The sequence below is a fragment of the Arachis hypogaea genome, chromosome 11, assembly GCF_003086295.3.
Source record: "Arachis hypogaea cultivar Tifrunner chromosome 11, arahy.Tifrunner.gnm2.J5K5, whole genome shotgun sequence".
Taxonomy (NCBI): domain Eukaryota; kingdom Viridiplantae; phylum Streptophyta; class Magnoliopsida; order Fabales; family Fabaceae; genus Arachis; species Arachis hypogaea.
Genome location: NC_092046.1, coordinates 9,607,052 through 9,679,140, shown reverse-complemented (window position 1 = coordinate 9,679,140; position 72,089 = coordinate 9,607,052). Strand labels below are relative to the sequence as shown.

The 72,089-nt window shown below is 36.3% G+C and overlaps 3 protein-coding genes and 1 non-coding gene across 11 annotated transcripts; 1 reads left to right on the top strand and 3 right to left on the bottom strand.

Annotated features, from left to right (window-relative positions):
- Nucleotides 1–9,309: 9,309 nt before the first annotated feature.
- Nucleotides 9,310–9,417, bottom strand: LOC112724924 (small nucleolar RNA R71). The gene has a single exon (XR_003164063.1). It is a non-coding gene; the product is annotated as a small nucleolar RNA R71 (small nucleolar RNA).
- Nucleotides 9,418–21,532: 12,115 nt separating this feature from the next.
- Nucleotides 21,533–24,018, top strand: LOC112720950 (uncharacterized). The gene is made up of 4 exons (XM_025772042.1): nucleotides 21,533–21,689; nucleotides 21,843–23,010; nucleotides 23,114–23,510; nucleotides 23,647–24,018. The coding sequence occupies exons 1-4, from the start codon at nucleotides 21,533–21,535 to the stop codon at nucleotides 24,016–24,018; spliced, it is 2,094 nt and encodes a 697-aa protein (XP_025627827.1).
- Nucleotides 24,019–39,255: 15,237 nt separating this feature from the next.
- Nucleotides 39,256–43,772, bottom strand: LOC112720186 (heterogeneous nuclear ribonucleoprotein 1). Of its 8 annotated transcripts, none has more exons than XR_011867246.1 (6): nucleotides 43,389–43,772; nucleotides 43,129–43,253; nucleotides 42,522–42,743; nucleotides 40,698–41,901; nucleotides 40,034–40,148; nucleotides 39,256–39,943 (listed from the first exon to the last, which is right to left on the bottom strand). XR_011867246.1 is itself a non-coding variant. In XM_025771036.3 (5 exons), exons 3-5 carry the CDS (start codon nucleotides 42,741–42,743, stop codon nucleotides 39,930–39,932), a joined length of 1,440 nt encoding a protein of 479 aa, XP_025626821.1. In that variant the 5' UTR covers nucleotides 42,744–42,748; nucleotides 43,129–43,253; nucleotides 43,389–43,772; the 3' UTR covers nucleotides 39,256–39,929. The 8 variants fall into 8 exon arrangements, 4 of the variants coding, with proteins under 4 accessions (XP_025626821.1, XP_025626822.1, XP_025626819.1 ...); XR_011867245.1 differs by having other exon boundaries at nucleotides 42,522–42,748; nucleotides 43,389–43,742; XR_003162074.3 differs by lacking the exon at nucleotides 43,129–43,253 and having other exon boundaries at nucleotides 42,522–42,748; nucleotides 43,389–43,743.
- A 19,587-nt stretch (nucleotides 43,773–63,359) lies between these two features.
- LOC112723784 (probable serine/threonine-protein kinase WNK11) lies at nucleotides 63,360–64,497 on the bottom strand. Its single transcript, XM_025775209.2, has one exon. It carries the CDS (start codon nucleotides 64,230–64,232, stop codon nucleotides 63,360–63,362), a length of 873 nt encoding a protein of 290 aa, XP_025630994.2. The 5' UTR covers nucleotides 64,233–64,497.
- Between the last annotated feature and the right edge of the window lie 7,592 nt (nucleotides 64,498–72,089).

Here is a 72,089-nt window from a genome sequence, read left to right as displayed (position 1 = left end):
GTCTTTTTATTGTTTTTCTCTTTCTTCATTAAAAATTCAAAAATAAAAAAATATATTTCCCTTTTTCTCTCATAAATTTTCGAAAATTTGGTTTGACTTAGTCAAAAAGTTTTTAAAATTTAATTGTTTCTTATGAGTCAAGTCAAATTTTCAATTTAAAAATTATATCTTTTTCAAATCTTTTTCAAAAATCAAATCCTTTTCATTTTTCATTCATATTTTCGAAAATTTCAAATTGATTTTCAAAAATATTTTTCTTATTTTATTTTATAATTTCAAAATCTTTGCTAACAATTAATGTGATTGATTCAAAAATTTTAAAGTTTGTTACTTGCCTATTAAGAAAGGTTCAATCTTTAAATTTTAAAATCATATCTTTTAGTTTCTTGTTAATCAAGTAATCAACTTTAATTTCAAAAATCAAATCTTTTTAATTTCCTTTTCAAATCCTTTTCAAATTAAATTTTCAATAATATCTTTCAATCATATCTTTTTCAAAACATAATTTCAAAATCTTTTCTAACTTCTTATCTTTTCAAAATTGATTTTCAAATCTTTTTCAATTAACTACTTGACTTTTTGTTTGATTTTAAAAGTTTTTTATTTCAATCATATCTTTTTCAAAACCACCTAACTAATTTTCCCTCTCTAATTTTCGAAAACCCCTCCCATCTTTTTCAAAATTCCTTTTTAATTAACTTTTTGTTTTAAATTCTAATTTAATTTAATTTTATTTTTCTTTTTAAATTTCGAATTATAACTAATAGTCAAAATAAAAACAAAATTTTTTTATCTATTTTATTTAATTTTCGAATTCTTCCCCCTCTCATCTCTTTCTATTTATTTAATTATCTACTAACACCCCTCTTTCATTCAAAAATTCGAACCCATTCTTCTTCTCTGTGTTCGAATTCCTATCTTCTCCTTCTTCTATTCTTCTCTTCTTCTACTCACATAAAGGAATCTCTATACTGTGACATAGAGGTTTCCATATTTTCTTTTCTGTTCTCTTCTTTTTCATATGAGCAGGAACAGGGATAAAGACATTCTTATTGAAGCTGATCCTGAACCTGAAAGGATTCTTAAGAGGAAACTAAGAGAAGCTAAAGCACAACCCTCTGGAGAGAACCTGACAGAAATTTTTGAAAAAGAAAGAGACATGGCCGAACCTAATAACAATGGTGGAGATGCAAGGAAGATGCTTGGTGACTTTATTGCACCATCTTCTAACTTCTATGGAAGAAGTATCTCACTTCCTGCAATTGGAGCAAACAATTTTGAGCTTAAGCCTCAATTGGTTTCTCTAATGCAGCAGAATTACAAGTTTCATGGACTTCCAATGGAAGATCCTCATCAGTTTTTAGCTGAATTCTTGCAAATATGTGACACTGTCAAGACCAATGGAATTGATCCCGAGGTCTACAGGCTTATGCTTTTCCGTTTTGCTGTAAGAGACAGAGCTAGAATATGGTTGGATTCACAACCTAAGGATAGCCTGAACTCTTGGGATAAGCTGGTCAGTGCTTTCCTGGCCAAATTCTTTCCACCTCAAAAGATGAGCAAGCTTAGAGTAGAAATCCAAAACCTTCAGACAAAAGGAAGGAGAATCCCTCTATGAAGCTTGGGAAAGATATAAGCAACTGATCAAAAGGTGTCCTACTGACATGCTTCCAGAATGGAGCATCATAAGTATATTCTATGATGGTCTGTCTGAGTTGTCAAAAATGTCATTGGACCATTCTTCAGGAGGATCTCTTCACATGAAAACCCCTGCAGAAGCTCAGGAACTCATTGAAATGGTTGCAAATAACCAGTTTATGTACACCTCTGAGAGGAATCCTGTGAACAATAGAACGCCTCAGAAGAAGGGAGTTCTTGAAATTGATACTCTGAATGCCATATTGGCTCAGAACAAAATATTGACTCAGCAAGTCAATATGATTTCTCAGAGTCTGAATGGATTGCAAGCTGCATCCAACAGTACTAAAGAGGCATCTTCTGAAGAAGAAGCTTATGATCCTGAGAACCCTGCAATAGCATAGGTGAATTACATGGGAGAACCCTATGAAAACACCTATAATCCTTCATGGAGAAATCATCCTAATCTCTCATGGAAGGATCAACAAAAGCCTTAACAGGCTTCAATAATAATGGTGGAAGAAATAGGTTTAGCAATAGCAAGCCTTTTCCATCATCTTCTCAGCAACAGACAGAGAATTCTGAACAGATCCATTCTAGCCTGGCAACCATAGTTTCTGATCTATCCAAGACCACACTAAGTTTCATGAATGAAACAAGGTCCTCCATTAGAAATTTGGAGGCACAGGTGGGTCAGCTGAGTAAGAAGATTACTGAAACTCCTCCCAGTACTCTCCCAAGCAATACAGAAGAAAATCCCAAGAGAGAGTGCAAGGCCATAATCTTACTTAGTGTGGCCGAATGCCCAGAGGAGGAGGAGGACGTGAATCCCAATGAGGAAGACCTCTTGGGACATCCTCTAGACAAAAAGGAGTTCCTTTTTGAGAAACCAAAGGAATCTGAGGCTCATACAGAGACCCTAGAGATTCCATTGGACCTTCTTCTGTCATTCATGAGCTCTGATGAATACTCTTCCTCTGAAGAAGATGAAGATACCATTGCAGAGCAAGTTGCTAAGTATCTAGGAGCAATCATGAAGTTGAATGCCAGTTTATTTGGTAATGAGACTTGGGAGGATGAACCCCCCTTGCTCACCAATGAACCGAGTGCACTAATGAGGCAGACATTGCCTCAGAAGAAACCGGATCCTGGAAAGTTCTTCATACCTTGCACCATAGGCACCATGACCTTTGAGAAAGCTCTGTGTGACCTTGGGTCAGGGATAAACCTCATGCCACTCTCTGTAATAGAGAAACTGGGAATCTTTGAGGTACAAGCTACAAGAATCTCATTAGAGATGGCAGACAAATCAATGAAACAGGCTTATGGAGTAGTAGAGGATGTGTTAGTAAAGGTTGAAGGCCTTTACATCCCTGCTGATTTCATAATCCTAGACACTGGGAAGGATGAGGATGAATCCATCATCCTTGGCAGACCCTTCCTAGCCTCAGCAAAAGTTGAGATTGATGTTAACAGAGGAGAGTTGGTCCTTCGGTTGAATGAGGGCTACCTTATATTTAAGACTCAAGGTTCTCCTTCTGTAACCATGGAGAGGAAGCATAAAAAGCTTCTCTTAATACAGAGTCAAACAAAACCCCCCACATTCAAACTCTAAGTTTGGTGTTGGGAAGCCACAACCAAACTCTAAGTTTGGTGTTAAGAGGCCCCAACCTTGCTCTGATTATCTGTGAGGCTCCATGAGAGCTCACTGTCAAGCTATTGACATTAAAGAAGCGCTTGTTGGGAGGCAACCCAATGTTATTTAATTATATCTATTTATTTTCCATTGCTATTTTATGTTTTCTTTAGGTTGATGATCATGTGAAGTCACAAAAACTACTGAAAAATCAAAAACAAAATGAAAAACAGCATTAAAAATAGCTCACCCTGGAAGAAGAGCTTACTGGCGTTTAAACGCCAGTAAGAAGTATCAAACTGGCATTTAACGCCAGAAAGAAGCATCAAGCTGGCGTTAAACGCCAGAAACAAGCACCAGACTGGCGTTTAACGCCAGAACAAAGCATGAAATTGGCGTTTAACGCCAAGAATGGGAGAAAAGCTGACGTTAAACGCTAGAAACAAGCAGCAAGCTGGCGTTTAACGCCAGACATGCATTCTAAGGGCGTTTTGCATGCCTAAATGGAGCAGAGATGCTAAGTCCTTGGCCCCTCAGGATCTGTGGACCCACAGGATCCCCACCTACTCCACCTCTTCTTCTCTCCTCTTCACACCCTTTCATAACACTCTTCCCTAAATACCCTTCACCAATCACCTCCATACCTCTTCCCCAAATACCCTTCATCAATCACCTCCATACCTCTTCCCCAAATACCCTTAACCACTCACATCCATCCACTCTTCCCCATAAACCCCACCTACCTCCAAAATTCAAATTCTTTTCCCTCCCAAACCCAACCCTAATGGCCGAAACCTACCCTTCCCCCCACCCCTATATAAACCCCTCAACACTAATCCATTTTCACACATTACAACCACCACTTCTCCCCCTTGGCCGAATACACCTTCTCCCTCCATCTCCTCCATTTTCTTCTTCTTTTACTACTTTCTTTCTTCTTTTGCTCGAGGACGAGCAAACCTTTTAAGTTTGGTGTGGTAAAAGCATTGCTTTTCTGTTTTTCCATAACCATTAATGGCACCTAAGGCCAGAGAAACCTCAAGAAAGAGGAAAGGGAAGGCAATTGCTTCCACCTCTGAGTCATGGGAGATGGAGAGATTCATCTCAAAGGTCCATCAAGACCACTTCTATGAAGTTGTGGCCAAGAAAAAGGTGATCCTTGAGGTCCCTTTTAAGCTCAAAAAGAGCGAGTATTCGGAGATCCGACAAGAGATTAGAAGAAGAGGATGGGAAGTTCTCTCTAATCCTATTCAACAAGTCGGGATCTTAATGGTTCAAGAGTTCTATGCAAATGCATGGATCACTAGGAACCATGATCAAAGTATGAACCCGAATCCAAAGAATTGGCTTACAATGGTTCGGGGGAAATACTTAGATTTCAGTCCGAAAAATGTAAGGTTGGCGTTCAACTTGCCAATGATGCAAGAAAACGCACGCCCCTACACTAGAAGGGTCAACTTTGATCAAAGGTTGGACCAAGTCCTCATGGACATATGTGTGGAAGGAGCTCAATGGAAAGTTGACTCAAGAGGCAAGCCGGTTCAATTGAGAAGACCGGACCTTAAGTCTGTAGCTAGAGGATGGTTGGAGTTCATCCAACGCTCTATCATTCCTACTAGCAACCGGTCTGAAGTTACTGTAGACCGGGCCATCATGATCCATAGTATCATGATTGGGGAGAAAGTGGAAGTTCATGAGATTATACCTCAAGAACTCTACAAGGTGGCTGACAAGTCCTCCACTTTGGCAAGGTTAGCATTTCCTCACCTTATTTGCCACCTCTGCAATTCGGCTGGAATTGACATAGAGGGAGATATCCTCATTGATGAGGACAAGCCCATCACTAAGAAAAGGATGGAGCAAACAAGAGATCATGGACCTTGATGAGCGGATAATTTATACGCTTTTTGACATTGTTTTTAGTATGTTTTTAGTAGGATCTAGTTACTTTTAGGGATGTTTTCATTAGTTTTTATGTTAAATTCACATTTCTGGACTTTACTATGAGTTTGTGTGTTTTTCTATGATTTCAGGTATTTTCTGGCTAAAATTGAGGGACTTGAGCAAAAATCAGATTCAGAGGTTGAAGAAGGACTGCTGATGCTGTTGGATTCTGACCTCCCTGCACTCAAAGTGGATTTTCTGGAGTTACAGAACTCGAAATGGCGTGCTTCCAATTGAGTTGGAAAGTAGACTTCCAGGACTTTCCAGCAATATATAATAGTCCATACTTTGGCCAAGAATAGATGACGTAAACTGGCGTTCAACGCCAGCTTTCTGCCCAAATCTGGCGTCCAGCGCCAGAAGAGGAGCCAAAACCAGAGTTGAACGCCCAAAATGGCACAAAAGCTGGCGTTCAACTCCAAGAAGGACCTCTACACGTGCAACACTCAAGCTCAGCCCAAGCACACACCAAGTGGGCCCCGGAAGTGGATTTATGCATCAATTACTTACTTCTGTAAACCCTAGTAGCTAGTTTATTATAAATAGGACCTTTTACTATTGTATTAGGTATCTTTGGACGCCTGGTTCTTAGATCAGAGGGGCTGGCCACACGGCCATGCCTGGACCTATCACTTATGTATTTTTAACGGTAGAGTTTCTACACTCCATAGATTAAGGTGTGGAGCTCTGCTGTTCCTCAAAGATTAATGCAAAGTACTACTATTTTCTATTCAATTCATCTTGTTTCGCTTCTAAGATATTCATTCGTACTTCAATCTGAATGTGATGAACGTGACAATCATCATCATTCCCTATGAACGCGTGCTTGACAACCACTTCCGTTCTACCTTCGACTGAATGAGTATCTCTGAGATCTCTTAATCGGAATCTTCGTGGCGTAAGCTAGAATGATGGCAGAATTCAAGAGAATCCGGAAGGTCTAAACCTTGTCTGTGATATTCCGAGTAGGATTCAATGATTGAATGACTGTGACGAGCTCCAAACTCGTGATTGCAGGGCGTTAGTGACAGACGCAAAAGGATAGTAAATCCTATTCCAGCATGATCGAGAACCGACAGATGAATAGCCGTGCTGTGACAGGGTGCGTTGACCATTTTCACTGAGAGGATAAGATGAAGCCATTGACAAGGGTGATGCCTCCAGACGATTAGCCGTGCCGTGACAGGGCATTGGATCATTTTCCCGAGAGATGACCGAAAGTAGCCATTGACAGTGGTGATGTATCACATAAAGCCAGCCATGGAAAGGAGTAAGACTGATTGGATGAAGACAGCAGGAAAGCAGAGGTTCAGAGGAACGAAAGCATCTCCATTCGCTTATCTGAAATTCTCACCAATGATTTACATAAGTATTTCTACCCCTATTCTATTAATTATTATTCGAAAACACCATTATCAATTTATATCTGCCTAACTAAGATTTGCAAGGTGACCATAGCTTGCTTCATACCAACAATCTCCGTGGGATTCGACCCTTACTCACGTAAGGTATTACTTGGACGACCCAGTGCACTTGCTGGTTAGTTACACGGAGTTGTGAACCATGGTCTTGGCATCATGTTTTTGGCGCCATTTCCAGGGAAAGAAAGAGCAATGAATTTTACATAATTAAAAGTGTAATCACGATTCCGCGTACCAAGTTTTTGGCGCCGTTGTCGGGGATTGTTCGAGTATGGACAACTGACGGTTCATCCTGTTGCTCAGATTAGGTAATTTTCTTTTTTGTTTTGTTTTCAAAAATTTTTCAAAAATCTTTCAAAAATTTTCCCATTTGTTTTCGAAAAAAAAATAATAAAAATGTTTTCAAAAATTTATTCAAAATTTTTAAGAATGAATTCTAGTGTTTCATGAAGCATGTGAAGCCTGGCTGGCTGTAAAGCCATGTCTAAATTTATTTGGACTGAGGCTTGCAATTTGTTATCAAGAGCAATATACTCTGATGTTAAAATGCTGAAGCTTGGCTGGCCATTGGCCATGTCTAGTGTTTTGGACCGGAACTTTCATTGAAAGCTTGGCTGGCTAGTGAGCCATGTCTAATTCCTGGACTGAAGCTTTAGACTAAGAATGCAAGATTCCTGGAATTCATATTAAAAATTTTGGAATCCTTATTTTTTCTTTTACAAATAATTTTCGAAAAAAAAATCCAAAAAAATTAGAAAATCATAAAAAGCAAAAATATTTTTGTGTTTCTTGTTTGAGTCTTGAGTCATGTTATAAGTTTGGTGTCAATTGCATGTGCATCCTGCATTTTTCGAAAATTCTCATGCATTCATAGTGTTCTTCATGATCTTCAAGTTGTTCTTGGTAAGTCTTCTTGTTTGATCTTGATGATTTTTTTTTTTGTGTCTTTTATTGTTTTTCATATGCATTCTTGAATTCTTAGTGTCTAAAGCATTAAAGAATTCTAAGTTTGGTGTCTTGCATGTTTTCTTTGCATTAAAATTTTTTCAAAATTGTGTTCTTGATGTTCATCATGATCTTCATAGTGTTCTTGGTGTTCATCTTGATATTCATAGCATTCTTGCATGCATCACATGTTTTGATCTAAAAATTTCATGCATTGCATCTTTTTAGTATTTTTCTCTCTCATCATAAAACTTTCAAAAATCAAAAAAAATATTTTTCCATTTTTCTCTCATCAAATTCGAAAATTTGGATTGACTTTTTCAAAAATTTTAAAAATCAAGTTGTTTCTTATGAGTCAAATCAAATTTTCAATTTGAAAATCTCATCTTTTTCAAAATCTTTTTCAAAAATCAAATCTTTTTCAAAATTCTTAGTTATTTTCGAAAATTACAAAAATATTTTCCAAAAATCTTTTTCTTATTTTTTTCATGATTTTCGAAAATAACATCAACAATTAATGTTTTGATTCAAAAATTTCAAGTTTGTTACTTGCTTGTTAAGAAAGATTCAAACTTTAAGTTCTAGAATCATATCTTGTGATTTCTTATGAATCAAGTCATTAATTGAGATTTTAAAAAATCAAATCTTTTTCAAAACTAATTTCTAAAATATCTTCTCATCTTATCTTTTTCAAAAATCTAATTTCAAAATATCTTTTCTAACCTCCTAACTTTTTATCTTTTCAAAATTTGTTTCAACTAACTAACTAACTTTTTGTTTGTTTCTTAACTTTTTCAAAACTACCTAACTAACTCTCTCTCTCTAATTTTCGAAAATATCTTCCCTCTTTTTCAAAAATTTATTTTTAATTAACTAATTATTCTTATTTTTATTTTTTATTTTAAAAATTTTCGAAAAATACTAACATTTTTCAAAAACCATTTTCGAAAATCACTAACTCTTTTTCAAAAATATTTTTCGAAAATTCTCCCTCTCCCATCTTATTCTATTTATTTATTCATTTACTAACATCTCATCTCACATCTCAACCCTCCTCACAGTTGTGTTTCTTCCATTACATTACATTCTTTGTCTCCTCCTCTGTTCTTCCACTCACAAAGGGATCCCTATACTGTGGTATAAAGGATCTCTATTATTATTATTATTTTTCTGTGCCTTCTTCTTTGTCATATGAGCAGGAGCAAGGATAAGAACATTCTTGTGGAAGCAGATCCAGAACCTGAAAGGACTCTGAAAAGGAAACTAAGAGAAGCTAAAATACAACAATCCAGAGATAACCTTTCAGAAATTTTTGAACAGGAAGAGGAGATGGCAGCCGAAAATAATAATAATGTAAGGAAGATGCTTGGTGACTTTACTGCACCAAATTCCAATTTACATGGAAGAAGCATCTCCATTCCTGCCATTGGAGCAAACAACTTTGAGCTGAAACCTCAGTTAGTTTCTCTGATGCAGCAGAACTGCAAGTTTCATGGACTTCCATCTGAAGATCCTTTTCAGTTCTTAACTGAATTCTTGCAGACATGTGATACTGTTAAGACTAATGGAGTAGATCCTGAAGTCTACAGGCTCATGCTTTTCCCTTTTGCTGTAAGAGACAGAGCTAGAATGTGGTTGGATTCTCAACCCAAAGACAGCCTGAACTCTTGGGATAAGCTGGTCACGGCTTTCTTAGCCAAGTACTTTCCTCCTCAAAAGCTGAGCAAGCTTAGAGCTGATGTTCAAACCTTCAGACAGAAAGAAGGTGAATCCTTCTATGAAGTTTGGGAAAGATACAAACAGTTGACCAAAAAGTGTCCTTCTGACATGCTTTTAGAATGGACCATCCTGGATATATTCTATGATGGTTTATCTGAGCTATCAAAAATGTCACTGGACACTTCTGCAGGTGGATCCATTCACCTAAAGAAAACGCCTGCAGAAGCTCAAGAACTCATTGACATGGTTGCTAATAACCAGTTCATGTACACTTCTGAAAGGAATCCTGTGAATAATGGGACGCCTATGAAGAAGGGAGTTCTTGAAGTTGATACTTTGAATGCCATATTAGCTCAGAACAAAATATTGACTCAGCAAGTCAATATGATTTCCCAGAGTCTGAATGGAATGCAAGCTGCATCCAACAGTACTCAAGAGGCTTCTTATGAAGAAGAAGCTTATGATCCTGAGAACCCTGCAATAGCAGAGGTGAATTACTTAGGTGAACCTTATGGAAACACCTATAACTCATCATGGAGAAATCATCCAAATTTCTCATGGAAGGATCAAAAGCCTCAACAAGGCTTTAATAATGGTGGAAGAAATAGGTTTAACAATAATAAACCTTTTCCATCATCCACTCAGCAACAGACAGAGAACTCTGAACAAAATGCTTCTAATTTAGCAAATCTAGTCTCTGATCTATCCAAGGCCACTGTGAGCTTCATGAATGAAACAAGGTCTTCCATTAAAAATTTGGAAGCACAAGTGGGCCAGCTGAGTAAAAGGATCACTGAAATCCCTCCCAGTACTCTCCCAAGCAATACAGAAGAGAACCCAAAAGGAGAGTGCAAGGCCATTGACATAAGCACCATGGCCGAACCTACAAGGGGAGTGGAGAACGCAAATCCCAAGGAGGAAAACCTCCTAGGACGTCCAGTGATCAATAAGGAGCTTCCCTCTGAGGAACAAAAGGACTCTGAGGCTCATCTAGAGACCATAGAGATTCCATTGAACCTCCTTATGCCCTTCATGAGCTCTGATGAGTATTCCTCTTCTGAAGAGAATGAGGATGTTACTGAAGAGCAAACTGCCAAGTTTCTTGGTGCAATCATGAAGCTAAATGCCAAACTATTTGGCATTGATACTTGGGAAGTTGAACCTCCCTTGTTCATCAATGAACTAAGTGATCTGGATCAACTGACATTGCCTCAGAAGAGACAGGATCCTGGAAAGTTCATAATACCTTGTACCATAGGCACCATGATCTTTAAGGCTCTGTGTGACCTTGATTCAGGAATAAACCTCATGCCCCTCTCTGTAATAGAGAAACTGGGAATCTATGGGGTGCAAGCTGCTAAAATCTCATTAGAGATGGCAGACAGTTCAAGAAAACAGGCTTATGGACAAGTAGAGGACGTGTTAGTAAAGGTTGAAGGCCTTTACATCCCTGCTGATTTCATAGTCCTGGATACTGGAAAGGAAGAGGACGAATCCATCATCCTAGGAAGACCTTTCCTGGCCACAGCAAGAGCTGTGATTTATGTTGACAGAGGTGAAATAGTCCTTCAATGGAATGAGAACTCCCTTGTGTTTAAAACTCAAGGATCTCCCTCTGCAACCATGGAGAGAAAGCAGAAAAAGCTTCTCTCAAAGCAGAGTCAACCAGAGCCCCCACAGTCAAACTCTAAGTTTGGTGTTGGGAGGCCACAACCAAACTCTAAGTTTGGTGTTGAACTCCCATATCCAAACTCTAAGTTTGGTGTTGGAGAGTTTCAACAATGCTCTGAACATCTGTGAGGCTCCATGAGAGCCCACTGTCAAGTTATTGACATTAAAGAAGCGCTTGTTGGGAGGCAACCCAATTTTTATTTATCTAACTATATTTTTCTTAGTTATATGTCTTTGTAGGTTCATGATCATGTGGAGTCACAAAATAAATATAAAAATTGAAAACGAAATCAAAAACAACAGAAGAAAAATCACACCCTGGAGGAGCATCTGTCTGGCGTTCAGCGCCAGAACAGAGCATGGTTCTGGCGTTGAACGCCCAAAATGGGCAGCTTCTGGGTGCTGAACGCCAGAACAGTCATGGTTCTGGCGTTCAACGCCAGAAATGGCACACAAATGGGCGTTGAACACCCAAAATGGCCACCAACCTGGCGCTGAACGCCCAGAGTTGTGTGCAAAGGCATTTTTACATGCCTAATGGGTGCAGGGATGTAAATCCTTGAACACAGGATCCACTCAGGATCTGTGGACCCCACAAGATCCCCACCTACCTCCACTCACTTCTTCTCACCACTCTCTTTCACACAACCCCATAAACACTCTTCCCCAAAAACCCTTCACCAATCACCTCAATCTCTCTTCCCCATCACCTCTTCACCACTCACATCCATCCACTCTTCCCCATAAACCTACCTCATAAACTCCACCTACCTTCAAAATTCAAAACCAATTTCCCACCCAAACCCACCCATATAGCCGAAACCTTTTCCCCCCTCCCTTCCCTATATAAAGCCCTCCATTCTTCATCAAATTCACACAACACACCCCTCTACACTCTTCTTGGCCGAAACACTCCCCACTCTCCCTCTCCTCCATTTCTTCTTCTTCTTCATCTATCCTTTCTTTTATTGCTCGAGGGCGAGCAATATTCTAAGTTTGGTGTGGTAAAAGCATAAGCTTTTTGTTTTTCCATTACCATTGATGGCACCTAAGACCGGAGAATCCTCTAGAAAGGGGAAAGGGAAGACAAAAGCTTCCACATCCGAGTCATGGGAGATGGAAAGGTTCATCTCCAAAGCCCATCAAGACCACTTCTATGATGTTGTGGCCAAGAAGAAGGTGATCCCTGAGGTCCCTTTCAAACTCAAAAGAAATGAGTATCCGGAGATTCGACATGAAATTCAAAGAAGATGTTGGGAAGTTCTAACAAATCCCATCCAACAAGTCGGCATCCTAATGGTTCAAGAGTTCTATGCTAATGCATGGATCACCAAGAACCATGATCAAAGTAGGAACCCGGATCCAAAGAACTATGTTACAATGGTTCGGGGGAAATACTTAGATTTTAGTCCGGAGAATGTGAGGTTGGCGTTCAACTTGCCAAACATGGAAGAGAACGCACGCCCCTACACAAGGAGAGTCAACTTTGATCAAAGGTTGGACCAAGTCCTTATGGACATATGTGTAGAAGGAGCTCAATGGAAGATTGACTCCAAAGGCAAGCCGGTTCAACTAAGAAGATTGGACCTCAAGCCTATAGCTAGAGGATGGTTGGAGTTCATTCAATGCTCAATCATTCCCACTAGCAACCGGTCTGAAGTTACTATAGACCGGGCCATCATGATCCATAGCATCATGATTGGAGAAGAGGTGGAAGTTCATGAGATTATACCTCAAGAACTCTACAAGGTGGCTGACAAGTCCTCCACTATGGCAAGGTTAACCTTCCCTCACCTCATTTGCCATCTATGTTACTCAGCTGGAGCTTTCATAGAAGGAGACATTCCTATTAAGGAAGAGAAGCCCATCACTGAGAAGAAGATGGAGCAAGCAAGAGAGCCCATTCATGGAGCTCAAGAGGCGTATGAAGCTCATCACCATGAGATCCCGGAGATGCCTCAAATGCACTTTCCTCCACAAAACTATTGGGAGCAAATCAACACCTCCTTAGGAGAATTGAGTTCCAATATGGGACAACTAAGGGTGGAACATCAAGAGCACTCCATCATGCTTCATGAAATAAGAGAAGATCAAAAATCAATGAGGGAGGAGCAACAAAGACAAGGAAGAGACATAGAAGAGCTCAAGGACATCATTGGTTCCTCAAGAAGGAAACGCCACCATCACTAAGGTGGATTCATTCCTTGTTCTTGCTTTCTCTGTTTTTCGTTTTCTATGTTATGTGCTTGTCTATGTTTGTGTCTTCATTACATGATCATTAGTAGTTAGTAACTATGTCTTAAAGTTATGAATGTCCTATGAATCCATCACCTCTCTTAAATGAAAAATGTTTTAATTCAAAAGAACAAGAAGTACATGAGTTTCGAATTTATCCTTGAACTTAGCTTAATTATATAGATGTGGTGACAATGCTTCTTGTTTTCTGAATGTATGCTTGAACAGTGCATATGTCTTTTGAAGTTGTTGTTTAAGAATGTTAAATATGTTGGCTCTTGAAGGAATGATGACTAGGAGACATGTTATTTGATAATCTGAAAAATCATAAAAATGATTCTTGAAGCAAGAAAAAGCAGCAAAGAACAAAGCTTGCAGAAAAAAAAAAGGGGCGAAAAAAATAGAAAAAAAAAGAAAGAGAAAAAGCAAGCAGAAAAAGCCAATAACCCTTAAAACCAAAAGGCAAGGGCAAATAAAAAGGATCCCAAGGCTTTGAGCATCAGTGGATAGGAGGGCCTAAAGGAATAAAATCCTGGCCTAAGCGGCTAAACCAAGCTGTCCCTAACCATGTGCTTGTGGCGTATAGGTGTCAAGTGAAAACTTGAGACTGAGCGGTTAAAGTCAAGGTCCAAAGCAAAAAAAGAGTGTGCTTAAGAACCCTGAACACCTCTAATTGGGGACTTTAGCAAAGCTGAGTCACAATCTGAAAATGTTCACCCAATTATGTGTCTGTGGCATTTATGTATCCGGTGGTAATACTGGAAAACAAAGTGCTTAGGGCCACGGCCAAGACTCATAAAGAAGCTGTGTTCAAGAATCATCATACTGAACTAGGAGAGTCAATAACACTATCTGAACTCTGAGTTCCTATAGATGCCAATCATTCTAAACTTCAATGGATAAAGTGAGATGCCAAAACTATTCAAGAGGCAAAAAGCTATAAGTCCCGCTCATATGATTGAAGCTATGTTTCACTGATAGTTTGGAATTTATAGTATATTCTCTTCTTTTTATCCTATTTGATTTTCAGTTGCTTGGGAACAAGCAACAATTTAAGTTTGGTGTTGTGATGAGCGGATAATTTATACGCTTTTTGACATTGTTTTTAGTATGTTTTTAGTAGGATCTAGTTACTTTTAGGGATGTTTTCATTAGTTTTTATGTTAAATTCACATTTCTGGACTTTACTATGAGTTTGTGTATTTTTCTGTGATTTCAGGTATTTTCTGGCTGAAATTGAGGGACTTGAGCAAAAATCAGATTCAGAGGTTGAAGAAGGACTGCTGATGCTGTTGGATTCTGACCTCCCTGCACTCAAAGTGAATTTTCTGGAGCTACAGAACTCGAAATGACGCGATTCCAATTGCGTTGGAAAGTAGACTTCCAGGGCTTTCCATAAATATATAATAGTCTATACTTTGGCCAAGAATAGACGACGTAAACTGGCGTTCAACGCCAGCTTTCTGCCCAAATCTGGCGTCCAGCGCCAGAAAAGGAGCCAAAACCAGAGTTGAACGCCCAAAATGGCACAAAAGCTGGCGTTCAACTCCAAGAAGGACCTCTACATGTGCAACACTCAAGCTCAGCCCAAGCACACACCAAGTGGGCCCCGGAAGTGGATTTATGCATCAATTACTTACTTCTGTAAACCCTAGTAGCTAGTTTATTATAAATAGGACCTTTTACTATTGTATTAGGTATCTTTGGATGCCTGGTTCTTAGATCAGAGGGGCTGGCCACACGGCCATGCCTGGACCTATCACTTATGTATTTTTAACGGTAGAGTTTCTACACTCCATAGATTAAGGTGTGGAGCTCTGCTGTTCCTCAAAGATTAATGCAAAGTACTACTATTTTCTATTCAATTCATCTTGTTTCGCTTCTAAGATATTCATTCGTACTTCAATCTGAATGTGATGAACGTGACAATCATCATCATTCCCTATGAACGCATGCCTGACAACCACTTTCGTTCTACCTTCGACTGAATGAGTATCTCTGAGATCTCTTAATCGGAATCTTCGTGGCGTAAGCTAGAATGATAGCAGCATTCAAGAGAATCCGGAAGGTCTAAACCTTGTCTGTGGTATTCCGAGTAGAATTCAATGATTGAATGACTGTGACGAGCTCCAAACTCGCGATTGCAGGGCGTTAGTGACAGACACAAAAGGATAGTAAATCCTATTCCAGCATGATCGAGAACCGACAGATGAATAGCCGTGCCGTGACAGGGTGCGTTGACCATTTTCACTGAGAGGATAAGATGAAGCCATTGACAAGGGTGATGCCTCCAGACGATTAGCCGTGCCGTGACAGGGCATTGGATCATTTTCCCGAGAGATGACCGAAAGTAGCCATTGACAGTGGTGATGTATCACATAAAGCCAGCCATGGAAAGGAGTAAGACTGATTGGATGAAGACAGCAAGAAAGCAGAGGTTCAGAGGAACGAAAGCATCTCCATTCGCTTATCTGAAATTCTCACCAATGATTTACATAAGTATTTCTACCCCTATTCTATTAATTATTATTCGAAAACACCATTATCAATTTATATCTGCCTAACTGAGATTTGCAAGGTGACCATAGCTTGCTTCATACCAACAATCTCCGTGGGATTCGACCCTTACTCACGTAAGGTATTACTTGGACGACCCAGTGCACTTGCTGGTTAGTTACACGGAGTTGTGAACCATGGTCTTGGCATCATGTTTTTGGCGCCATTTCCAGGGAAAGAAAGAGCAATGAATTTTACATAATTAAAAGTGTAATCACGATTCCGCGTACCAGACCTCAATAAGAGCATGAGGAAATTCCTCACCATGAAATCCCTGAGATGCCTCAAGGGATGCACTTCCCTCCACAAAACTATTGGGAGCAAATCAACACCTCCCTAGGAGAATTAAGTTCCAACATGGGACAACTAAGGATGGAACACCAAGAGCACTCCATCATTCTCTATGAGATTAGAGAAGATCAAAGAGCTATGAGGGAGGAGCAACAAAGACAAGGAAGAGACATAGAGGAGCTCAAGAACATCATTGGTTCTTCAAGAGCAAAAGGACGCCACCCTTACTAAGATAGACCCGTTCCTTAATCTCCTTGTTCTTATTTTTTCTGTTTTTCGTTTACTATGCTCTATGTTTATTTATGTTTATGTCTTTATTACATGATCATTAGTGTTTAGGTGTCTATGTCTTAAAGCTATGAATGTCCTATGAATCCATCACCTCTCTTAAATGAAAAATGTTTTAATTACAAAAGAATAAGAAGTACATGAATTTCGAATTCATCCTTGAAATTAGTTTAATCATTTTGATGTGGTGACAATACTTTTTGTTTTCTGAATGAATGCTTGAACAGTGCATATGTCTTTTGAATTTGTTATTTATGAATGTTAAAATTGTTGGCTCTTGAAAGAATGATGAAAAAAGAGAAATATTATTTGATAATCTAAAAAATCATAAAAATGATTCTTAAAGCAAGAAAAAGCAGTGAATAGAGAAAATCTTGCGAAAAAAAAGAAAAAAAAAAAGAAAAAAAAGCAAGAAAAAGAAAAAGCAAGCAGAAAAAGTCAATAGCCCTTAAAACCAAAAGGCAAGGGTAATAAAAAGGATCCAAGGCTTTGAGCATCAGTGGATAGGAGGGCCCAAAAGGAATAAAATCATGGCCTAAGCGGCTAAACCAAGCTGTCGCTAACCACGTGCTTGTGGCGTGAAGGTGTCAAGTAAAAAGCTTGAAACTGAGCGGTTAAAGTCGAGATCCAAAGCAAAAACAGAGTGTGCTTAAGAACCCTGGACACCTCTAATTGGGGGACTTTAGCAAAGCTGAGTCACAATCTGAAAAGGTTCACCCAATTATGTGTCTGTGGCATTTATGTATCTGGTGGTAATACTGGAAAACAAAGTGCTTAGGGCCACGGCCAAGACTCATAAAGTAGCTGTGTTCAAGAATCAACATACTAAACTAGGAGAATCAATAACACTATCTGAATTCGAAGTTCCTATAGATGCCAATCATTCTGAACTTCAAGGGATAAAGTGAGATGCCAAAACTGTTCAGAGGCAAAAAGCTACTAGTCCCGCTCATTTAATTGGAGCTAAGTTTCATTGATATTTTGGAGTTTATAGTATATTCTCTTCTTTTTATCCTATTTGATTTTCAGTTGCTTGGGGACAAGCAACAATTTAAGTTTGGTGTTGTGATGAGCGGATAATTTATATGCTTTTTGGCATTGTTTTTACATAGTTTTCAGTATGATTTAGTTAGTTTTTAATATATTTTTATTAGTTTTTAAATAAAAATCACATTTCTGGACTTTACTAGGAGTTTGTATGTTTTTTTGTGATTTCAGGTAATTTCTGGCTGAAATTGAGGGACTTGAGCAAAAATCTTATTCAGAGGCTGAAGAAGGACTACATATGCTGTTGGATTCTGACCTCCCTGCACTCGAAGTGGATTTTCTGGAGCTACAGAAACCCAATTGGAACGCTCTCAATTGCGTTAGAAAGTAGACATCCAGGGCTTTCCAGAAATATATAATAGTTCATACTTTTCTCGAGTTTAGACGATGCAAACTGGCATTCAACACTAACTCTCTGCCCTATTCTGGAGTTAAACGCCAGAAACAGGTTGCAAATCAGAGTTAAACGCCAGAAACAAGCTACAACCTGGCGTTTAACTTCAAAAAGAGTCTCTACATATGAAAGCTCAATGCTCAGCCCAAGCACACACCAAGTGGGCCTGGAAGTGGATTTCTACATCATTTACTTATCTCTGTAAACCCTAGTAACTAGTTTAGTATAAATAGAACTTTTTACTATTGTTTTTATGATCTTTTGAAAATCTTTACATCTTTTGATCATCTTTAGATCATTTTGTACACGTTTAGGAGGCTGGCCATTCAGCCATGCCTAGACCTTGTTCTTATGTATTTTCAACGGTAGAGTTTCTACACACCATAGATTAAGGTGTGGAGCTCTGCTGTTCCTCATGAATTAATGCAAAGTACTATTATTTTTCTATTCAACTCAAGCCTATTTCTTCTCTAAGATATTCATTCGCACACAAGAACATGATGAATGTGATGATTATGTGACGCTAATCACCATTCTCACTTATGAACGCATGCCTGACAAACACTTCCGTTCTACATGAAAGCAAGCTTGAATGCATATCTCTTAGCCTCCTGATTTACGATCAGAGTCTTCGTGGTATAGGCTAGAATTATTGACGGCCATTCTTGAGATCCGAAAAGTCTAAACCGTGTCTGTGGTATTCCGAGTAGGATCTGGGAAGGGATGGCTGTGACGAACTTCAAACTCGCGAGTGTTGGGTGTAGTGACAGACGCAAAAGGATCACTGGATCCTATTCCAGCATGATTGAGAACCGACAGATGATTAGCCATACGGTGACAGCGCATTTGGACCATTTTCACTGAGAGGACGGGATGTAGCCATTGACAACGGTGATGCCCAACATACAACTTGTCATGGAAAGGAGTATGAGTGATTGGATGAAAACAGTAGGAAAGCAGAGGTTCAGAAGGAACAAAAGCATCTCCATACGCTTATCTGAAATTCTCACCAATGAATTACATAAGTATCTCTATCTTTATTTTATATTTTATTTATCTTTTAATTATCAAATCTTCATAACCATTTGAATCTGCCTGACTGAGATTTACAAGATGACCATAACTTGCTTCAAGCCGACAATCTCTGTGGGATCGACCCTTACTCACGTAAGGTTTATTACTTGGACGACCCAGTGCACTTGCTGGTTAGTTGTGCGAAGTTGTGAAAAAGAACTAAGATTATGAACGTGCGTATTAAGTTTTTGGCGCCGTTACTAAGGAATGAACAATCACGATTTCGTGCACCAATTATGTTAGAAGTGAGAAAGATAAAGCTCTTCCTTATGGCATGCTCTTAACTTGCATTTTTGAACATTTTGGTGTTGATTTGTCTAATGAGTCATATGAGAATAGACACTCTTATCTAAAGAGAGGTGGTTTAGTGAAACAGCATAAGAGACCTACTCGCTCTAAAAGGGTGGTTCTAGATGATGAAGATGATGAATTCATTCCTGAGGATTCTCCTCCTCCTTCTACCGAGGACACTTCCATCTCCACTGGACAAAAATTTGCTCTGTTTAATGTTGTTAAAGATGTAGTCCAAGAGTTTGTCTCCCAATCAAATCATATGATTGCCATGAGTAAGGAACAAAGAAAGCTAGCAAGCAAGTATGAGAACTTCCTCCGAAAATCAAGAGATTGAGTGACTATTTTTCTCAAGTTTATTGATAATCTCCAACAAGATGAAGATGCTGCCACCAAGGTAGCAAAAATCGCGTCTTTAATCGTAGAAACGGGCGATTCTACGTTCCTGCAAGTGTTGTGCGTGTCCGTTTCTACTTCTGTTCCTGATAAAACTCAGAAACATAGAATCGCCGTGGAAGATCGTGGGATCGTGAAATCGTCTTTGTCTCCCCCGCGTCAAGAGCGAGACAATTTGGAAGATGAATAGCAGTGGGTTTGGGATGACCCGCCTGGCCCAACCCGAATCTAACAAAAAAACCTTCGATTTCTTCACCGCCTTAATTCAATCTTTTCAATTTCAGTTTTAATTTGAAATATTGTAACCTCCCTATCACTCTCCTACTCTCCCTGACTGGCTGACTCCCACTTCCCTAACCTATCGCTATTCCAGTTCTGCACTTTTATGGTTTTTATTTTGGGACTCTGCACTTCTGCGGTTCTGCCATTGTTGCCTTCTCCACAGTTAGCATCTTCAACTCTGGTTTGTGCATGTAAGATCCTCGACTCCTTCTCATGCTTCTTGATTTTAATTTCTTTACCATCATTATATTCAACAAATTAGCAAATAAATTGTAGTTGGCTCGTTGCCAATATGATATGAATCATATGATACACTTATAAATATTTGGAATTTGGAATCGAGATTAGGACGTCAGGGTTTAGGTGCATATGCTTTACCTGTTATTGTTATTCACAATTCACAAAGATCAAAGAGTGATATATTTCTATTGCTACAGGATAAAGCCTAAATGCTTACATTACATAGTAACATAGTTAATTATATATTCATTTATATACTTTACTTATGAATGTTTAAACTTTATTTTAAGTTTTACCTATATGCTCTATTTAATTTCAATACTTTAATTTAGTTGTTATTGGATACGAATAAGAATTGTGGTATCAATTTTATTTGTTCTTTGTTTTTAATTATGAAAAATACTTTTGCTAATATCACTTTGTTGATATGTGAGAAAAATTGCAGCTGCTGGCCTGCTGCTTCTCAAAGACTCAAAGTTAATAAATCTAGTGAAGTATCTCAAGTTCTCAACTCTCAAATTTAAAGACTCTGAGGTAAGCTTCTCAAATAATTAAAATGGAGTTTAAGCTTACTACTATAAATCAAATAAGTAATATAATCTATTCTCAATTGTGAACTTGCTGACATCAAATTGGAGTTTCTTATACCAAGTATATTATTAGACAGTAGATAATAGAACAAAGTTATTGATTAAAATAAAGATCATTTATGTTAGTATTTAGATAATAGTGGCATGTATGTTTATTTGTTCAATTGACTAGCATTAGTAGATATATATACTTTTGTATATAAGTTTGTTCTAGAAGAAAATTTATAATTCCATCTTGTTAAAGATTGTTAACTATTTAATGAAACTAGTGACAATATCCGATATTTATATAGGCCTTTGTGTAATTGTGTATTAATATTTAGCATATTTAGCTCTTGTGCTGTAATTGGTAATTAGTTGCTTCAATTGATGTGTTTGAGAGTATAGATAGGAATTTATGTTACAAGGAACACGTTCATATCTTTGGTAATGTTCAATATGATTTTATTTTCTTTTTAATGCTAGCTAGCTAGGCACGGATGAAACAAATATTTTGGAGTTCATGATCTGTTCAAGAAGTGGTTATGGAGTTTTCTTGATAAGTTATTTTTGGTTATGATGTTTCATAAATCCTGAAATCCTTTGTGTAGTGAATTTGATATATACTGCACCATTTTCTTTTGAAAATTATGTGAATTTGTTGCATTTTTTATAGTAATATTTAAGTATTCTCACTTGATAATGTATTCATTAGTTTGCTGTATATCAAATTGTTCAAATTTTATTAATGTACTGTATTATTTGTTTATTACTACTATATTTGGGGCTTTAAGCCCCTTCCCTCGAAAAAAAAATTAATACTATATTATCACTTCAAAAGCCATAGTTTAGTCTTAAGGAATTAATTGTTTTCTTCTATTTATTTAGGTTTGAAATGGCTTCAAATGCAAAAAATGGTGGAAATAATACTGGGGCTGAAACTGTTGGTGGTGGTGCATCCGAGAAGGTCGCTAAAAATACTCCAGGAAATAGGAGTGACAAAGCTTGGAAGCATGGGATTTCTATTGATGGAGATGCCAAGAAAATAAAATGTAAGTATTGTGATAAGGTTGTGACAGGATGAGTGTATAGGTTGAAACATCATTTGGCAGGAACAAAAAAAGATGTTGAACCTTGTATGAGTGTTTCTGATGAGGTTAAAAAGGAGATGTTTGATATTGTTGTTGGTTTGCAAAAAATTTTAGTTAAGAAGACAAGAGACTTTGAGAAAAAGATACAAAGTAAAGATGAAGGAATAGAAGAAGAAGGGGATGCTTTAGTTGGTGAGAAAAGAAAGGGAAAAGAAATAGAGACACTAGCAAGTCTCTTTAAGAAAAGGGGTGTGAGCACTCAAACAACAATCAACTCTATTTTTAAGAAGGGTCTAAGGAAAGAGGCGTGTGATGAAATTGCTTCATTCATCTACAATAATTCTATTCCCTTTAATATTGCAAGATCTGAAGAATATCATAGCATGTTTGAGAAGGTTGCCCGCTATGGATTAGGATTCAAGCCACCCTCTTGTGATGAGTTAAGAGGAAAATTATTGAAGAAGAAGGTAGAGTCAACCAAATTAACATTAGAAGACCATAAAGTTGAATGGAAGAAAAGTGGATGCACTATTATGACAGATGGTTGGATGGATAAAAGAAGGAGAACTATTCTCAACTTCCTTGTGAATAGTCCTAAGGGAACTGTTTTCTTGAAATCGATTAATGCTTCTGATATATGCAAAACAGCTGAAAAGGTATTCAAGATGATTGATGAAGTTGTAGAGGAAGTGGGAGAAGAGAATGTGGTTCAAGTTGTAACTGATAATGCAGCTAACTACAAAAAGGCAGGACAAATGTTGATGGAAAAGAGAAAGAATCTTTATTGGACGCCTTGTGCCGCTCATTGCATTGATTTGATGCTTGAAGATTTTGAGAAGAAGCTAGCTCTTCACAAAGACACCATTGCCAAAGGAAGAAGACTTACCACTTACATATATTCTAGGACTTCTCTAATTTCCCTTTTGCAACAACACACCAAAGGAAGAGATTTGGTGAGACCAGGTATGACAAGATTTGCTACTTCCTACCTTACTTTGGATAGTCTTAATGAGAAAAAGAATCCAATAATTAGAATGTTCATCTCGGATGAGTGGAAGGCAAGCAAGTGTTCAAAGACAAGGGATGGAAAAAATATTGAAAATATTGTTTTGGATAAAACATTTTGGAAAAACATTATCCATTGCTTGAGAGGTGCTTATCCTCTTCTTCACGTGCTCCGTATAGTGGATTCAAAGGAAAAACCAGCTATGGGATACATGTATTCTGAAATTGATTGTGCAAAAGAAAAGATTAAAGATGCTTTTCAAAGTGTTGAAGCAAGGTGATAAAACTAGTAATAAGTAAACATTTTTCTTTCAGTATTACCATTTAATTATTTACTAATTAGGTAATTGTCTAATTCATTATTTCAATGTTCTTTTTAGTTATAAGCCTTTGTGGGATATTATTGATGCAAGATGGGACAAGCAACTCTTTAAGCCTTTGCATGCTGCAGGCTATTATTTGAATCCACAAATTCATTATAGTCCTAATTTTAAGGTTGAGTATGATGTTAAGAAAGGACTTTATGATTGTTTGGATATACTTGTGGGAGATCCTGCACTCATTACAATTATTGATAGTCAACTTGAAGATTTCAAGGGTAAGGCTAAATTTTTTGGTAGAGATGTAGCCAAGAATGCTCTCAAAACCAAAACACCTTCACAATGGTGGGATTCTTATGGGGATGAACATCCAGAACTTCAAAAATTTGCTATCCATGTCTTGAGCTTGACTTGTAGTTCATCGGGATGTGAGCGCAATTGGAGTGCTTTTGAGATGGTAAACTTTTAATTTGATACTAGTTTAGGGATTTATTTTCTAAATTATAGAATTAGTTAATTATTCAATTCTATTACTTTCTAATTAGCATATGTATTTATTTTAAATAAATGTTAATAAATTTTGATATTATTAGGTTCACACGAAAAGAAGAAATCGTTTGAAGACAAGTACAATGAATGACGTTGTTTTCGTGATGACCAATTCAAGATTGGCAAGAAAGAAGCCATCAAAAAATACTGCTGACTATAGTCTTGAAGACTTGGATTCAGATGAAGAATGGATTGTGGAAGATGAAAATATGATGGAAAATTTGGAGGAGTTTAACACACAAAATGATGTAAACTTAGCCCCTCAAGAAAATGGAGGTAAAGATGAGAGTCCTTTGATTGATTTGGAGATTCCTCTTCTTGATGATGATGCTTTCAATGAGCTTCTCAACTTTCCTCCTAATGGAAATCAAAATGTTGGAGAACATAATGATTATGACGTTAATGAATTGTTCTAGTTTTTATATTTTTTAGGATGATGTTATGTTATCTTCTTTATATTTGCGATGTTTCATATTAGACTTGTGGCTAGTTTATATTTTTATCTTTGAACTTTACAAATGTTGCATTTTGTTATATATTTATGCTACTTTAGCTTTATTTTATCATCATGTTATTATTTATGATATTTTTGTCAAATTTAAATTTTTATTTTTATTTAAATTACTTAATTTTATCATATTATATTGCTCTAATAATTGATATTAATAAATTTATATATTTAATAAAATCTTACATTCCGTTTTACAATTTTACGTTCTACGATTTTTAATTATCTTTTCGATTTTATATAAAATCTCGATTTTCGCTACCTTGGCTGCCACTGATGTTGAAGAAGAAGCTGATTCTGAGAAAAATGGTTCAGATGCCTAGATTTGTCTCATGTTGCTGCTGTCCTGGGTTCACTTTTGTCTCATGACACTGTTTTTCCTGTTACTTTTGAACTACTTTCTATTTATTTAGGATGACTGTAATATTTTAACTACTGCTGCATTTACTTTCAATTAATTTAGTGTTTAGACTTTGCATTAACACTTTGTTGCAGGTTTTAAGGTGCAGTTTTTACCTTGGTGTCGAATGTTTTTTCATCCTTGATGACAAAAGGGGGAGTAGTGTATATAGTGTACGGGTGTATGGTGAATTGAATTTGCTGAAAAGAATTTTGCTGCTACTATGTTTTGTTTAGCATGTAGCATGTGAATTTGCTGCTGTGAATTTGCTTTACATAATTTATTGCGCTGTTTTTGCTAGTATTGATGCTAGGTATTGTTCAGTTTTTTAGCAGTTTTGAGCTGGATATTTGTTATTATTGCTGATATGTTTTGTTCAATTTTGGGATGCACATTTGGGTGTTTGCACACTCCCTTGATTTAGCTTCATTAGATGATAAACTATTTGAAAACCCTGCTGATTGATTCATCCATGGATAATATAATGCATATAGTCTATTATTGTCTTTCCTATGAGAATATGCAAACAGGAAAGAAGAGAAGAGCATAAATCTAAGGGGAGAAACTCCTGAAAGGGAAAGAGGGAGCAACACGAAAGGAAATGACATCACTCAAAGGGAAGTTTCTTAACTTTATCCAAATTCAATTCCTTATGATCATTGTTACAATTATGTTAGTCATCAAGGGGGGAGATTGTTGGGTTAAAAAAATAACTAATATCAATTAATGATGACAAATATTATTTTATTAGGTTAATCATTCAATTAGTGTTTAATTGTGTTTGATAAAGTGATGCAGGCCAAAGAAATAAAATAGTTGCAGCGGCCCAAACAGATAGAAAAATAACCAAGTCTCTCAGTGGGTTCTCAAACACTAAAAGCCCAAAGGAATATTACAAAAATCAGCTAAACTGAATGGAAACATATCCAATCCAAGCCCAAGTAGCATTCATTAAGCTGAAGCTTTCCCAATACACCTCACAAGTTTGCTTCGGTCAGAATCTCAGAAAAAAAAAAAAAGAGAGAAAACTTTGTTCTTCCTCTTGCTCATTTCATCAAAGAAGAAAGAAAGAGAAAGGTTAAGTAAAAAGCAAATTTCTAATCGCCAAAATCAAGCCGTGTTACGCCAAGTCAGAAGATAAATGTGATTTATTTTCATTTGCATGCATGTTAATTTCTTCACTCCTTCTCAACTTTCTGCGATACCATTTTTGGATAAATGGAGAAAGAAGTCTTTGATCTCTGCTGCTATAAATCAATGGTTCACAAAGTTTCTTGGAGCCAAAGCACATTCTCAATGGTGCAGATTTGGCTTTACCATTGAAACAATTTTTCTTTGCTGATTTGATGTCTTCAGACAAGCAAAAAGAACCAGCTTTAAAATCCCTAATTTAAGGATTAACTAAAAAAGTGATGTGGTAAGTTGGTAGCACACGGCTCAAGGAGTTGACTTAGGAGAGAGCAAATCAGCATCATACAAGGAGATACAAAAGAAGATTTTTCATCCTTCAGAAACTAAGGAGAGAGAACCAGTGTTTGAGGTTTATGTTCTGAGAAGAGTTCTCTGAAGAAGTTCATCAACTTGGAAAGTGCTTCCTAGTCAAAGGAGCATTCTGCCAGAATGAGGAACTAAATCAGAGGTAAGTAAATATGGTTCATCACATAGCAAAGAGGCTGTTGAAGCATTAATCTCCTTCATGTTTTACAGATTGTAATTTTCTTTTTAATGTTTATCTTTTTGTAATTTTTTGAGGTAAAAGGCTGAATGAGAGAGTTCTTGAAAGAGCCTAAGAGTGGAAAGAGGCAGAGAGAAACACTTGAGTGGAAATCCTAAGAGTGGAAAGAGGCAGAGAGAAACACTTGAGTGAAAAACCTAGAGTGATTTCAGATTTCTTTAGGTTGGTGTTATGTCTTGTATCTTGTACCAGCGAGGTACTCATTTCTTAGTTGGGTGAGCACTAAGAGTGAAGAGTTAGGTATTAGTATAACCAAGTCAAGTTAGGGTAGAACTTGAGAGTGAAAGGATCGTGTCAATCCTGTAGAATTGGTGTATGTAATACTTTAACTATAGTAGAAATTTCACCACTGTTGTGGTGGAGACTGGATGTAGGTTGCATTGCATAAGGCAACTGAACCAGGATACATGATGGTGTCAGCTTCTCTCTTCCCTTCTCTGTTCTGTTTTCTGATATTCATGAGTCAAAATAAAATTGTCTCATAAATTTTCCACTGTTGAGTTCAAACAGAATCAGATTAAAAATTTGTTTTAAAGGGTTATTTTATTAAAGTTAAAGAAAGTCATAAATTCAACCCCCCTTCTCTAAGCTTTCTAAAACCTTTAAGGACAAATATGATTAATTTGTAACTTTTGAATGATCAATTTGATTGAAAAAAAATTTCAAGGATAAATTTAAAAAATATCTTATCTTTCAAGGACTAATTTTATTTTAACCCTTTTAAAATAGTTAAATTAAAAATAATATAACACATATTGTATAAAAATTATAAAATCAATGAGATTAATTTTTTATTTTAAAAAATATAAATTTTTCAATAATAATAAAACACATGCTACCGTATAGATTCAGCATTAATTAATTGGTCAAAAATTCATTAATACTAATTACTAAATAATAAAATAATTCATACGTTCGTTGAATTACAGTATTAATCAGTGTATTATTGTATTTTATTTTATTTTATTTATGTAAATTGAACATAAAATAAAAATATTATTTTATAAAATAGAAATTATAAATTTTTAGAACACCTTCAATATTATTCTCAAATTATATTTTATATTAAAATTAATATAAAAATATTTAATTAAAATCTAAAAATTATATTTTTAAGAGGGTGATGGATATGTTTTATTGTTTTAAAAATTTATAACTTTTTATTTTAATAAAAAATTATATCTAATATTAATTTTGGTATAAAATATAATTTTATAAGAGTGATAGATATGTTATAAAAATTTAGAAATCTTTACTTTGGCAAAAGTTTCATTTATAGATTTTGGCACAAAAATATAGTTTTAACAAAGTGATAGACATGTTTTTAAAATTTACTTTCGCACAAAATATAATTTAAAAAAAGTAATAAGTATGATATAATAAATTTGAATATTTTGGTTTCAGCAAAAATTATTTTTATATTAATTTTAGTGTAAAATATATTTTTTATAGAATAATAATTATATTTTAAAATTTATAATTTTTTTACTTTGATTAAAAATAATTTTATTTTATTTTTATTTTATGTTTAATTTAAAAAATAAAATAAATGAAAACACTAGTGAACATTGTGAATCGATAGTGAATATTATAAGCTATTCTATTATCTATCCATTAATAAGGAGAAAAATATAGAGAACTAAGTGTTTAAGGAGTCAAAAATTGAATAAATCAATTATTAATTATTAATTTTATTTTTTTTAAATTCAAAATTTAATTAATTAATATTAATGGTATTTTTAATCAAATTTTACTCTAATTTATTTTCACTTGCACTCGCCATTCACCATAAATTCTAATCCTTCTCCCCAATGCCCCACGCGGCCGCGGTTTCATCGTGCCGCCGTAGTGCTACCGCTGCACTGTCCTTGCGCACTATCGCTGGTCGTCCTTGCATCCTTTTCTGCCACCTCATTTGCCGTTCGCGCAGGAAAGACGACCACCATCGCGCTTTTGCTTCACCCTCCTCGCATCCCATCGTGAATCATCAGTGTAGCACTCGCACCCATTCTACTCGTCCGACGCATCCTTGCCGCTTGCGACTCCCCATCACTTGCCACTCGCATCCGACGGCTCTCCATCCGGCGCACACAGCCACCACCAAGCTCCCATTGACAATGCGCGAACAACTACTCCGATCCATGACAATTCCTTCACTCGCGATTTTATGGGCCTTTCAAGGTGATGTAGAAAGTGGGAGCTGTTGCTTATAAGTTAGAACTCCCTAAAGGTAGTGCAATCCCCCCTGTCTTCCATGTCTCACTGCTGAAGGAATATAAAGGAGCGATCGGTGGTGCTACTGATATTCAACCATTGCCACCATCACTGCCATTTAAACCCCTCCCTGTAGCCATTATTGACAGCCGGATTATGCAAATGGGGGAAGGCACAAGCGATGTGCAGGTATTCGTCGAATGGCAGAGTGCACCGAGGGAGAAAACTACATGGGTCAGTTGGGGGAGAACTCACTAAGATGTTTTTTCTTTTTTTTTTTTGGTCGGTGGATTGGACAACCCCCAATCCTAAGTACCTCAATAGATTGGACAACCCCCAATCCTAAGTACACAATACACACTCACACACTCCTCACATACTTAGTAATTTTTTTCTTCTCGGTTGCAGTTGGTAGGACTCGAACCCGAGACCTTTGAGATGGAGAGGGGGCGAAATGCCGTGTGAGCTATGGCTCATTGGCCCAAGATGTTTTTTAATGAAGTCCTTGAGGACAAGATCATTGTCATAGGGGGAGTAATTGCTACAAACCCATTAACATCAGCTGCTACGAGAGGCCCAATGGAAGAAGTTGAGAGTAACGAAAAAGCAATTAGGCCAGGTAACCCAATACCAAAATAGAGAAGCAAACATGTGAAAAAGTCACTAGTGTGGGTGAAGGACTATAACATATGAAATGAGAAATGCTGTAGAGGAATAAAATAAAGATAGTGCCAAATTTATTATGTAACAACCAAGAGAACGCAAGAAGTTAAAAAGAGAGTCAACTAGAGAGAGGTAAGTAAGAATTTTGTATTGTTTCATTTGAGGAGTATTTTTCTCTTACTCGAAAAGAAAAAGTTCTTATACATTCTAATTTCAGATTTAAATAAACAATTTATATTTCACTATTTGATTCATATTCATATTATGCCTGAGTTATGTATTTTGTTCCTCTTATTCTTGTTGTACGGGTGGTATTGCGGTAACAATGATGCGGATAAGATGGAAGAATGGCGACGAAAGATGTATTAGCGGTGAGGATAGGATTGATGGTAAAAAATTAATAATATGTATAAAATTGAAATTAGCTTTAATTATAATAATTAAATTAAATTAAATTAAATATTAAAATTAATTTTAAAAACATGTATTTTACTCTATTTTTTATCTATAAAAAAATATAACCCAACAGTTTTTTTAGGGATTTTCGCCACCAACATTTAGCCTATATTATCAAGAATTTAATCAATCCAGCTTGGAAAGCTATTACGTTTCCTAATACGAATTTTTCTCATATGTTAAACTCTAAAGCAAAACCTTGAATAATGGGTGAGCAGTATGTGTATCATACTATCATTGCTTCAAGAGTGATGGTCACGAGATCTTATCTAAATAGAATAAGTAAAAGAAGTAATTATGCGGTGTTAATGTAGAATAAATAGATAAATAAATAAATTAATAAGTATTTTTATTGATTCTACATGATTTGGATGAAGCCTTAACTATGCGATTATCCCCCTTTTGAAAAATATAGCTTCTTATCATTTAGACATGGATTAATAAAGAACTCTTATACAGAGATCCTTTTTCTTTGTGTATATGGGATAAGGAGATGTTTGAGGTTATTAGAAGAGATAAGAGTTATAGATGGATCTGTATTACTGGTATGCTGAGACAATTTGATGGAAAAATTTCTGTTGTTCTTGTCTACGGAAATCATTCAGTCAGTGAAAGAAGAGAGTTGTGGTATGGTCTGTTGACTTTAAAGAATAGTCTGATGAGACCCTTTATTGTATTAGGGGATTTTAATGAAGTATTATGCTCGGAAGAAAGGTGTAGCGGAAGAGGAAGTATAGCAGGGATGAAAAATTTTGACAACTGGATTCAAGATATGAACCTGGTTGACCTTCCTCTCCAAGGCAGAAAATTTACTTGGAAGAGGGAAAGCCAGGCCAGTAGGCTTGATAGGATTTGCGTGGATCCTAAATGGCTACAAAAGTTTCCAGAATCAAGAATTGAAGTGTTAAAATGCTCTAAGTCAAACCATGTACCTTTATGCCTGATGACGGATAGGTTGCAATGGGGCCCAAAACCTTTTCGCTCTCTTGACATTTGGTTCTCTAATCCGAAATTTTTACCAATGTTGGGAGAGGAATGGAGGGCATTAGGTGAGTTACCGATGCATGAGAAATTAAAGCTAATAAAGAAGAACATTTCAAAATGGAACAGAGAGGTATTTGGCAACATTGATGATAAAATCAGAAGGTTAGAAAGTGAAATTGCCAAAGTGGACGTCCTCTTAGAAGGAAATATTGAGGCAGAAATAAACTTGAGTAGAAGGAAGGCGTTGGTAGGGCAGCTGGATATATGGTACAAACAGAAAGGAGAGTATTGGAAGCAAATGTCAAGGGAGAAATACATCAAAGAGGTAGACAAAAATACAAGATACTTTCATACCATGGCAACAATTAGAAGCAGAAAGAAGCTAATAAGGGAAATCAAGATCGGCAACAGACATTTCAAAGATCCGAGAAGGATTAAGAATGAAGCAAGAAAATTCTTTAAAAATCTCTATCACCAGGATAGGATGCCGGTTATAAGAGTCCAAGAAGGATTGGTTGCAAGATTATCTGAGGAGCAAGCAATGCAACTTGAATCGATGCCATCCTATATTGAAGTAAAAGAAGCTGTTTGGTCGTGTGGTTTTACCAAAGCACCCGGGCCTGACGGATTCAACATGTTCTTTGTGAAAAACTCTTGGGAGATCATTGGGATTGAGTTCACGGAATCTGTTTTGGACTTCTTCAGAACGGGATTTCTACATAGGAACTTAAACATGACATGGGTGACTCTAGCCTCAAAGATAGATGTGCCAGAAGAAATGAAGGACTTCAGACTAATAAGCATGGTAAAAAGCGTATATAAGGTAATATCAAAGATTTTGGTCCTAAGGATGAAAAAGGTAATGAGCTTCTTGGTAGGGGAAGTGCAATCTACTTTCATACAAGATAGACAGATTCTTGATGGTATTAATCGCGTCAGAAACAGTTTCTTGGTTTAAAAAAAGCAAGAAGAGTGGTGTAATCGTTAAGCTTGACTTCAAGAAAGCATATGAAACTGTTAGATGGTCATTCTTGGATCATGTTCTAAAAATTATGGGTTTTGGTGATATTTGGAGGAAATGGATTAATGGAATGCTCAATACAGCAGCCATGTCGATCATTGTAAATGGATCACCGATAGAGCCTTTTGCCATCGAGAGGGGTTTGCGTCAGGGCGATCCAATTTCGCCGTTACTCTTTATTTTGGTGGCCGAGGTTTTGAATCAGGTGTTTACAAGAGCAAGGGATATAGGAAGCATCTCAGGCCTAGAAGTTGGTAGAGATAAGGTGCTTCTATCGCATTTACAGTTTGCCGACGATACAATATTGTTTCGGGATTTCAAAGGTTTTACGGAATTTCAAAGGGATACTAGCTTGTTTCGGGATGATGTCAGGACTAGTGATTAACTATCAGAAGTCCACTCTCATTCCTATCAATATGCCTGAGGACGTGGCATATGGTTTGGCAAAGGTCATGAGCTGCCCGCTTGGGAGTCTACCAATCACTTATTTAGGTATTCCTCTGGGTGTGAATCCCAAGCGTATTGAAACTTGGAAGCCGATCATTGAGAAGATGGAGAAGAAACTGTCTAATTGGAAGTCAGGGTTACTGTCTAGAGCGGGTAGGTTGACAATTATCAAATCGGTAATTAATAATTTACCGATCTACTATCTGAGTTTGTTCAAACTACCTAAGGCGGTGGCTAAGAAGATCATCTCCCTACAATCAAAATTTTTTTGGGGTACAAAAGAAGGGCGAACAAAGGTACCAACTGTAGCATGGGACACTATACAGAAACCAAAAGATCATGGAGGGCTTGGAGTGGGAGATATCACTATTGAAAATGCTGCTTTGTTGTTTAAATGGTGGTGGAGATACTCAACAGAGGATAAGCCTATGTGGAAGAAAATTGTATCTTCGTGTAATGTGGTACCTTTAGATGAACTGGTCAATGAGCATAATGTACCTAAGTCTAGCAGACCATGGAAGGATATCATAAATGGAGTGAAAAGTAACTAACTGTGTAAAGAATTAAGTTCAACAGGCCTTAAAATATGTGTTGGAAATGGTGAAAAATCAAAATTCTGGGATGACAAGTGGTTGGGTGATTTGAGGCTCAGAGAAAAATTCCCAAGGCTTTATTTGATTTCTGCCCAACAAGCAAAAACTATTGCTAACTGTGGTTTTTGGGACGGCTTTAGGTGGGTCTGGAACCTGAGATGGAAGAGAAGCTTTTTTGAGTGGGAGCGTAAACACTGTGAGGAATTACTAGTATTATTACAAAAAACTTGTTTAAATGCAGGTACAGAAGATAAGCTCATTTGGAGTTGCTCCAAGGATGGAAGTTTCTCAGTTAGGTCTTTCATCACTTCAGTGGAGTCAAAAGCGTTGGGTTTTTCCGAAACACGCCATACTTTTGATAATATCTGGCGGGGAATAGTACCTCCGAGGGTGGAGATGATGGGCTGGTTTCTGATATTAGGCAAGCTCAACACGATGAAAAGGTTAGCCCAGATTAATGTGGTGGGTGCAAATGAGGTAACTTGTGCTTTATGTGGTTTAGATGATGAGGATATAGATCACCTATTCATCCATTGTAACTATGTTTCTCAATTGTTGTATAAAGCTATGGTTATGGGGGGAATTACATGGGTTAAGCCAAAGGGAGTGAGAAGTTTCTTTGAATCTTGGTGTGAGCAAGAGGTGGTAAGAGTGGGAAGGAGAAGGTGGATAAATTATTGGTTTGCAATGGTATGGGTGATATGGAGGATTAGAAACCAATTTATTTTTGAAAGAAAGGATATATCGTGGGAGAATGCATGGGAGTTTATTATGCACCAGCTAAAAGAATGGGAAACTCTTAACAAAAAAAGGAAGAAAGAGCAGTCAACTATTGTTCAATGGGCTACAAGTAGTCTAGGACCGGTGGGGAACATTGAATATGAATTTTCTTGGTAGATTTGTGCTGAATATGTGGCTTCAAAACAATGTATGGCAGTGGGTGGCTATCTTGTGAATGCTGAGAACAATATTGTTGTGTTTTTATGTGAATTTTTTAATACAGATTCTAGAGTTAATGCCTTGGTGGAGTGTATTGAAACATCCGTGCAATTCGTGCTAGAGAAGTGTAGTGCAATTCTAGAGCGGGTGGTCTTCAAAACCAATGAAGCAATCTTGGTGAGATGGGCCAAAGGACAAGGTGATAACTATTGGAGGCTGAATTTTGAAAGAAATAAACTGAAAAATTTTCTGCAAAGTTTCAATAATTTTAAGATTCTATATGCTTCACACAAGGAGCTCAAATTCATCAACAATTGGAAAAAAATGGTCAATAATCCGATGAAAATAGAAAAGTCTTGTGGTGCTAATAAGATGGTATGTGATCACCAAAATAATTGTCATGAACAACTGTGGCTTTGATAATAGGGATGTGGTCTTTTATACAGGGCTGAAAACGGAATATTGCAATAAAAGGTGGAGACATCATTGCAAGAGTTATGGTAGCTCTAGTATTTAGTTGGAGAACTTTCTTTTTTGGTGTTAATCCTGTATTAGGTGTGATTTTTTTATATTTCGGACATTTTTATATTAGTAGTATTGTCCTATTCTTGATCATTATTCTTGATGGCAATGCCGAAGGAAATATGACTAAGATGTAGGATTTGTTTAGTGTCTTTTCTCCCCTTTTCGGGTCGAGTTTGTAACCCAACAATAAAAAAAAGTATTTAACAAGAAATTAGGCACCTCTCCACCTTTTTTTTTTCAAAAATAGTAAGTTATATTTTATTAATTATTGAAAATGAAATATAAAGATATCCAAAAGCAGGACAGTATAATAAAAGGTGGGAATTTCCCAAAAACACTACACTGAAGATATTCATCCAACGGTGTGTGGTCGAAAAACGAAAAAAAATCTTAAAAAAGAAAGAATGATAAACCAAATTGAATGAAATCAAGAGTTTGTCTCATGGAGAAGAGGACTTATACTGAGATAAAAGATAAAATATATATTTTTTTTAAAGTTTGTTAAAAAATTTTAAAATATTTTTAAATTTTATTTTATTTTAATTTTATCCTAAAATTTTTTTATTTGAATCAAATTTATTTCTAACGATTAATTTTTCAACAAAATTATGATCAATTCAAGAATAATTTTATAAGAACAATTTTTAATATAAACAAATTAAATATATTTATTATATATTATTGTTAGATTAGTCCTAATTTTTTTCAAAATATAATTGTTAAAAATATATTTAATATAAATAAAAAAAATTTTAAAATAAAATTAAAATAAAATAAAATTTAAAAATATTTTTTAAATTTTTAATAAATTTTAAAAACAAAAAATATACTTTACCCTACTAAAAATCAGATCCATTGAATTCACGTTAAGCCAATTGATGAGTGATGACTGCCGGGGGTATCTTGCTTTTTGACCTTTTGGCCTCTTTGGGACGCTTTTGTTTCTTCTTTTCAAACTTTCCCATTGGAATGAACATAGAATCCTATAAAGTTGGTGCTTGAAAAGGGTAGAGTTGAATATTGGACAAATTAATCATTTTTCAAGACTCTGATGCTGAACAAACTAAAAATCTTGTTTAGAAATATGAAATTTGTATACATCTAGAAATAAATTGTTTATAGAAAACAAACCGAACCAATACAATGATAAGGGGAAAAAAAGTTTTAGTTAGAGTGGGAGCTACATAAATTTAACATTTTTAGCAGATGAAATTGAAACTAAACTTAGTTCTTCAAAAATGATTTTTTTTAGGTAATACTTAATTATTTATTTTGATCTCTGCAATTGAATTAATAAGTCGATTTAATCTCTAAACTTTTAAAATAACAAAGAAACCTATTTTTAAAAATATGATTCTTATTTGCCAACCATAATACAATGCTGATTTGAATAGTTAAATATCATTCCATTGTAATGGCTATTTTATGTAGACAACTTTAGAGTATGATGAATATAGTGTCCAAAAATGATTCATTAGACTTCATTAAATCAAAATTGTTAGATGCTAATTAAGTCGAGTTAAATCGCAAAATAGTTCATGAACTTGCAATTGAGTGTCGAACTTTCTCTGAATTTAAAATTGTCCCAAATTTGTCTCTGAACTTAACAATGGTCGTTCGTGAGATATTTTTTTACGATGGATGATGATGTGGTTGGACGAAGACCATGTTGAACTTGTAAACATCGTCTGTTTTTTCTGGCTTCCAAATACAACTAAAATGACGTCGTTTTGAGTATTGAGAGGGATTTAATGTGCTGGTGTTATTGTGTCTTTGTCTTTCACAAATTCTCTTATTCTTCTCCTAATCCCTACAGCTACCTAGCAGTTGCCTGTGCCGCCACTGCAACAGTAGCAATTTCTCAACATAGAATTCCTGGCTCGAATAGACACTACAACTCTCTTACAGTCAGAGCTCCATGCCATGTCTTTCTCCTCCCTCTCCGCCTTCGATCTCCACTCCATCCGTTGCCACCTCGTCACTTCCAAAATCGATCCCTCTCTTTTCAATGAGAGCACCGGATCTCGCTGCTAGACATACTCCCGTTCCCGCTGCCCCAAATCCTTTTTCACTGGCCGCCGATGTCGTGTTGCTGGCTTCTTTCCCACTGCTAAGCTACCTTCTCTTCCTTTTGATGACCTTGGAAATGTCGAGAACCATGTGATCATCGATTATCTGAAAGAGTTTATCCGGAAAGATCCAAAATTTGACAGTTCGCTCTGCCTTTTTCTGCTTTCGTGCTGGTCGCCTACCACGGAGGTGGTCCTGTCGAGGGAAGAGAGAGCTCGCCATGGTGGGGAGAGGAAAAGGAAAAGAGGGTAGAAGTTGAAGCTGAAGGTGAACTTGGAAAAATATTACAGTAAGATGTCATGAACAAAGAATGATGATCAATCTGATGGAGCTAGCGAAGGTGGGGGATCACACTTTCTAGACCTCAAATTGGGATTAGGGTTATAAACCAATAATAGGGACTAAATTGAGTCAAAATCTTATAATTGCCACGTAATATAGCCGTTGGTTGTTCACTGTGGCTTTCCTCCATACACGTCATCACTCCCTTCACGAATATTCGTCAGAAAATATTTTAAGGATGACTGTTGTTACGTCCAAGGACAAATTTGGGACAATTTTAAGTCTAGAAACAAGTTCGAGACTCAATTGCAAATTTAGGGACCACTTTAAAATTTAACTCAAATAAATCACTTAAATCAATTTTGGATGTCGAATTAACTATAATTAAATAGTGTTCATGTAAAGTAATTATTACAATGTCAGAATATCATTCAATTGCTTATATGAGCACTACTCTAGTAGTTGTGAGAGAGATGATTATCTATAGACTAATAAGAGTCATATTTTTCAAAATTAAGGACTTAAATTGATCATTTTTAAAAAATTAAGGATCAAAATAACTTATTAAATGAATTGTTCATATCATGGTTAGCTGAACCTAATAAAAGGTATTTAGATTCAAGATCATTTTAAAGGCTACGCGAGTTGACCTACCCGACCTACTTGGAGCATAGGTACTACAACCCGTACTCAATTCAATTTGTGCGACAAGCAATAATTTGTCACTTCACTACTTTAGATGTTATCTACAGATTAGCCATTACTTTTGTTGAAGAAGAAATCACTCACTACTACAAGAGAAAAGATTTAGAAGTGGTGACCAAATCATCACTCACCTCTATAAATATCCTATCAAATTTAGGTATTTTTCAATTTCAATTTTCATAAGCCTACATAAGACTTTTACTGACTTAAGTATCGAAATCACTTACTACAGATACCCTCCACCGCCGATTTGGATCTAACACGGAGATATTTATAGTACCTTTGTCACCACCTCTGATTTCTTTTTTTTAAGACTAAAACACCTTTCAATTCGTTTCAAGTACATTTTAAAATATGAACTTTAAAGACTAAAATAGACATCATCTTTTTTTTTGTATTTATCTTAAATTGTTAATGTAAGTAATAAGTTCACTTATAAATGAGAAATTCATGGTTATATTATACAAAATTACATTTAATAAAAAGATAAAGTTGCATAATATATATTCTATAATTCTTGCATAAAAAAAGTTTGGTTTATCTTTTGTATTATAAAAAATTATATACTTAATAATGACCAAAACATGGTACAAATATAATTTCTCATAGATAAATATGTGCTTCTTTAGCCAATCTATTCAGACGGGTACTTCTCTATAAATGCATCTAACCTCAATTTCATTGCTTATCTAACACTCAGAGAAGAACATCTGAAAATAGAATACTTATGTTGGAAACAACTCAATCTTCTCTTATTAAAACTATAAGTTAAAACTTCTTTCTTTTAACTATTAATCTTGAATAATAATAATAATAATAATAATAATAATAATAATAATAATAATAATAATAATAATAATAATAATAATAATAAATCATCTTGACAAATACCATTGCTAAAACAATTCAATTAGAGAAAATCACCGAACATTTTTTTTTTTCGGACACGACCGAGCATTAATTTCAAAACCATTTTCGTATGACCATTTTCAGGTATAAGTGAAACCAAACAGATTACAACAAAACCGAGGTTTGAAAATAGAAAGCATTTTTGGACTTAGCTGATGCTTTTCCATAAGAAACCAAACATAGGCCAATACAATTTTACCAAAAAGTTTTTTTTTCCCCTTTTTTCCCAAAAAATAAAAGCAAATGAAATTGTAACGATAATGTCCAAAATTCAGATGAAGATAGAAGCAGAAGACAAATAGCAATCCATTTAGGGATAAGAAAAAAGCTTGACCACACATAACTTTCAGTAGAAGATCCAAATCTGAATTCTTATTTGAAAGGATAGAATCCCACGAAAGTAACAACCACCAAAGATCAATAACCATAAAAGTTGCATCTCATAATAAGCATAAGCTCCACAAATATAAAATTTTACTATTTTTGAACCATACCATATTTCTCCAACCTATCAACATCAGATTCAATTAATCACTATATATATTATTCTTTTTGCGTCTGTGTTGGAAAATAACCAGAATGAATTACCAGAATTACCCATGAAATATTATATCATGAAGAAAATTGCTCACCAAAGGATGCCACTGATAAAATTAATATTAAAAAAAATAGAAAAATTGGCACTAAGGACTTGATTTGTTTCTCTATACTAAAAAATGAACGTTTTTGTCAGTGTGACATGATCTTTCAAGAGTAATTTTGTAGCAAGATGATTTTTTTGTGAGTAATTTCGATATTTTACTCAACAATTATGCTTTGTATATAAAAAAATCTGCTGCCGATATATAATACACATTAAAAATGAGTTAAACAACACATGTATTTATACACAAATACATAATAACTGATTTAGTGATTGATTTTTGGTGTGCACATAATATTTTTTATTACTCTAACAACCAAACAAGATACAACCATGCTAAGGATACACCAAAAATTATCCACCAAATTAACAACAGGTATAAAATATATGTTAAAATATAAAATAAATATAAAAAATGAGTTAAACAACACATATATTTATATATAAATACATTGGTATCGATTTGGAGGGTATGCATATAACATTTTTTAACAGAATATAGACAGAAGTCAGAACTTTGATTCAAAAAATAGACTGAAGTTACATAACTCTAAAAAAATTAATAAACTGTTCATAAACTTTAATTATTTGATTGGGATCCCATAAAGGCAAATCCCACTCATGTTTTCACACTTGATAAAATCAAACTGCACCTCAACTTACAATTTGATCTCAGAATTACATATTCCAGACAAAAAAAAAAAAAGGAAGAAAGAAAAAAGTTGGTGACAAGAACAAACACCTTTGTGCCAGGCATTACAATGGCAAAAAGAAAAAAGAAAGAAATTCAAAAAAATTAATAATCCTCTATAATTAAACAAACTAACAAGGGGAGAAGGCGTCTCTGCCAAGACGCAATAGTACACTATTGCAACAAATCTTCTTGAGTATATATCCCGCAATCTGATTTTACACCTCAATCAAATTCCAAGAAAGGAACCCTAGTTCTTGAAAAATATAATCCACAAAAAGAAGAACAAAAAGGGAGGGGAAAAAAGCAACCGATCGAAAAGGAACCGGAAACCATACACAAAATCACTTGTAACTGCTTTCTGTGTTTTTCGAATATGTATACTTCAAAACAAAAGAACACCTTTCTCTCTTGTTATATATATATATATATATGACTGATGCAGATTTTCTCTCATTATGAATTCACAAATACCTCATTTTAATTCTCTGACCAGTTTGCTTGATCTACTGTTACTGTAACATAACCAAATATCATATCTCCTAAGCAGCAATTCCTGAAACAAAGATAAACATAGCAGATGTTTAGCAACTGCCGAAATAAAATGATTCGAAAATTCTATATAGGTTATTGAACAAGCTTATACTTTTAAATGTTTTTTTTTTTGGATTTCCCATGGTATCCCCTAGACCAATAAGCCAAGGACTGATCCACTGCATATCTGAGCTCCATTTAAGGGTTTGCTGCTGGCTAATGGGTTGCTGCATGCACAAAGCGGGATTCGAACTCTCGATACTTGGTTAAACAGATTAATAAGCTAACCACTAGGTCAACGCAAATTAGTTGCTTATACTTTTAATTAGCTAAGCATCAGTCATCCACATTCAACATCAGATTGTGTGGTCTATGTCTGAATTTAAGCATTTTTCAAGTTGATATAGCTTAGAATTAAACATCGAATTACGACATGAATTTAAAAGGAAGCGATCTAGAAACCTAAGCATTTGGATCGACGCATGGAATAAATTCTACCTATGTATGCATATGTACAAGAAGGTGCAAGCAATAAATTCTACTCTGGATTGATATTAACAGTTCTGAGAAAGCTATCAAGAGTTTATCGAAAATCAGAATGAAGCTATGCATTGTCTAAAATTCAGCAACCAAGAATACTCGGTATATGCAAGTTATCAACTTGGTGATATTTAGCTTAAAGACATCTATGCAGAAAAGAAGTCCATCTTCTCAATTATAAAATATCTACCACCCGATATTTTTTCAGATATAAGAATGAAGGAAAAGATGTTTACCTCTATTAGATTGTCTACTTGTAACATTGTAGCTTCCAATATAACCCTCAGAAGTCTTTACAGGGTCGTCTGAAGCAATAACACCAAGACCATAACCAAAAGAGCCAGAACCATCCATCTCAGAAGAAGCGGTTCGCCAAGCAGAGTCATTGTAAACTGAACCACTGCCAGTTCGGTATAAATCCCCATAGGATCCTTCAAAACTACCAGTTGATGCAGCGAATGTAGAGGATGGAGTCATACCCGTACCACTGTTTCTTCCATACCCTCCCCCACCTAACCCAAAGCCGGATTCTCCACCTTCATAAACATTATTCCCCGTAGCATAGCCCGAAGCAGCTCCTCCGGCTTGGGATGGAATAGATGGACCCCAATTAGCACCACTATTTCCAATTGAAACACCAAAGCTCCCACTTCCAGATCCCAAGAAAGAACCAGGACTGACTGCGTTATTAGCGTTATTCAGGACTCCATTTCCCCAGACATTTCGAGAAGGTGAGTTCATAATAGAGTCGCTTCTGCTATTTCCCCCACTATAGCCTATAGGAGTGGTGTATCTGCTCGAGTTTCCACTGTAGAAAGGACTAAATATTCGACCGTATCCTATATTGCTCCCGTAACTAGAAGTTCCTCCATAGCTTGGGCTCAATCCTGACTCAAGATTCACTCCCATTCCATAAGCAGTGTTGCCGAATGGAGTAAACCCGCTTCTACCACTAGTAAGAGGACTAAACCTACCATCCATCCTGACGCCATATCCTCCTATTGGACTCATACTATAACCCTGAGCGTAGTTGTTTAGATAGCTACTGGCCCTATTTATACCATAGTTATATCCTATCAATGGACTTCGGCTGGGGCCAGGGGATAGCTCTTTCGGAACTGCTCTCTTGACTTCGACCAACTTTCCATTCAGTTCATGAAAAGTTTTATAAAGAACTCGATCCACAGCTTCTTCCGAATCAAATGTGATGAAGCCAAAACCTCTTGGCCTTTGAGTATTGTGATCATACATTACTACAACATCAGTAATTGTACCGAACTGATCAAAATACTTCTTGAAATCGCTTTCTGTGATAGTTGATGGCAAACCTCCAACAAAGATCTTTTTCGTGCGCCCAGGACCAGGAGAGGCATTTGCACTACCGGACTGTCTATTTATGGACTGCTGATCATCCCTAGGAACAGCTTTCTTTGCTTCAACCTGAAATTTAACCGAATATCAACAAAACATTTTCCGTTTCATATTCTGCTAAACTAAACAGGATCAAGTGTGATCTAATGTACATAAATTCAAGAACAACCAACTCTTGTTCCACTAGGTGGGACAACTAATGGATCAGGCGACACCATAACCCTGCTAACTTATCATCCTAAACATCCCCCTAATAACCACATGATGGGAGAATTGATTTTTTTTTTTTTTTTGGGATTCCAAGACGTTGATTGTATTTATTGATACTTCTGGTCACGTTGGAGAGGCTTGAACTCGAGACATCTGAGGGGGAGGGGGATCAAATACCACTTGAGCTACAACTCATTGGCGTATTTACTTTTTATCATCATATAGTGATTAGTAGGATGTTTAGGAGAATTTTTAGGATGCACTATCATTGCTCATTATGTTAGAAAGTACATAATCAACCCAATAGAGCCGAATCGATGCAAGATTTCATTCATTGGCAAAGTAGAAAATCTAAAGAGTAAGGACACAATGATCTCTATCAAAATCACAAGTTTAGAAAGGGTTAAATCAATTGAAGGCCACAAACACACAGTAGCAACACAATGCCAAGCATTTATATCTACAATTAAGCAACTCACCGTGCGGCCATCGATTATGTGCTTATCCACAATGACTCTCTCAGCAACAGCAGGATCAGCAAAGACAACAAAGCCGAAACCACGAGCACGACCAGTGGTGCGATCTCTCATGATCACAGCCTCTATAACCTCCCCATATTTTCCAAAATATTCCTTGAGACGTTCCTCATCGGTGTCCCAAGATATCCCTCCAATGAAGAGTTTGCCAAGATCCGATTCCATCTGTTCTGATATCAAACAACCAGTTAAACCATCAATCACCAATTTTCTATACTTTCTATATCGAGATTGAAGAGAATTCAATCAATTTGAGTCAAAAGTTAATGCCAAACCAAAAACACCAAAATCAAAAGCACTAAAAACTTAACGAAAACCGAAATTCAATAATCATTTCTAAATCATTCAATGAGGGAGAAAATTCAAGTCTAGGAATCAATCTAATCGAATGGTTTTGAAGATTAACAAGCACTCAAGCTCAATCTGCATAAAAATTCAATCTTTTTTCCTCCATCAACAAGTGCAAGAGCAAAGGCAAAAGCAAAACCGATCATAAATGTAGATGAAGAAGAATCTGCGAAGAATAAAAAAATCACACAAAAAGACACACCTTAACTTAAAAATTCAGACAGAACCCAGTTTGATGCTTCGATCAGATACGAAGTGGGTTTTTGTCAAATTCGATCTAACAGCATCGGATCTTCCGAGTATCAGTCAAAAACCAAACTTTGTTATCTAATCTCAGAACCCCACAAAATAAAAAACCAGATCAGAGATGAAAATTTTCAGAAAGCTTCTTATTAGATCAAGGGACGACAAAAAAAATAACATAATCGAGAAAACCCAGATGAGAAAAAAATAAAAATTTACCATTTAAGGATGAAGATATAGGAAGAATCATGGGCATGAGAATTTCTTCTTTTTTTTTCTTTTTTTTTTTTTGTTTTGGTTCTTTAAAATTTTCAATAAGAGGAAGAAAATCTGGGAATGAAAACAGAGGATGTGTTTATCATCCCCACTCTCGCTCTCTCTATTTATATATATCTCTCTCTTGCTTTTTTATCTCTTCTTCTTGGTAATTCCACTGTCTTAATTTAAAGGAAAAGAAAAGGAATTTGTAGCTAACAATAACATGGTGAGGGACAAATATTTTTATATTTATTTATAAATAGAGAGAGAGATTGCTATGGAGATCCTCTGGTGTAAGAAATATTTCGTTTGGAGGAGGCAAGAGATGACAACAAAGGTTGATTTATTTGTTTTTCTTTTTTCTTTTTTCTTTTATTTTTTTAGAAAATATCTAAATTATTGTTCATAATAGGTGGATTAAGAAAATGGAAAAATAATTTTTCAATAATTTGGGTTTGCTTAATTGGATTATATGTCTTTTTATTTTATTTTTTGAAAAATGGAAAAACAATTTTTACAAGGCTTGTGTAGTAAGACTCTTGTTGAAAATGTTGTATTTGACTTAATTTGATAAGAAATGGTTTTATCAAATACAATCAAGTCTTCTTATATATCTCTTTCTTTTTTTCAATTAATTTTTATGTTAATAACTAATAAGTTATTGGATTAACTTAAATAAATTTGATTATTAAAATAATTTGATCATGTAGTATCGATTAAAAAAATATATGCACACAAAAAATTAATTATTATATATTTATATATAAATATATATTTTTTAATTTATTTTTAAACGTATATTTTATATTTTAATATATATTCTATATCATATAATTAATTTATTGACTGATTTTTTATATATATATAATATGATTGATAATTAAATTATATTTTTTTAGTTTTTTATTTAATTTTTTAATTCGATAAATTTATCATAAATTTAAATTTTATTTAAGAGTTTGTTAGTGATTAATAAATTATAATATATACAAAGAAAAATTTAAACTCTTAATATTTATTTAACTATATTAATAAAATAATCATTCAAACAATCTAAATTAGTTATAATTAAATTATATTTAAATAGACGGTAATTTCAATTTATATTTTTCTTTGAGTTAAAAATAATAAATTCTTATGCACATGCAACCAAGGAAATTCCATTAGTATTTGTAAGAAGGAAAGTAATAATCTAAAACCAATATATATATAATTATGACATTATCAATAGAGGTTGGATAGCCTAATTTAGTTAGCCTTTTTTCCACACCCATACATCATTACAATTCCAAGCAAACTTCTTATGTTTTTCTAGGTTACTTATAAGTATTAGATATATTTAATAACGAACATATCTTATTCTAAATTAAGATGTATCAACCTTAGCTTTTATTATTACTAAAAACATGTTTTAATATTCTAAACTAAAAAGATAAAACATGATTAAACGGAAACATGGTAGCGCAAGAGAATAGGAAAAGAAAACACCCAAATGAGAGTTTAAGGCATCAGTTTATGGGAGAAAGAGTGATTTTTGACTTACTGAAATTGAGATTAGAAAATTAAGACTTAATATCATATTTGATGTTATTTTAATTTTGAGATACAAAATTTTAATATATGTAATATTTTTAAAAAATAAAAATATAAAAGACTAAGATTTTTAAAGATAAAAATTAAAATTTTATTAATATGTTTTTTTAAATTGTCTTTATTCAAAATTTTATACTCTAAATTCACTTTTTACAATCTCTCATTTATATCCAACACTATTTTTCACAATCTTCTCCTAATTTATTTTGTCTTTCAGACTCTTTTTTTCAATTTTATTCTCTTAATCTCAGTTTCTCTTCTAAATATAGTCTTAGTGAATAGGTGGTCTTAAGATTTCAATTGTTTAACTCAACCTTTTGGTATGAAAGTTATGTATTACGAAAAAAGTGTAATGAAAAATATGCATGTATTTTTGTGAAAATGGCATGGTGGAAGAGATTTTAATCATGTATCATTGGTGCAAGGTGGAGTGAGAGTCCTCATTTCAATATGTCGATTTTGTTTGTTTTTTCATAACTTAGTACATTAAAGACTAATTTATTACGGATCTAAATTTCATTTAATGGTCTATCACTAGTGATTCATCCTGGTATTGGGGTGGCCGAGCTTAGCGATTCCGAGCAAGCAGTCGTCGGAGAGAAAGAGCTATACGTCAGCCTGGAACGAACACCACAGTGAAAATACCTGCAAAAGATACTCCGACGCTCAAGTTAGTGATAATCTCGAGTGAGAGTAATTAAGTAAGTCTGAGAATGGAACCTGAGACCTAACTGAGGATATTAGCTCGGTTTTATAGGAGTTGTTTTTACCCGTTGGTGGATAAGTCCTAGTTTGTAGGTTGGTTATAATATTCAGTTTTGGTGATTAAGTTTGTTTGAGCATGTTTCCTATTTCTTCGAATGTGTGAGGCCGAGCTTATCTGCCTTCGTGCCGAGCTTATCGGGAGCTGACGTGAGGCCGATCTTAGCTGCTCACGTGCCGAGTTTCTTGGGCGGCCGAGGTTTGAGGTAACGTATCATAGCCCCCAAGCTTGCCTTGGTTTGGACAGGACTAAGGCGAGCTTTCGAAAATGATGTCGCAAGCCTCGGTCGCGGAGTTGTTGTCATGTACATTCCTTACATCTGTTTATATAGGCCTTTAAGGTTGCTTAGTTGGAGTTAGTTTCGGGATTCTCCGGGTTTGCCGAAGTTATCCATAAGGATAACGTTTGACTTGTTCGCTGTGGTTCCGAGCTTTACATAGCTCGTACGGATTTTGCGAGTGGTTCGTCCGAACACTAGGGAGGCCGAGCTTAAGCGCTTCCGAGTAAATCGCCAATAAAGGGGAAGAGCTTTACGTCGGCCAATATCAAACACCGCGGCGGGAATACCTGCACAAGATACTCTGACGCTCAAGTCAGTAGTGATTCTCAGTAAATGAGTTTAAAGTAAAGAGTAGAAGATTGAGAGTGATAGAACTTGATCCTAACCGAGGATATTGGCTTGGTTATATAGGAGTTGTTTTTACCCGTTAGTGGATAAGTCCTAGCTTGTAGGTTGGTTATATTATTCTGTTTTGGTGCTATAAACTAGCTGAGCACGTTTCTTATTTTCAATTGGGTGATGCTGTTACTGTCCTGCTCTCGTGCCGAGCTTTTCGGGCGGCTGACGCGGGACCGAGCTTTTTGATTCATGTGCCAAGCTTATCGCGCAACTGAGGATAAGGGTGACGTATCAGCGGGTTATTATTATTTGATTTTGTTTTGTGCTGAGGTACACGTTTGTTATGATAGCCGAGGTATACGTTATGTACCATGAGGCATGGATACGGTCCGAGAATCTCACAGAGAATCATTTTGTGACTTCTTTGAAAAAGTCTTTTTAGGGTTCTCAACAAGTAATCGTTCTCTTTTTGAATTTGCTGCACGTGGCCGAGTTATAGCACATGCGGCCGACTTATACGGATGGATCACGAACTGTTCTGTTTTGAATTTGCAAGTGGTCGAGCTAAAGCTTACGTGGCCGACTTATAAGGATAGATTAGACCTAATCCCCGAATTATAGCTTGTATTCGCCGAGTTATAGTGACCAGATCATAGCCTCCAAGCTTGACCTGTTTATTTTTAAGAGAAGCAGGTTGAGCTTTTGAGGTATAACTCGGCAGGATCTAGAAGAGATGCGGTTGTGTTATAATTCGGAAATATGAGGATTAGCCCCCAAGATCAACCTGATAATCTTGAAAATAAAATTGGACAAGTTTGTCATGGAAAAATGGGTTGCTTATTTCAATATATTTTTGAACAAGCTTATAGATGATTGTTTGTTGGAATGGCGCCGACTTATAGGTGTCGGTTTGCTTTGATTGATTCAAACTTATAATCATCAGTTTGTTTGGATTGATTCCGACTTATAGGTGTCGGTTTGTTTGGATTGATTCCAACTTATAGGTGTTGGCTTGTTGTATTGACTCCGACTTATGGTTGCTGATTTGTTAGATTGGTTCCGACTTATAACTGTCGGTTTGTTTTTGTATGCCGACTTTAATATTAGTTTGCCATAATATGTGTAGAGCGTAAACAATAGCTGAACTAAAGGCATAGATAAAAATAAAGAATGATGAAGTTAAAAATAATATACTCTTTATTGAGAATTACCCTCTTCATATAAAAGATATAGGATGAAAGTGCCTCATTAAAAAGCTCTCCAAGCAAAATTTGGTGTAGGAAAAAGTCGTGTGAGTGGAAAAAAGAGTACATCTTCGAGCCATAGTTCTTTGCCTAGTAGTGCTTGAAGGGTATAAGTCTCTTGCCGATTAATTTATTGATTCACAAAGATCCTCCTGGTCATCTTCTTTTGATTGAGTTGGTTTATTGATCCGCCGAGCTTGTCTAAGCTCTTCTATTTCCATCTGGCCCGTGGCCCTTTCTCTGAACTCCTCAAGTGACTTTGGTTTGGTTATTGCAATTGTTTCTCGAAATTTTCCAGGTTGGAGGCCGGTCTTGATTGCATGTAAGTGGACTGCGGGGTCTAAGTCTAGAATCTCCATAGTGGCTTCGGCAAATCGGGTCATGTAGTCTTTTAGACCTTCGTGTTGTCCTTGTTTGATTGTGCCAAGGTAGTCTGATCCGTGAACGTATATCCTTGATGCGGCAAAATAGTCGATAAAAGATCTCGTCAGTTCTTCAAAGGAGGAAATTGAACCTGCAGACAATTTAGAAAACCACAGTAATGCAGCACCATCAAGATAAGTGGGAAAAGCTCGGCAAAGCACGGCTCATTGTTAACGCCGTTAAAGAACATCATGGATTGAAACTTCTTGACATGAGCTCGGGGGTCACCGAACCCCTTGTATGGTTCAAGCGCGGAGGGCAGTGCAAAGTTTTTTGGCATCTGGTACTTTGTAATCTCATCGGAGAAGGGATTGTCGAGGGTAAGCTTCTCCTTTGGCGGAGTGATGTTTAAGGGATCTGTGTTGCCTTGAGCCGAGCTTTTGGAGCTTTCTCCATTGTTCTGCATAGATAGCTCGGCTATTCTCCGCACTTCTGCCTGAAGTTCAGCGATTTGGGCCAGAAGCTTAGCTTGTGTGAGTTGTGGACTTTCTTTGTCAGCCATGTTCGAGGATTGAGAATCCTGCAAAAAAGAGCAAAAGACTAAACAAAGAAAAAAGTGGGGTTAGATGTATTCCGGCCCCACGGTGGGCGCCAAGTGATTCGTCCTGGTACTGGGGTGGCCGAGCTTAGCGACTCCGAGCAAGCAGCCGTCGGAGAGGAAGAGCTATACGTCGGCCTGGAACGAACACCGCGGTGGGAATACCTGCAAAAGATACTCCGAAGATCAAGTTAGTGATAATCTCGAGTGAGAGTAATTAAGTAAGTCTGAGAATGGAACCTGAGACCTAACCAAGGATATTAGCTCGGTTTTATAGGAGTTGTTTTTACCCGTTGGTGGATAAGTCCTAGTTTGTAGGTTGGTTATAATATTCAGTTTTGGTGATTAAGTTTGTTTGAGCACGTTTCCTATTTCTTCGAATGGGTGAGGCCGAGCTTATCTGCCTTCGTGCCGAGCTTATCGGGAGCTGACGTGAGGCCGATCTTAGCTGCTCACGTGCCGAGTTTTTCGGGCGGCCGAGGTTTGAGGTAATGTATCAACTAGTTAATAAAAAGCTACATATACAAAACATAATTTGAACCTTTAATACTTAATAAATTAGGTAGCTACATCCACAAGGCAAAATTTAAACTTCTAATATTTACTTAAATAAATGAGTGAGTTAACACTCAACTAAACCATTTTTTTTTTTTTTCAAAACGTGGATTCAATGGGTATACTTCTGCCAATTCCCACACTTTAAAAAGTGAATGTTGATTAGTGGCCCTTGCTCGTATGAAGAACCCATCAAAATTGGAGAAGCGCCTAGGATTATTATTTATTTAAGGACCAGAATTAGACGATTTCAATTATGATTTTAAAAGTACCATTAATGTTAATGATGATTTTGAACAAAAATAAATGTTAAAGATAATTTTAATTTTCACCTCAACCGTAAAGACCAAATAGTAGTTATCCCTAATATAAATTAGAAAGGGAGGGGGATGAGAGGTGGCTGCCAATTGGCGAAAAAAATTAGGATTAGAGTGATAAAGTTTATATATATAATCGAGTAATCAGCTTGGATTATTTTTGATTGGGTAATTGATTATTCGTACCCGTAAATAACCTTGATATCATCAGGTTTGTTGGCTATGAGGTATAGAAGTAATTAATCTAATCATTCTTCTATAAGTGATCTTAGAGTCACTTTCTCCAACTATATCCGCATCAATGATCTAAGATGGATGCATAGAGTTCTCATCGCCTTAGCATCTTGCATATTAAACTTATTGCTCCTTGTAGTACTTTTAGATTCTTTTCTCAATTCGTTTGATCTAAAATCCAAGTAAAAAGGTTCTATTCTCCCATCATATTTATGTTAAATTCATTTTTTATCAATTCAACGAAGTGTTTGAATAATGATATCCGAGTTGCTTTAAAGATGATGTCGTCAATATAAATTTGAATAAGCGAAAGCTCGTTATTTTGATAAAGAATGAACAAATTTATTCCATGAATGTCTCTCTTAAATCCGTTCTGATATAGGAAGGAACTCAAACGATCATATAAACAAATGAGTGTCTCTCTTAAATTCATTTGATTTTGTAAGCTATACACATGTGTGGATACTTTTTGTCCTTAAATCCAAGTAATTGTTTCACATAGTTCAAAAATTTTGTTTGTTACCTATACTTTTCCTTCACATATACCTCCTTAAATATCAAGCCATTTTAAGAAAACTGACTTAATATTAATTTAATCCCGCTACGTATACACCCTTTTATATTACACACGGTTTTGACAGCAGTATTTTCTAATAACCAAATGTGTATTCTTTTTTGTTTTGTTAATAAAAAAATAATTTAAATTCACAATTAATTAGTAACAACTATATATATGTTTATACTAGTGTTAAGAGTGTTTGGTATATAAATAATATTTTTAATATCAAAAGTTTTCTAACCCTGCCATGACTGTCGCAAAAATTTTCTCAAAATTAATTCATTCTCGTTTATAGTCTTAGATATACTAATGTTGCTTTGTTTCTGACAAACTTTCCATCTTTAAGTTTGTTTTTTATAATCCTAATGATTGTTTTTCTTTTAGGTCTTGAAATTAAATCGTAGATTTGATTTTCTCAAACTGTTCAAGTTATTTTTAGATAGTTTAATCAGGGTTTTTAAGAGTTTTAGATATATGATCTAACTCAATTCTATAGATCAATGCACATTTGTTACTAAAAGAGAATCTGATTGAAACTCCTTCTAATATCTCTCCGAAGAGTAAATTTTTAGACAAAATTTTAAGATCTAACACACCTTCATAGTTTTGGAATATCTTAGATTTTTCTCTTTTTTTCTACTTCATCCTTTTATTTCTCAATGACTTGAGGTGATAATCTTTGGTAACGAATCTTTTCAAGATTCATCAATCTGTTATCCAATAGAGCTACAATAAGTATATAAAAAAATTGTGATTATTAAAGGAGATTTCTAAACTAGATCTAATTTTATCATTATAATAATTTTATGTAAAGATTATTTTATTTTATTTCTACAAGAAAGATCCAAACTAAAAAGAATAAGAAAAGAATTAAGAAATCGAATTTTTCCTTAATTTTTGCTGCATTTTTAAAATAATTAGTAGTAATTAATGCAAAAAATTGAATCAATAAACAATATGTTTGGTGCTTATGAAAAGAGTGATATTTTTTATTTCATTTTTATCTTTTTGTTGGCCAAAGTTTTTTCAATATTATTACACAACGCTTCCAAGTTCCAACTAAGTAGAAGTCTAAAACAAAAACAAAAGAACAAATAGAAGAATATAGGAACTACATATACCAATCATGAGATGGCAAATTTCCAAGTGAAAGTGTAACTCTATCAAGAAGAAACATACACAAACACACGAGACAGTTGACTCCACAAGAGTCTCCGAACAAACTGAGACTGATTGCACGACTACACTTTCATCATTAACCTTAGCTCTACTTCAAGAGCCATATTATTTGCTCCATAGAAAATGAGCAGATTTTAAGCTTTAATATTTTCATTTGTTTTGAGGAGAATAACCCACTATCAGAAAAAAGAAAAATGCTATTCGTCTTTTAAATATTATTTTTTATTCAACCTTTAAATTTAATATTTTATTATTTTAATTTTTTAATTAATTATGTTTCTTATTTTAAAGAAATCACTTTTATTTTATTTAATTTATTATTATATTTATTACCGTAAAATTTGTAACCACTTACAATGTATTAATTTTTTGCAAATCAAATTATAAAATTTGTAATGACTTTTCGTGAATTGATTTTTACAAAATCAGAGAAGTTTTCAAAATAAATTAAACTCACTTTAATTATTTTTTTTTATTTAAAATATTTAAATCTCATGTCAAAAACACATCTAAAATTAAATAAATAACATAAATACATCTAAAATTATGTATTGACACATCTAAATTATTGGCATTGTGGTTCTAAATTGCATATTAGACAGAGAAAAAACTAAACTCAAATACACATCTAAAATTATAAGAATGCACTATAAATATTTTATCAATATCACATCTAAAATTCTTGTAAAAAAACTTATATATGGACATGAAAACTGTTCATACCCTGGCCCAATAATAAAGGCCCAGGATCCAAGCAAAGAAGCCCAACCCAAAGGGTTGGCTCTCCCCCAGTACCAGCCTTCATCCCAAGAAGTCGGTACTGAACACGACCTGCTCCAAAGAAGTCGGATACGAGGGTTAGCTGGCAGATAACACTCATTCGAATGAGTAACTGCCCCTAGAAACTCTCTAACCACTTCATAGAGCCATATCTTAACCTCCCTAAGATATGGGAACGGTTATCCACCTAAAAAGGTGGCACTACTTCAGCGGTGGTTATTGGTTCACCACTATAAATACACTGACACCATTCAGGTATCTCTAAGTTCCAATACTCTCTAACCTGCTCACACTCTTGCTAACTTAGGCATCGGAGTGTCTTTGCAGGTACCACCCCCCATTCTTTCGCACGTACAAGTCGGACGGAGGAACACCGAGTAGCAGATTCACTCGAAAGCCACCTCCTTCATACGTTTGGGCCAACCAACGCCATCCAACCCATTAATCTCCGGTTACCCACCGTAACATTGGCGCCGTTGCCGGGGACCCGAGAGATCAACCAGTGATGGCGGATAGATCCCCTGAAGAGGGTCATGTGGAGACAGATTCTGAACAAGAGAATCTGAACACTGGAAATAATGAGGCAGACCAGACCCTTCACCAGGAAGCCAATGATCAACACAGGGAAGGCACCTCTGGAATCAAAAACCCGAAGGTAAATTCTTCGGAGGGGCGCGAATCAAAAAAAGAAGGACCATCCCACGCAATGGAGCTCATGGGACTAGTCCACAGTCGCCTCGAGCAGCTAGAACAGGAACGGGAACGACAAAAGGAAACCGAAAAGAACCTAAAAGAGGAGATGGAGCGACGAAAAGAGTTAGAAAGAAAACTCTTAAAGTTAGAATCCTCCCTCAAAGGTCAGAACTCCCACGACGGTAGAGAAGATTTGTCCTTAGGGGAGGAAGATCCTTTTAGTGAGGACATAATGAGGGCAAAAGTTCCGAGAAACTTTAGAAGCCCCGATATGGACCTCTACGACGGAACCACTGATCCAAAGCATCATCTGAGCAACTTTAAAAGTCGGATGTATCTGGCTGACGCTTCTGACGCTACGAGATGCAAAGCTTTTCCGACAACCTTGTCAAAAGCAGCGATGAAGTGGTTCGACAGCCTCCCTCCGAGGTCGATTACCAGTTTCGAAGACCTCTCAAGGAAGTTCTTAATGAGGTTCTCCATCCAGAAAGACAAAGTAAAACATGCACTAAGTCTCCTGGGAATAAAACAGGAGGTCGAAGAGTCCTTACGAGCCTATATGGAAAGGTTCAACAAAGCATGTTTGGAGATTCAAGACCTGCCCACCGAGGCAGTCATCATGGGGCTAGTCAATGGTCTTAGAGAAGGTCCCTTCTCACAGTCCATATCAAAAAGACACCCCGCCTCTTTAAGTGATGTACAGGAAAGAGCTGAAAAGTACATCAATATAGAAGAAAATTCTAAGCTAAGAGACCCGAGTTGGCGACCTGGTCACCCTCCCTCAACGAAAGAGAGGGAGAGGGAAGCTAAGAAGAAGGAAGAACTCGGCCTCGATAGGCCAAGAAAATATCACTCTTATACTCCTCTAAAAGTTCCTGTAGTGGATGTATACAGAGAAATTTGCAATACCGAAAGGCTGCCTCCTCCCAGGCCCATTAAAAATAAAAGAGGGGGGAGCCGCGATGATTACTGTGAGTACCATAAGATATATGGGCACTCCACAAACGACTGTTACGACCTTAAAAATGTGATAGAAAAGCTGGCCAGAGAAGGTCAGCTTGACAGATATCTCATAGAAAGGTCGGACAGTCATGGAAAAAGAAAGCTAGATGATGTGGATAGAAGAGACCCACCACCACAAACTCCGGAGAGACATATCCATATGATCTCAGGAGGGTTTGCGGGAGGAGGACTCACAAAATCTTCTCGTAAAAGACATCTCAAGAGAGTTTACCAGGTCGGAGAGGAGTCATCCGACCTCCCTACCATTTCATTCACGAAGGAAGATGGGCAAGGAATAATCCCGGGGCACGATGACCCAGTGGTAATTACTATGATCCTGGCAAATGCCCATCTCCACAGAACACTAGTAGACCAAGGAAGTTCAGCGGACATCCTCTTTAAGCCCGCTTTCGACAAACTGGGATTAGATGAGAAAGAGTTAAGAGCCTACCCCGACACCTTGTACGGATTAGGCGACACACCAATAAAGCCACTAGGATTTTTGCCCCTCCACACCACCTTTGGAAAGGGGGAAAATCAAAGACTCTGAGTATAGACTTTATAGTCATCGACGTGGGGTCAGCCTATAATGCTTTAATTGGCAGAGCTACCCTTAATCGACTCGGAGCGGTGGTATCGACGCCCCACCTCTGTATGAAATTTCCGACCTCAGCGGAGATAGCAACGGTAAGGGGAGATCAGAAGTTGGCAAGAAAATGCTACAATGAAAGCCTAAACCTGAGAGGAAAGAACAAAGAAATCCACACAATAGAGCTCGGTGGAGCAAGGATTAAAGAAGAGCTGCGACCACAGCCCGGGGGAAAAACCAAGGAGATTCAGGTCGGCGAAGAGGAAGGAAAAACCACCCACATAGGAGCCAACCTAGGGGAAACCCTAAGACAAGGGTTGACTAAGCTCCTAAGAGATAACTCCGATCTCTTCGCCTGGAAGGCCTCTGACATGCCTGGGATAGATCCCGAGCTCATGTCCCACAAACTCTCGGTCTACTCAGGGTCCCGACCTGTGCAACAAAGAAGACGCAAACTCGGCCCAGAGCGAGCCCTAGTAGTGGAAGAGCAAGTACAGGCGCTCCTGGAAGCTGGCTTCATCAGAGAAGTCAAATACCCAACATGGCTAGCCAATGTAGTGCTAGTCAAAAAACAAAATGGCAAATGGAGGATGTGCGTCGACTATACCGACTTAAATAAGGCATGTCCCAAGGACCCTTATCCACTACCAAGCATTGACGCCTTAGTAGACTCTAGCTCGGGGTATCAATACTTGTCGTTCATGGACGCCTACTCGGGGTATAACCAAATCCCGATGTACGAGCCAGACCAAGAGAAGACATCATTCATCACACCCAGAGCCAACTTTTGCTACGTGGTCATGCCATTCGGATTAAAAAATGCAGGAGCCACCTACCAGAGGTTGATGAATAAGGTGTTTGCCTCTCACCTAGGAAGCTTAATGGAAGTATACGTCGACGATATGCTGGTAAAGACCAAGAAAGAAGTCGACCTCCTGCCTGACCTTTCACAAGTCTTTGACACCATAAGGTCGCACGGGATGAGACTAAATCCTGCAAAGTGCGCCTTCGCGGTGGAGGCAGGAAAATTTCTGGGATTCATGATAACGCAAAGAGGGATCGAAGCTAATCCCGATAAGTGCAGAGCTATCCTGGAAATGAGAAGTCCGACTTGTTTAAGAGAAGTCCAACAACTTAACGGCCGACTTGCAGCTCTCTCCAGGTTTTTGGCAAGATCAGCACTAAGATCCCTTCCACTGTTCTCCCTATTGAGAAAGGGACACCAGTTTGAATGGACTCCCGAATGCGAGGAGGCATTCCAGGAGTTCAAAAAGTTTTTGAGCCAACCTCCTATTTTGACCCGACCTGTAGCCGGAAAAGACCTCGTCCTATACCTATCCGTGGCAGACAAGGCTGTCTCAGCAGCCTTGATAAGAGAGGACGAGGACGGTCAACACCCAATCTATTTCATCAGTAAAGTTCTACAGGGCCCTGAGCTAAGGTACCACAAATTAGAGAAATTTGCCTACTCCTTAGTGGTAGCCTCACGAAGACTACGGCCTTACTTTCAATCTCACACAATAAGAGTCCGCACGAACCAACCCATGAAGCAAATCCTCCAAAAGACGGATGTTGCAGGAAGAATGGTTCAATGGGCAATAGAACTCTCCGAGTTCGACTTGAAGAATGAAACTCGGACGGCGATTAAAGCCCAGTGCCTCACCGACTTTATTGCAGAATACGCAGGAGATCAAGAGGATAAACCAACTACATGGGAACTCTATGTAGATGGATCCTCCAACAAAACAGGAAGTGGTGCAGACATAATATTGGTAGATGAAAGGGGAACCCAGATAGAGGTTTCCCTCAAGTTCGAATTCCCAGCTTCAAATAATCAGGCAGAGTATGAAGCCTTGATCGCAGGACTGAAGCTGGCAGAAGAAGTCGGTGCTACAAAGGTGATGATATACAGCGACTCCCAAGTGGTAACCTCTCAAATAAGTGGAGAATATCAGGCAAAGGACCCAAACATGAAGAGGTACTTGGAAAAAATTTTGGAGCACCTTGGGCACTTTGCAGAAACCGAGGTGAAACACATAACTCGGGATCTAAACAGCAGAGCAGACGCCCTATCCAAGTTAGCAAGTACCAAGCCAGGAGGAAATAACAGAAGCCTGATTCAAGAGACTCTCCAGGAACCTTCAGTGGTAAAAATAGAAGACAAACAAGAAGTCTTCGAAGTGGTCGGATTAAACCTCGGATGGATGAACCCCTTAGTCGAATACCTGAAATTCGACATCCTCCCCAAAGAGGAAAGGGAGGCCAAGAAAATCCGAAGGGAAGCACAACACAATACCCTGGCAAGAAATATCCTCTACAGAAGAGGGATATCAACGCCATTACTAAAGTGTGTGCCGACCTCCAGAACCACCGAGGTATTAGAGGAAGTACATAGTGGAATCTGCGGAAACCATCTCGGAGCAAGGTCATTAGCCAGGAAAGTGATCCGAGCTGGATTCTATTGGCCAACCTTGCAGAAAGATGCCACAGAGTTTGTGAAAAAATGCCAACCATGTCAAATGCACGCAAATTTCCACTTGGCTCCTCCAGAGGAGCTCATTAGCATCACTTCTCCGTGGCCCTTTGCAAAATGGGGAATGGATTTGTTAGGTCCTTTTCCTCAGGCGCCAGGACAAGTCAGGTACCTAATAGTGGGAATAGATTATTTCACAAAGTGGATAGAAGCAGAACCACTGGCCACTATCACTGCACAAAGAAGTCGGAGGTTCCTCTACAAAAATATCATCACAAGGTATGGGATACCTTATTCCATTACCACAGATAATGGAACCCAGTTCACCAACTCCACCTTTAGAAGCCTAGTAGCCGGCATGAACATCAAACACCAGTTCACCTCGGTGGAACACCCACAAGCCAATGGGCAAGCCGAAGCAGCCAACAAAGTCATACTGGCAGGGCTGAAGAAAAGATTACAAGATGCGAAAGGAGCTTGGGCTGAAGAGCTCCCACAAGTACTATGGGCTTACAGAACAACCCCCCAATCTGCCACTGGAGAAACACCCTTCCGACTAGTTTATGGCGTAGAAGCCATGATCTCAATAGAGGTCAATGAGCAAAGCCCAAGAGTGATTTTCCACGACGAGATCAGGAATATACAGGGGCACAAAGAGGAGCTAGACTTGCTCCCCAAAGTCCGAGAAGAAGCCCAGATAAGAGAAGCAGCGTTGAAGCAAAGGATGACCGCAAGATACAACAAAAAAGTCATTCGAAGGAGTTTCACCCCAGATGACTTGGTCCTAATCAGAAACGATATTGGAGTCAACAAATCGGGGGAAGGAAAGCTCGCTGCTAATTGGAAAGGACCATACAAGATCAACGAGGTCTTAGGAAAAGGCTATTATAGGATAACCGACTTCGACGGCAACGAGTTACCAAGATCATGGCATGCTTGTAATATGAAAAGGTACTACAGCTAAAAGCGAACCCTACTCCCTGATGTACTCTTTTTCCAATTTCATGATTTTTTCCCAAAATCAAAGGGTTTTTTCTGAAAAGGGTTTTTAACGAGGCATCACAGTAGGGGCTAAGGGAAAATAGATTTTTCAAAAGCCCTTAGTAGCAATAAGGTACCTCCTCAATTAATAAAGATCTCTTTCATATATCTCTTTTAAATTCCCTTTCATATATCTCTTTTAAATTCTCTTTCATATATCTCTTTTCACCCCAGATGACTTGGTCCTAATCAGAAACGATATTGGAGTCAACAAATCGGGGGAAGGAAAGCTCGCTGCTAATTGGAAAGGACCATACAAGATCAACGAGGTCTTAGGAAAAGGCTATTATAGGATAACCGACTTCGACGGCAACGAGTTACCAAGATCATGGCATGCTTGTAATATGAAAAGGTACTACAGCTAAAAGCGAACCCTACTCCCTGATGTACTCTTTTCCCAATTTCATGATTTTTTCCCAAAATCAAAGGGTTTTTTCTGAAAAGGGTTTTTAATGAGGCATCACAGTAGGGGCTAAGGGAAAATAGATTTTTCAAAAGCCCTTAGTAGCAATAAGGTACCTCCTCAATTAATAAAGATCTCTTTCATATATCTCTTTTAAATTCCCTTTCTTTTATTCTCTTTCTACGAAACGCGCCGATTTAAGCTCGACAAAACGTGAAAATCCCATGAACCGACCTAGATGGTCGTCAGGATAAAACGACGAGGTACAAGTCGGCGTAAAGAGGCTATGGAAGTCGATCATGATAAACTCGGGAACAGTCCGACTCATAAGTCGGAATGCGAAACCGAGTAAAACTAAAATGAATCGCAAAAGTAGCCTAAGTCACGAAAAACTCAATGAAACGAAATTGAGTACTAGGAATAACAAAAAGAGATAGGAAAAAACTAAGAAAAGATTATAAGGCTGCCCTGAAGATCATAAAGATTCAGAAAGCCCAAAGAAAAGGTTTTTCCAGAAAAGATCAAAAATCAAAAGAACTACGAATAGAAGAGCATGCGCGCACAAGGTAACTCAAAACCCTTATCCAGAAAAGGGGGTATTTATTTAAATTGTTAAAATTAAACCCTTATCAAAAAAGGGTATGATAAAACTATTTTGTTTACGGCCTTAAAAGGCCAAAAATTATTCAAACATCAACAAATAAATATAAAGAGTTTAAAAAGGGGGGTCCACAGGCCGGACCCCCAATAGCCAACAAATTACTTCTTTGCAAGAGGAGTAGAAGGATCACCACCACCAGGACCAGGAGTTGGAGAGAAAGTCGGAGGAGCGATAGAAGAGCTCGGAGCGTCCTTAGAGCGAGGAGGGGACTCTATGATCTTCTGCCCCCGAGTCTTCAAATCAGACTCAGACTCCACCACGGGGACAGGAGGATCCACGATGGCACCATCAATAACAATCTTATCAAGGTCCAAAGGAGAAAGGTCCAAGTCAGGAGCAATGACTCCGACCTGCTCCTTAAAAACTCTCCAAGTCTCATCAGCACCATCCGCAATAGAATCCTCCAACTCGGTATAGGCCTTCTGGGCATTCAGCAAGTCATTCTTTACAGACACAAGATCAGCAAATAAACTGTTGTAGCTGGCTTGCGCTGCCTTCCTCAAATCCACCTCCATGTTGCATTGAGCTTGCAACTTCTTCTCCTTCTCCCGGAGGCTGTCCCTCTCCTCCTTCAGCTTGGCGACTTTCCCCTCCAACTCCCTCTCGTGCTCCTGATATATGCGAAGCTTGCCTTCCAGCTCCTCGACCCTCGAGGTCGTCCCTAAAGAGCTGAGAGGAGTCTTCTCAAATATATCTAAGAGTTTGCCACAAACTCCCGCCGTCTTGAGACTCTCCTCAACCACAGCAGTGAGGTAGTGCCGAACAGAAACATCATCCATGCTCATACGAGCATGGGGATAAATGTTCTTTCGGACGAACGCAAGAGCGTCCGCCTCATCAGAAGCGCCAGACTCTAAGGTCTTACGCTTCCTCTTCTCTGGTTCAGGAGTAGGTCGGACGGAGGGGGGTGGCAGAGAGGGAGCAGAAGAGGAAATCACAATAGGTTGGGAGGGAGTCCCGACGTTCCGATGAGGAGGAGGAGGAGAGACGACCGCCCTAGCATCACCAGACCTGGCACGAGACCTCGCCTTGGCCTCCTGAACTCTTTGGTAAGACTCCTGGGCATTTGTTTTTGCCATCTCTGAAAAAAGCAACAATTGATAGATTAGACAAGTCGGAAGAATTGATCAGACAAGTCGGAGAACCAAATGAAAGCTACCTATTTGTGCCTGGATAAAACTTGGAGACCCCTGGAGAAACTTTTTCGTGTCCAAGTATGGAGACCTCCCCCAAACTTCTTGGAGGAACCCCACAATGGCCGCCTCAACCTCATCCAGGTCGTCAAGACCATATTTTTCACAAGGGGAGGCCTCCAACCAGTATAAAGGAAAGCGGGGGGAAGAATTGTCATCCAGGAAAAAGGGGTGGTGGCCCTCTACAGCTTGCACTTTGAAAAAATAGTTTTTGAAGTCGTGGAAGGATTCGTCAAAAAGGGTGAAAATCCTCCTACCTTGTATGGCTCGGAACGATACCCACTGTTGTTTATTGTTTAGCCCACTAAAGGGTTTTGTCATATGAAAAAGATGGAAAAAAATCTTTAAAGAAATCGGGAACTCTAAAGCCTGGCTGATGAATTGATAAATTTTCAAAAAACCCCAAGAGTTGGGGTGAAGCTGGGTAGGAGCGACTCGGCAATGACGTAAAACAGACATCTCAAAGTCTGAAAAAGGAAGAAAAACACCCAAACGGGTGATCATACACTCATACATAAAGAAAAAATGGGAGGCCGCCTCATTAGCCCTCCCAAAGCAAACCCGGTCTTCTGGACCCGGGGCCACTAACTCATACTTCGGCTCGTCCTCCTCAGAAGAACAAATTCTGTGGCAAGTACGAAGATGGGTGATAAACTCAGAATCGACTGAGGGTTCCTCCCCTAAAACTGTGACATCGACCCAGTGAGAGAGAGCGTCTACAGAAGCCATTTCTTTTTCTAAAAAAGGGGTGACAAAACCTACAAGGGGAAAAGAAAAATCACCAACACGGTCTCTAAAGGAAGGAGGATGCGAAACTAAAGTCTGCAAATCAAATTTATCTACAAAAGCATATTAAAGAACTAACCTTTATCTAGAAATGAGGGTTGGAAGCAAAAGCCTTCGAAAGCACAAGAATGCAGCACGAACGAATGTAAGGGAAATTTGAAAGATCGCAGAAACGAAACAATGAAAGAGAGGGAAAGTATTTATAAGAACGTTAGGGGCATAATGGTAAAATAGGGGCAGTCATTAATAAAGATGCACCGTTACCAAGGCTATTGAATCCCTATGCACACCCCTAACGGACACGATGCTTGATTAGACGTAACTGTCAGAACCAAAAGGTCACGAAAAGTCACGTCGGTTTCAAATCATCACGTCGGTCCCCTTACAAATTGGCTACGATCCCGAGTAGAATACTCGAACCCAAATCTTAAAAAGAAATTGGGCTCGAGTAGGGGCACTGTTCATACCCTGGCCCAATAATAAAGGCCCAGGATCCAAGCAAAGAAGCCCAACCCAAAGGGTTGGCTCTCCCCTAGTACCAGCCTTCATCCCAAGAAGTCGGTACTGAATACGACCTGCTCCAAAGAAGTCGGATACGAGGGTTAGCTGGCAGATAACACTCATTCGAATGAGTAACTGCCCCTAGAAACTCTCTAACCACTTCATAGAGGCATATCTTAACCTCCCTAAGATATGGGAACGGTTATCCACCTAAAAAGGTGGCACTACTTCAGCGGTGGTTATTGGTTCACCACTATAAATACACTGACACCATTCAGGTATCTCTAAGTTCCAATACTCTCTAACCTGCTCACACTCTTGCTAACTTAGGCATCGGAGTGTCTTTGCAGGTACCACCCCCCATTCTTTCGCACGTACAAGTCGGACGGAGGAACACCGAGTAGCAGATTCACTCGAAAGCCACCTCCTTCATATGTTTGGGCCAACCAACGCCATCCAGCCCATTAATCTCCGGTTACCCACCGTAACAAAAACATAATGAACAACGTAAACACATCCAAAATTAGATATTAACACATCCAAATTAAGTTAACATTACAACTTCCAAATTAAACATATGAGTGTAAAAAAAATTATAATCACAAATACATTTAAAAAAAGAAAAAAACAACACAGACATTTCTAATATTATGCATAAATTAAAAAAAATATAACATTTTACTAAACTAAAAAAGGATAACATATCTTCATGAATGAATTCAACCAAAATTTTTTAGACTTGTACAAGTAAAAATACCAAAGACAGAGAAGGAGTGAGACGCGGGGGAGGAGATAAGGGGAGGCGCGCGCGGGAGGAGGGGGTGGTTGCGTGCAGCCGAGGGAAGAGACTAGGGACGGGGAGGCGCGCATCAACGGAGGAGGCGCAGGAGTGTGTGCGCAGCACAGGAGAGGTGCGCGTTGCCAAAGGAGGAGATCGTCGTAGAGGAGGTGCGCGGTGCAGGAGAAGATGAAAGCAGGCACAGATGAGGAGGGGAGGGGCTGCAGCTCTGAATCTTTACGGAAGAAAGGTTTTGCTAGTGAAAATCTGATTTGGAATATTTAAGATTTTATTTGGGATTTATTAAGGTTTATAAGATTTAAATTTAAAATTTTGAATTTTAATTCTAATTAAATTATTTTTGTAGATTTGTATTTATATTTAAAAAAATAATAAATCTATTTTGATGTATTTATTTTATTTTTTAAAAGTAATGTATAAAAAAGGCTGAATGAAGGACTAATTTAAAGAATGTCTAATTGCAATGCAGAAAAAAATATTCCTTGTCATTGGCAAACAAAGATCATGTTTTAAAATAATAAATAAAAAAAATTGCTCTATATTTCAGCCGATACAAGTTTACAACTTCGAAAATTAATAAAAATATTATTTGTATACAAAAATTATTCACTAATTAAAAATATAAATATATATATAATTTAATTATGTATTTTATATTAATAACTGACTATGGTGACTAATTTTAGTATACACACGTACATAATTTGACGTTAAAAAGGGTAGGCCTGTCTAAGAGTAAATTGAGTGATGAAGCTAAAAGAAATTCTAGAATAACCATCCAACTTAAACTGATTTTGGTGAACTCTTGACTTTTCGGATCCAAAACTTTAATGCTATGTCATAATACCACTCATCCCAAAAATTTCAGCTGATAGCAAAAAGTAACACTAATAATTATATCTTTAATACTGTCTAATCCTCCATTGTAATCATTGTACAAATATTCCATTGGCTACTCCTACTTTCCCTTACACGATAAGTTGATAACTAAGAATGAAGGTCATGAAAGAAAGGATCCTGAAGAAGTTGAGCAGCAGAAGGTCTAGCAGAGGGCGGGTGAGCGATGCACTTGTGAATGAACGACTTCAGCTCGGAATTATTAATCTTATTCAGCGATTGCGGCCTCACGCCTGACGTCACCTTCTTGTATATCTTCACAACACTCTCACACTCGCTGTACGGAATCTCTCTCGTCACCATCTCCAACACACACATCCCAAACGAGTATATGTCCACCTTCTCCGTGTACTTCTCCGAATACAACTCCGGCGCCATGAACTCCGGCGTCCCCAGAACCGAATGTGCCGAGTGGCTCCTCCCCACAACCGCCGCCAAGCCCAAGTCACCGATCTTAACCTGACCGGTGTTTCCATTGACAAACACATTACTGCAGTTGAGGTCTCTGTGGATGATGCAGGGATCGTGTGTGTGCAAATAATTCAAACCTTCTAGAATCTGCTTTGACCATTTCTTGACAGCCTTCATGGAGACATTCTTGTGCCTCTTCCTGTACTCCCTCATACTGCCGCTGCTGCACACTTCCGTGATGAAATTCAAAGTATCGCTGACGTCATCCTTCCAGAATGCGAATAGCGAAATGATGTGATCGTTCGAGAAGCCTCTTAGCAACATGATTTCGGAGTGAAGCCTATGAACCATGACAGGGTCATCGTTGAAGTTCTTGAGCCTCACTTGGTTCCAGGCCACTTCTATTCCCTCTTCTTTGTCAAATGCTCTGTACACTCTCTTTACTGAACCTGATCCTAGAAGCTCAGGGTACCTCACGTATCTTCCCGTCGGATCCATCTCAATGAATGTTTCTGACTCTGCGTATGATGGATGAACTTTAGCGCCAGGCATCTACCACCAAAACATTGATTGCAAACATCATCAAAATGAAATCAAATTGAAATAAGATAAAGCATTCTTTCTGGAAATTTCGCTTTAGCTATGTATCAATTTATTGCTATACTTCATGGATAAAAGGCTAGCAAGTCATCATCATTTCATACAAAGATTCTACATTTTAAAAAAAAAAAAAAAAAGTTCAACAAACAAAGTAGAAAATATTACTGTCTAAAGAAACAAAGATACAAAGTATTTAAACAAGATATACTCAAACAAATAAAACATACTCAACTCCTGCATTGTCTCTACATTTTTATTTTCCTTTATTTTTTTTGGTTAAGAAATTAAGACAGAAAAAATGGCGGCATGCATGGTATTTGTGATCTAACATATGAGGCAAATTGATTAGCATAGAAAATTCAATTCAAGTTGTATGCATTTTTTTTGGAGTGTTGGAATATTTTTAAGTATATGAACCCCACACTGATCGTTACCATGAAAATCCAAATGCTTTCTCTGCAGAAAGAATGAAGGTGCCAAGTGAAGAGTAGAATGAGATATTTGTGACAAAAGCTCAATGAAAAAGGGGCTACGTGAATTGAGTATTTATATTGAAATCAAGAGCATAAGTTAAAATGGTAGTAGTACTTTATTTAATATTGAATGGAACTCTATATGGATTTGCACGTATTCAATTCAACTTTTCCCTTGGATTTGAACGTACTTTTTTATATTTTGACTCTTATGGTAAAACTTTATTGAGTTTGACCCAAAGAACAATTTTAGCCCTCAACCAATGAGTGCAAGAAAAGAATGCGTTATCTATTACAGTATCTTATTATTAAAAACAAGAATTCTCATGCCTATTGGTCATGCATAGTATTATTATTAATTAATAGTTATTCTATTAACCCTTAAGCCTTAATAAATTTACTCTTGGTTTGGTAAAATTTTTTAAAAAAGTGTTTGTACTTTTAAAAAATTCAAACTCTTTATTTTGTGTTGTATAAATTAAAAAAATTATGTACTTATGCTTATAATTTTCAAAAGATTAAGATATTTTCAAAAGCATTTAAGATAGAGCTTTTCAAAGTTAGCTTATATTTTTTAAAATTTAAAAGTCTAATATAACTTTATATGTTAATTAATTTTTAAATTTAATGCTTGCATTTATATTTATTATAATATTTTTAAACTTTAAAAGTTATTTTACCAAACGTAATTATTGTTGCTTATGTTTATTGAAAGTTATTTTTAATTTGATTTACTAAATATAAATGCTATAACTTTTAAAAAGCCATCTTTTAAAAATTAATTTTTATAAACTACTTTTAAAAAATAAAAATTTTACCAAACTAAACCTTAGCCTGTAGTAAAAAATAGTTTGCACTTAATAGGTTAATTTTAACCTTTCCTTCATGTATAATTTTACAACCGTATACTAAAATCATTTATTAAAATTAATTTCTTTTAATATAAAATATATATTAAAATATAAAATATATATTAAAAACTAGTTAAACAATATATATATATATATAGTGATTGATTTTAGTAGTTAATTTTATTGTATAAATAATATTTTTTATTATTATATTATAATTTAATTATTATATCGATTCTTATAGTTTCAGCGAATTTTTAATTAAACCCTTATATTTTTTTTAATTGGATGTTTATACCATTTCAAATTTTATAATTAAGTCTATATTGCGATAAAAATGTTAGAATTAATAAAATATTCTATTAAACAAAATTGAATATTCAATCAAATATTATGCATATTTGTTAAATAATTCAGTCATATCTAATTAAATACGTCAATTCATCTAAATGATTATAACGTTATCTTTATATTAAGACATTATTGTTGAAGTATCACCAATAATTTATTTTAGAAAGAGAAAATATCTTCTTTGAAATTATACGGAAATTGACGTTTAACTATTAAAATTCTACTAATTGTCAACCATGTTAATAAATCTAATTTATATATTTCTTTTATTATATATCAACCTTAATTAACGTGATTTACAAATAAAATATAAATTTATATATATATATATATATATATATATATATATATATATATATATATATATATATGCATCTAATGACATATCGCCACATTAGCAAGAATAACTATATTTTTCAATTGATTACGTGAATAGTCATCTAAAAGAATAAATATAATTAAATAGCTATGCAAAATATTTTACATTATTACGATATTAAAATTAAACTCATAAAACATATACATCTCCTTCTTTATTTAGTAATTAGTCAAATGTCCATTAAAAATAAACCTACAAATAATAATGCACACATCAAATCTATGAATCATAATCATGTTGATTTTTATTATTGATAGGGAGCTAGCTAAAATTTGCTTGTTTTGGTTGAATCTATATCAAATTTCAAATATTTCTTGAAATTGTATTTAAAAAAATTATGAGAATATTTATAATTAATTTATAATTATGAAATATGTTTATAATTACATATTAAGTAATTAATTGCATATGAAATATAAATGTTTTAATTACAGTGTGAACTGTCAGTTTATTATTCTGCTTAAATAAATGTTGAAGAGTCTAAATCACATTTTATGCATGTAATAACCCATTAGAGCTCAGATCCGCGACAAATTAATTCTTGACCTGTCGAACTCAAAAATGCCGTGAATAACCACAAAAAATATTTAGTAATTAATAGAAATAATAAACATTCATTAAATTTCTGTGAATCATATTTTAGCTGGAATAGACAATTAATATTTCCGTGATTAAAGTTTTGGACATTTAATAGAAACAATAACATCTAATAAGATTTACCTTAATAATGTTTTGACAATTAATATTTTCGTGAATAAAGATTTAGACATTTAATAGAAATAATAGATAAAAAAGTATGGGTCAGCACTTTTATTAAAATTTGGACAATATTTAATCAGTAAAAGAAAGTGAGTAATCACACACTATTAAATATAATCTTACATTATTAAAATATTAATAATGACTAATTAATAACTATAAATCATAAAATTTACTAATCCCTAACACTCCTCGTAATAAATATCTAATAAGATTTACATTAATAATACTTTAGAGAAGTATCTTTGTGTCTAATTCTATGCGCAATTTCTATTGTTATTATCTTTTGAAAGTTAAACTGTTATATGAATGCATAATTATACGCCAAATCAATTACATAAAATTAATGTTAAAAAAAATGGATATGAAATGAAACTTCATTAAAAAAAATATCGTATATTATTAATATTATACATCAATCATGAATAATTAAATTATCTTATAAAGATAGTATTTTAGTATTAAAAATATTGACGTAACGAGTTCTAAAATTAGTATGTATACCTATCTCATCTCAGAATATTTTAAAAAAATATATATATTTTAGAATTATATAAAAATTGATATTTAACGATTAAAATTTTCTATTAATTATCAATCATTCTAATAAATATAATTTATATCTTTTTTTATTGTGTGTCAGTCTTAATTAATATAATTTACAAATAAAATATATACATCTCATTATTTGAATTAATTAATTAAATATTTATTAAAAAATAAAACTTACAAATAATAATACTACGCTGGTCAAACATATGAATAATAATTATATTGATTTTTATTATTGATAGGACTAGCTAAAATTTGTTGGTTATGAGAATCTCTAATTAACTTCAAATATTCCTTGAACTATAGTTTTTTTTAAATTATAAAAATATATATGATTAATTTATAATTATGAATCTTTAAATTTCCATAAATCATGTGTTGGTTTTAATTAAATCGTCAAGTTTTTTATATTTAATAATTAATAGATAATAAATATTTATTAAATTTCTGTAAATCATGTTTTAGCAGAAATAGATAATTAAGAGTGCGTTTGGTATGCATTTTTATTTTCGATATTTTTTATTTTTTGAATTTTGTGAAAAAAAAGTGAAAATAGGTGGTGAAAACAGAAAATAAAAACGCAAACTAAACGCACCCTAATATTTCTGTGAATGAGGTTTTCGACATGAAAAAGTATAGGAAGACAATGAGAATACTAAACAATGTGAATAATAGAGTAAAAAAAAATTAAAATTAAAATCATAAATCAAACTATGAATTAATTATTTTTAATTTCAAATTTTGAAATTTGAAAAATAAGGATTTGCAATTAAACCCAATCACAATTGGCACCGCTACTCCCAATATCACGCTAACCTCCCATTCTCCATTTGCGATCTCCGGTCCGCAGAGTCACCTCCGCGTCACTGCACTTTTCCGCTGTCCGGTTCAACACCGCCCATCCTCCCGCCAATGCCGCCCAACCTCCCACCGACAACGCCCAGTCTCTCCGCGTTCTGCTTGCGCGTCGTAGCAACGGAAGATTATGCCGCATGTTAGAATATAATTAGGATCAATTAGGATCAATTAGTATTATTTAGTATATCTGAATATTTATTATAGGATATTACGTCTTTATTATTACGATTCTCTTAATACCTATAAATACCCTTTTATATTGTATTATTCTAGATAACTTGAATAGACAACTTGAATACACTCAATAATACACAAATACTTTCTCCAGTCTAGTCTCTTGTTTCTAACATGGTATCAGAGCCATGATATCCTCCTTGAAGAAAATAGGTTGTTTTTCTTGTGGTGAAATCACCGTAGTTTTTGCATTTTTTTTCCTATGCCATTTTTCTTTCTCTTTTGTCACTCCTTTGATGCTTTTTCACCTCACCGACTAGCCTATTTTCTCTGTCTTGTGTTTTTTCGAGTCGAATGATCAAACACCATTGTCATCCGCTGCTTACCTATTCTCATGAAGAAATCATATAGTTTTCGCTCTCTTTCGACAGTTCCGTCTGCATTCTCTCGTGGCAGTTCTGTTTGTGTTCTCTCGTGGCAGTTCCATCTACGTTTTCTCGTGGCAGTTCCGTCTGCATTTCGTCTGTGTTTCTTTGTAGCAGTTCCATCTGCGTTTCTTTCCGGCAGTTTTGTCTGCACTTCCTTCAGATAGCGGCAGTTCCGTCTGCGCTTCCTTCAGACTAGCGGCAGTTCCATCTGCACTTCCTTCCGGCAGTTCCATCTGCACCCGTTTTATCAGTTTATGCAGTTTTTTTTTCTCTTTATTTCGTTGTTTTAGTATTATTTAGTATATCTGAATATTTATTATAGGAGATTACGTCTTTATTATTACGATTCTCTTAGTACCTATAAATACCCTTTTATATTGTATTATTCTAGACAACTTGAATAGACAATTTGAATACACTCAATAATACACAAATACTTTGTCCAGCCTAATCTTTTGTTTTTCTAACACCGCAGCAGTCCCGTGCGTCCTCGTTATCGCTGCCTACCCACCGCTGGCCGTGCAGGCCCCACCGTAGGCCTCCGCCTCCCATCGCGCCATTTGAGATGCACGTTATCCCCGGTGTCTGCCCTCCCCATCGCGTCGTTGTTGCTGCTGTGTCGCACCTCATCGACGTCGTCCTTCCTCCCACCGATTCGAATCCTCCTCCCTTTCCTCTTTGGCCGCTGCGCGTTCGGGTTCGAAGCCTACGGAGCAGATTCGCAACCTCGCCTAGCCGAAGTTGTCGTTGCGTGGTTGCTCCGTCGCCGGATCTCCTCCCCTGCCTCCATGTGTCGCCGTCGACTCTCTCCACTCCGCAAATATGTTGGATGTTTATGTAGATGGTGTAATTCTTAATTGGATGGTATTCTGTTTGATTCAGTTTAAGTATATACAATTAACAAATGTTGAATGGTCATTTCATTAGGTAGTCGGATGATTATTTTAATAATTACGTGGATGGTTGTTTGATAACAATCCCGCGACGGTGATGGGGGAGGAGGTTACAGGGGTGGATGATAATAGCCAATGAGGGAGCTTCTAACGTCAAAGATGTGGGATTATTGATAAGGGTGGGGATGGCAGACGGTTTGGGGAGAAGAGAGTGTCTGAGTAAATTCCTTTAATAAATTAGAGCTGAGATAGTTAATTTTTTAAAATAACTTTTTGAGTTTTTTGGTTTAGGTAATTTGGAGAATTTTCTTACTTTTTTTTTCTTTGTATTGGAGCCAAATTGAAAGCCTATTGTTCACATTATTTAGATTTTTCATTATCTCCTTAGCGAAATTGTTTTGAGATGTAATAGAAATAATAGACATCTAATAAAATTTACATTAATAATGTTTTAGAAAAGTATGAAAAGCAATAAATGATGAATTAAAAATAAATAACAAATTATATATACTGTCAAACAGGACAAAGTCAAACTGCTGCCTCCATTGTAGCAATTTGTGTCCTATCTCGTATCTCTACTGATGTGGCAGTCTACCCAACTTGAGAAAGAAAAACCATTAAAAACTTTTAACAATCATGAAAATTTATGATATACCAAAAAATTTAAAATCAAATCCATATCTCCTAGCTAGTAAAAATGACAATTTGTCTCTGTTGGGGGAATACCAGTCTGAAAATCTATGATTTATCTCGGATAGAAGAAGGGGAATACAACTAGTTAATTCACTCACCTTATAATTGATAGTCATCTCCATGAGTATATATGACATCTCTCTAAGTCAAGAAGTAATAAGATCCACCTTATATGCATGTTGGCACTAGATTTGTCAGTCATCTGGAGACCACCAATCAACCTAAGAATATAATTAGTAATGTTATTCTAGTTGAATGCATGTTTACTATCTTATATAATATGCATGTTTATGTGTTTTGATAGATGACAATATGTGTTTATGATTCTTGTTGCAATTAGTATTTTGAAAAGTAATAAATTTATATCTTTTATATGACTTTGACCTAATTTATTCACTAATTGTATGGTAAATGAAAACGAAAATATATGACATATGTTCTATGACATAACATCTAATTTGATGAGTAACTTTAATAGATATATATAAAGTTTAATTTTTTTACATTAAGATTCATGCATTAAATTTGAGCACAAGATCGTCAAAGAATCAATCATGCATGTAATGAAAATGATATGATAAGGAGAAGTTTAACAAAAAAGGTTTAGTTGTAGGACATTAGTTTTTACTTGTCAATGGTAGATCAAGTTCATCTCTCTAAGTTAAAATAATGTTTTAATTAAAGTAAAATGATTTTTAACCAACAATTTCAAAAATTTCATGATTAAGGATGAATATGAGTTGTGTTATGATGATCTTAATCTATTTGTAATGGATTATGAGGAGTAGGACCCAATCTTCATGCACAAGGCGCCATATAGTTGAAAATTCAAATTTGTTGAAAAAAGAACATCTCTATGTTAATTTTCAGGATACGGTCTGGGTGTCTTGTTCGGACCGCCGTTTTTGGCGTGTTCCTTCTGCCTTTTTTCGTTACCGAGCTGTCGGATTTGATTGTAGGAGGGCTGTCGTTTGTTGGCAGCCACGACTTGGCTGACTTCCTCATCGTTAATGTATTCCTTGGCTATACTTTGGATCTCCTGCATTGTCCACACCGGCTTCGTGGTGAGGTGCTTTCTGAAGTCCTCGTTTAGAAGTCCATTCGTCAGGGTGGGCATAAAGCAGAGATTCTCCTCTGTAGAGCATTTCCAGACGAACGGTCAGGTTGAGGCCGCAAACAAGGTCGTCTTGCTGGGCCTCAAGAAGCGGCTGGATAACAAAAAAGGTGCATGGCCCGACGAACTCGCCTCGGTCCTCTGGTCTTACCGAACAACCGAACAGTCGTCCACAGGAGAAACCCCTTTCTGCCTGACGTACGGGGTGGACGCAATGATACCCGTAGAGATCGGCGAGCCGAGCCCACGATTACTTCTGAAGGGAGCAGAGGAAGTTGTGGAAA

Excerpts from the sequence above, each read along its gene's own strand:
- LOC112720186 (XM_025771034.3), bottom strand. The coding sequence starts at position 43,425 with ATGCCCATGATTCTTCCTATATCTTCATCCTTAAATG. Across the intron at positions 42,749-43,388 it reads TATATCTTCATCCTTAAATG|AACAGATGGAATCGGATCTT; the intron begins GTAAATTTTTAT and ends GTTTGATATCAG. Across the intron at positions 41,902-42,521 it reads ACATAATCGATGGCCGCACG|GTTGAAGCAAAGAAAGCTGT; the intron begins GTGAGTTGCTTA and ends GTTAAATTTCAG.
- LOC112723784 (XM_025775209.2), bottom strand. The coding sequence starts at position 64,232 with ATGCCTGGCGCTAAAGTTCATCCATCATACGCAGAGTCAGAAACATTC.
- LOC112720950 (XM_025772042.1), top strand. The coding sequence starts at position 21,533 with ATGGCTTCAAATGCAAAAAATGGTGGAAATAATACTGGGGCTGAAACT. Across the intron at positions 23,011-23,113 it reads TTTCAAAGTGTTGAAGCAAG|TTATAAGCCTTTGTGGGATA; the intron begins GTGATAAAACTA and ends TGTTCTTTTTAG. Across the intron at positions 23,511-23,646 it reads ATTGGAGTGCTTTTGAGATG|GTTCACACGAAAAGAAGAAA; the intron begins GTAAACTTTTAA and ends TGATATTATTAG.